The sequence below is a fragment of the Magnolia sinica genome, chromosome 13, assembly GCF_029962835.1.
Source record: "Magnolia sinica isolate HGM2019 chromosome 13, MsV1, whole genome shotgun sequence".
In the NCBI taxonomy this organism is placed as follows: Eukaryota; Viridiplantae; Streptophyta; class Magnoliopsida; order Magnoliales; family Magnoliaceae; genus Magnolia; species Magnolia sinica.
In genome coordinates, this window is record NC_080585.1 from 22,823,805 (window position 1) to 22,895,893 (window position 72,089).

At 41.1% G+C, this 72,089-nt stretch overlaps 4 protein-coding genes and 1 long non-coding RNA gene across 8 annotated transcripts; 2 read left to right on the forward strand and 3 right to left on the reverse strand.

Moving 5' to 3' along the window:
• Positions 1-555: 555 nt before the first annotated feature.
• Positions 556-2,489, reverse strand: LOC131223229 (protein kinase PINOID 2). The gene is made up of 2 exons (XM_058218558.1): positions 1,885-2,489; positions 556-1,564 (listed from the first exon to the last, which is right to left on the reverse strand). The coding sequence occupies exons 1-2, from the start codon at positions 2,445-2,447 to the stop codon at positions 676-678; spliced, it is 1,452 nt and encodes a 483-aa protein (XP_058074541.1). The 5' UTR covers positions 2,448-2,489; the 3' UTR covers positions 556-675.
• An 11,218-nt stretch (positions 2,490-13,707) lies between these two features.
• Positions 13,708-23,555, reverse strand: LOC131223230 (uncharacterized). Its single transcript, XR_009160347.1, has 3 exons — positions 21,513-23,555; positions 21,182-21,332; positions 13,708-14,378 (listed from the first exon to the last, which is right to left on the reverse strand). It is a non-coding gene; the product is annotated as an uncharacterized LOC131223230 (long non-coding RNA).
• Positions 23,556-31,128: 7,573 nt separating this feature from the next.
• On the forward strand, positions 31,129-33,144 carry LOC131224162 (late embryogenesis abundant protein Dc3-like). Its single transcript, XM_058219704.1, has 3 exons — positions 31,129-31,257; positions 32,143-32,277; positions 32,896-33,144. Exons 1-3 carry the CDS (start codon positions 31,129-31,131, stop codon positions 33,001-33,003), a joined length of 372 nt encoding a protein of 123 aa, XP_058075687.1. The 3' UTR covers positions 33,004-33,144.
• A 945-nt stretch (positions 33,145-34,089) lies between these two features.
• LOC131223231 (uncharacterized) lies at positions 34,090-40,813 on the forward strand. 4 transcript variants are annotated; one of them, XM_058218562.1, is made up of 4 exons: positions 34,090-34,749; positions 38,153-38,304; positions 38,892-39,040; positions 40,615-40,813. In XM_058218562.1, the coding sequence occupies exons 2-4, from the start codon at positions 38,170-38,172 to the stop codon at positions 40,655-40,657; spliced, it is 327 nt and encodes a 108-aa protein (XP_058074545.1). In that variant the 5' UTR covers positions 34,090-34,749; positions 38,153-38,169; the 3' UTR covers positions 40,658-40,813. The 4 variants fall into 4 exon arrangements, with proteins under 4 accessions (XP_058074545.1, XP_058074544.1, XP_058074543.1 ...); XM_058218561.1 differs by having other exon boundaries at positions 34,408-34,749; positions 38,159-38,304; XM_058218560.1 differs by having other exon boundaries at positions 34,427-34,749; positions 38,170-38,304.
• Positions 40,814-53,736: 12,923 nt separating this feature from the next.
• LOC131224163 (uncharacterized) lies at positions 53,737-54,768 on the reverse strand. Its single transcript, XM_058219705.1, has 2 exons — positions 54,566-54,768; positions 53,737-54,475 (listed from the first exon to the last, which is right to left on the reverse strand). The coding sequence occupies exons 1-2, from the start codon at positions 54,766-54,768 to the stop codon at positions 53,737-53,739; spliced, it is 942 nt and encodes a 313-aa protein (XP_058075688.1).
• Positions 54,769-72,089: the final 17,321 nt, after the last annotated feature.

The following is a 72,089-nucleotide window of genomic DNA, read 5'->3' on the forward strand; positions in this document are numbered from 1 at the left end:
ATGTGAAACGTTAGATCTGAGTTTATATATGTGTGTGTGTACGAGTCGAGTTTCGAATCAACTCGAGTCAGTACCGAGTTGTATTTCGGGTCGAGTTACTGGGTGACCCGAACTTGATTCAATTTGAGTTCAGATTGGACAGAGTCTGCACAATTCAGATCGATTCACCCACTCAATTTAGATCGAGTCAGGTATGAATGAGTCAGACAAATTGGGTTTGCCGAGTTGAGTCATCCCGTGCTCAACTCTACTCACAAATATCTTTAAACCATTAATTCTTTTTTACAACGGTGGCTCATTTACGGCTAATGGTCACATTGAGACTAGTACATTTATTATGGACCCGAGCAAAGCTAGCGCGGCCAAAGCGCTTAGATTTCAAACCCAAAACCATCCATCATGCCAATGCAGGGCCCACTCTACCCATTGGAATCATAGTATTTTAATTAAAACCATTGATGGTGGGCCATCAATTGAACAACAATGATTATCATTGAGGGATGTGACAGAAGTGCATTCCCATCTAAAATAACCAAACAAGAAAACATACAGATGTAAACATAGTAATCTCTCTTTTCAAACTTTCATTAGTGAGAAAGGGATAACAAACAAAACTCTACCTATTTAATGTCATCACATGACTTTTGCACCCATTCTATCTACAAATATCTACAGTTAGAAGTAGTCAAAATGCTGAGGAATCTGATATGTAGCACTTGTACCCCTATCTCTCTTGTTTAGCTTTGATGGAAGGTGGCCCACTCTCTTTCTCATCCTCTCCAAGTCTTTTGGGACCTCAGGAGGCCTCACAGACCTAATCAAGGCCCAGTTCACACCCTTAAAGAACTCATGCCGTTTAATCTCAGCAGACCCTTTCAAACTTCCAATCCTCTTCTTTGGATTCTTCACTAGAAGCTTGCTTATAAGATCTTGGGCCTTCACCATCTCTTCCAATTCCTTAGTACTATTGAAACTACTCACATCAATCTTGGGGAAATTCAATGGTTGTTTGATGATGTTGATAAGTGTCTTCTCATTGTTCTCACCTTTAAATGGTGTCCTCCCATACAATAGCTCAAACAAAAACACCCCAAGTGTCCACCAATCAACGGCGCTCCCATGGCCCATCCCGGAGATCACCTCGGGGGCAAGGTACTCATGTGTGCCAACGAACGACTTTGATCGAGCGTTGACGGGTTCGGCCACTAGCTCAGGATCAAGCTCCTGAAGTACCGTAGCGATTGTAGCTTTCGACTCCGATACGGGTTTTTCTTTCTTTTGCTTGCTTGGATTCTTAGACGCAGAAAAACATGATAAAACGGGTTGTATTGGCCCCACACATGAAGGAATTGAGCCCTTTTTTGGGCTCTTTGCCGCGACCGCAGGGTCAAGCCTAATTCTGAGGAGGGTTGGGACGACATCGCATTTAAGCGAGAGGTCAAAATCAGAAAGCATGATATGACCATCTTCTCTGACGAGGACATTCTCTGGCTTCAAATCTCTATAAACCACACCCATCATATGAAGATACTCCATAGCTAAAAGAGTCTCCGCGACATAGAATCTATTTTAATAAAAACAAAACAAAACAAAAGCATTAGTCATTACAATTCTTTCAATTCTTAGTAGGGTCATCATTCTAAATAAGTTATATTTTAATAAATAAATAAAAAAAACAAAAGAAAACAAAAGCATCAGTCATTTCAATTCTTTCCGGTTCTCCAGTGAAGTCGTCATAAGTCGTCATTTTGTATAAGCTATTCTCTCTCTCTCTCTCTCTCTCTCTATATATATATATATATATAGAAAAACACTAATTTTATAAAAATCAAAGTAAAAAATCAACTATTATTTAGAAATTGAAAATACTTAGATAGCACTTACTTAGCAGATGAAACACTGAAACGCTTCCCATGCTGGCGTTGCCTCACGGTAAGCAAATCCCCGCCAGGGCAGAATTCCATAACCAAACACGAGTAACGAGAAGCGTCGAACTGGGCATAAAGCGTCGGCACGAACGGATGATCGAGCATGCCTAAGATCTCCTTCTCCGTCTCAGCTCTCTGTAGTTTTTTCCTAATGGCGAGCGCTTCTCTATCTACCACCTTCATGGCGTATAGGCACTCAGGCAATCCGACGATGGGGTTCCTGAGCCGGCACAGGTAAACATTTCCGATGTCGCCGCTGCCAAGACGGCGCAAGAGCTGAAATTGGTCGAGCCCAATTCGACCGTTGGCACGACGGATGCGTGCCATGGCCTCCCAATGGGCTTGGTTGGCTTTGTGTGGTTTGTAGCTACAAGGAGAAATGCTGTCCGTATATGAACAGACAGAGAGGGAGCTGGAGCTCCCGAAACTGACATCGCTGATCCAGCCATGGCCGGAATCTCGGGTTGTGATGGACGAACAGCTGCTATCGTAGTCGGATTCTTCACTTCTTGCAGGCATGTTTGTGGTGTTGCATGTTAGAGATGTGGATGGCGTTCTTCAAGCACATATATATTTATAAAGACATGGCATGGTACTACATGAGTATGTTACATGGCATAGACTTTATATGGGAAATTACGAAAATGCCCATTACTTGAATGTTATAGGGTTCGTTGGATGCTTGCAATTAGGGATGAAAGTGGGGCGGGCCGGTGGTCAATCCCAGCCCAACCCAAGGTCACTGTATCTCAGCCCTAACTCAACCTAACCTCAAGTTGAAAATTCTTAACCCAAGCCCAACCCAAGTAGGCTAAGTTAGGTTGGTCAGGTGTATACATGGTAATATTTTTGTTATTATATTTTAATACATGTCTTATTTTTTATACCTATGATTTTAGTAATTATATGTGTAATTATTTATAATAAAAAGTTTTATTTTTTTCTAAATAAACAAGCTAAAATATAAGACAACTACTACTTTAAAATTCATGTGATAAGACACCCAATCCATTCAGGAGAGAAAACTCTAGCATATTTTGTTAGCTTGAGTCATAAAAAATGACACGGACTAATAGGATTTGATAGCACTAGAATATCTTTTACCTTCAACATGGACGATCCACACTCATATATAATTTGTATGTAACTTATATATCAATTGTGTTTAGGTTAGGTCCAGCAAACGATACCTTGACCCAATTCCACCCAAGTTTTATAGGGGTGGTGTTTGGATAGCCCAAGCTCGTGATCGAACCTGATACGTCGTGCTTGAGACCAACGTAATCTCGGGGTCGATCACAAGTTAGTTAAACCCACCTGACTTTCAACCCTGCTTGTAATTGAAATGGAATCTAATTCACATGTAAATGAAATTGACTCATATTAGAATTCTCAATTGTATTTGGACTCCTATAATTAAAATTGACAAATGTATAAATCGTCTTTGGATGCCTATAATTATAATGCATTAAGTAAATTATTTTAATACCCTAAATTACCATACCTCACATTTGATATAATAACTGTAACAAATCAATTAAAAAAATATATTTTTGCTAAAAAATAAAAGAAACTCTGAGCATTGATTGAGCCAAAAAAGTTGGCCCACTTTAAAAAAATCCAACCGTTGCATTTGATTCCCAGCCCTTTGAGAGAATTCCAATTCACATTATTTTGCTGCATTCCATTTTACATTGATTCCAAATACCACTGTTTGTTAAAATGGCTTTTCAACAGGGGTAAAAAAGAAAAGAAGAAGAAATGGTCAGATACAGCAGCTGCATTGGAAGTCAGGGTACATCCATATTTGTCCCGCATATGTGTCTGGTGTATGTAATATTTAATTCATGCAAAAGGTGGGCCACAACATGATGATCACATGGTGTAAGAATAAGGTGGATCCTCTCATTGAGTGGGACACAACAGCTCATTGAGTTGTACAATCGGCTCTCCATTGACTTTAATATTGTGTCCCAAAAGGTCAGTGGATTGGCCTGATTTTCATTTTAAGTGATTTTCATGGTGTGCTCCACCTTTTGTACGGATTGGATATTCTACATATTTGACATTTTGCCAGGAAAAATGAATTTATGGTGTGGTAACCTCTGCAGCCAGTGTATGTGATAATTTTGGCAAAATATTAATGGCCTGTTTGGATGTATCACAAAATATGAATGGGGCCAGATATCCTCATTCCTCTGTCATTTTTTTTTTTGATTGTCATTTTGAGCAGCCTTTTGAGGATGGGACTCAAGCATCTTATGAATCAGTGCACTGATGTGCTCCATCTGATGAGTGGACCACCATGATTTTCATATATCCAGGGATCATCATGTGTGGCCCACATCCTTCAAGAGTTGGATACCGTAGGCATGACACGTGTTAAGAGGAAAAAAAGAGAACTGATCACCTACAGTCGAGGGTACCACAACTTGTGGTACAGTACCATCTTTCCCCCCAATATGTCACTTATGTAAGAAATCGGTACCATGAATATGGTAGGCTCCACCATAAGGATCACCATTCTCTGAAATTAGACTGATCCGATCATTAGGTGGGCCACACCTATATGTTGACTCAGACTGTCGGTTTTCTAATGATTCCAATAGTGTGGCCAATCTAACAAGAGAAATAGCCTTGTTTTTGTATCAGGTGATCTTCATGGTGGGGCCTACCTTTTTCACGGCACTGATGTCCTTCAGAAGTGCCACGTTGGCATAAAATATGGTCCTGTGGCACAGATTGCAGTGCCTTGAGCTGTAGATGATCTGTTCTCATAAAGAACTAGCTGTACGTAAAAGTTCGCATGCAGAGGCTGTATGTATGTGATCATTTCTCTTGAAAAAAATATATATTATTTTGCCAGTTGTTAAAAGACTAAAGTTCATTTGGAAGCCTGCTGGGCCCCACACGCACTTTGCATGGACGCGGATTTCCCGCGCCAGTAAGCCACCGGGGCCACCGTGATGTTTATGAGAAATCCACCCCGTCCATCCGTTTTGCGAGCTAATTTTAGTATGGAACAAGGAAAATTAAATGGATAAAAAATTCAAGTGGACCACACAAGAGGAAACAGTGTGGATTGAACGACCACCAAAACATTCGTACGGCCAAAAAGTTTTTATATCAGGGTTTTTTTTTTTTTCATATTTTTAGTTCATCCCTGTTGGAAAGATATTTTAAACGGTTTGGATGGCATATAAACATCAGGATGTTGCCCAGGAAGGTTTCAACGGCAGGCATTTCCTTCTCGTATGGCCAACTTGAGTATTGGATCCACCTCAGCTTTCAGTGCATGTCCAAAAGCAGCTTGCAAAACGGAAGGACGGGGTGGATTTCTCACAAACATTACGGTGGGGCCCATCCATCTCACGAACTTCCTGCCAAAGTTTTAACAGAAAATCGGCGTCCCCTTTAATACAGCCACACAAGCCAACTTGGCACATGTGCAGGACATCCGACCCATGTATTACGTGGGACCCACGTCGTACATTGATATGACCAACAAATCAGGCCGATGCAGTGTTACCAAAAACACACATGCAAAGAGACAACGGACGGTGTGAAAATATTCACAGCTGATTGTTGACCGAGCAGTCTAATTTCTCCGATTGATCATCTATGACGTGGGTCCCACCTCATAGACGGTTCAGATGTCCTATATAAGGCACATGCGACTACGTGTATGGCTGTGTGTAGAACTAGTGAAACCTCAAGCTTTGTGTTGGTGCGAATACGTACCTTTATGCATGAGAAAAACTATATACTTTGGCTTATTACGATGGTTGATACGCAGGCACTGAGAAATTACAACCTTAGAATGTTAGTAACTCAATCAGACCGTCCAAATCTTGGATCATAATTTCATTCATTTATAAACCAGAGATTGCAATGATTCACCATTCTGAATGGACGATTTATAGACAATTACTGTACGGTTGTGATGAAGAATAGTCAATGGTCAGAATTCCACAAATAAATGTCTATTGCAGAGTTTAATATCCTTTCACCGATCTGAATTTTGGGTGATGATCTGTCCACGTTGGACCCAAAATTTGGCCGGTTTAATTTGAGGCACCACATGTAAATTTAAGAGTGCCTGAGTATCAATAATCACACCTGCAAGAGTATAAAAAAGCATTCCCTTTTCCTAGATCACTACTTCCATTCAAGGACAGAACTTATTATGCTAGTTGTGCACCATTAATAAAATGATGGTGACTCATTTCCTCACATGCTGCATTGATGTTCATTTATCAAGGCCATCCAAATTATAGGTCCTAGTGGTGATATATCATACCTCTAAAATCACATTCATTGGTCAATCCTAACCATCCAATTAATGGTAAAAAATAAAACCGCAATTGGTCCAAATTCAAAGTTTAAAAAAATCGGCGACTTGAACGGTCTGGATATCTTTGAAACTATGCCATGTGTATCTTTGAGAGTCACCACCATTTTTTAATTGGTGGAAAACCAACATAGAAGTCTAACCGTTCATTTAAAATGGGGGAGAATTTGGTAATTTAATGGTGCTATACAAAAGCTGAGGTGCATGTACGACCCGTGCCTCATTAATTTCCACCTCAAAATAAGTAGGTTTATGTAGTTTTAGGTATAGCATTTTCAGCATGTGACCTCATTTACATAACAAGCACTGTGTGCATGCATTTCAGCCCATGCCAGCCAAACGCTGCCAAATATTTATTAAATACACCTTATTTTCTTGTAATTCTATCTACATTTTTCACTATTGATTTTCCCTTCTTTTTTTTTTAATAACTCCAAACCAAAAGAATTTTTCTTTTTGAATTGATTTGATTACTTTGAGCTAGATCGCATGTGATCCAACGGTCACATTTCAGTTCCTTTCTTTTATCACAATAGAATTTTTTTTAGTTGATAAAAAAAATTACTTTGATCTATGGAAGCGGATTGCGTGGTGTGTCATGCGGTGGTGTGTTGAAGTCACCAAGTTATGTGGGCCCCACTATGGTGTATGTGTTATATCCACACCATCCACTCACTTTATGATATCATTTTAGAGCATAGCCCTTAAAATTAAGCCGATCCAAAGCTCAAGTGGGCCACACCACAAAAAGCATAGGGGATTGAATGGTTACCATTAAAAACTTCTTAGGCCAAGGAAGTTTTGGATCAAGCTGATGTTTGTGTTTTCCCTTCATTCAGGTTAGAAAAACCTCATGAACCAGTTAGATGGCAAATAAACATCACAGTATACCATAAGAAGTTTCAAAGGTGGGCATCAATGCCCCCTACTTTCTTTGGTGTGGTCGAATTTAGCTTTGGAACTGTCCCATTTTTTGGATGAAAAAATTAGTATAGTAGACACTTTTTATGCATCTTGCTTTTCTAAACAGCTGAAAACTCATATTATAAAAATAGATTTTTTAGGTATGGAAATAGAGTTTTAGACAAAAATATCTCTGATTTTCAAATAAAAGTAGCTGGAAAAATAAAGATATTTATGTCTTTATTGGGTTGTCCATACATATGAAAGTCTAGATTGATAAATAAGTTTTAATCAGGTAAAAAAAAGAAAGATAGATGAAAGGTCGTGTCTATAGTAAAAAGTTACCCATTTTGGAACCATATAATAAAATGATCTAAAAACTTGATGGACAGTGTGGAAATAACACATACATTATGGTGGGGCCCACAGAACTTAGTGACGTGAACACATCACCAAGGTAGTGATGTGTGGTACACCACGCAATCCATTTCCATACTTTCCTGTGATCAAACGGTCACTGCTCGGTTACCTGATTCTCTTTTTATTATGATGGCATTAAACCAGAGGCCTGGATTTTCCAAATCGCCAGGCACATGAACTCATTTATGTCATCAGTGACGTGTGATTTTGCATTTGTCTTATCCATGTACGACACACAAATATTTTTTGAAAAACTAAATTTAATTCTAACTTTCTGTAATTGTTATTTTTCATTTTCATTTTAAGAATTTTTTCAAGAAAATTCCTCCTAACATTAAAATTTACCAAAGAATCTCACATGAATCAAAATTCCTAGGTGGTGCTTTTTGAAAAAGGAAGCTACAAAAGTTATACCTGTGTATTGTTTTTCATTAAAGTGTTGAAGTAAGAAATTTTTGGGGACCACAAAATATGTATATGACATCCAACCTGTCAAACATATCCATCCAACCATGATGATTATACAACTCAAATTCTTTTTAATCAAATCAGCAAATGAGTAGCATGTGTTTTGATGTTTTTAAGTGGCCTATGTTATTTCTTCGGGTGTAGGTTACATTATATTTAAATAGACTTAATTTTTTGTTCTTTTACACATCATGGTAGATTAGGTGGATAGGTTGGATATCATAAAAATATCATATAAATTTATAATTTTCAACTTTACTAATTTTTAAAAGGAAAAAAAAAAAAACATCTTTTAAGGATTTTCAACTTTCAAATTTTTAGATATCCTCATTCCCATCTAGCATCCTGGATCATTTTTTTCCTCCGGGCAGGAATAAGAATCTTTTTCGGTGAATGCCTCTTGTTTCAGTTTAGTTTCATTTGTTTCCTATGTTATTTTCATTTCTACATCTATTTCTTTTGTTTCCAAGGCTTCTTTTAATTTTCTAATAAAATTTCTTTTAGCTATTTATTGACAATAAGTAATAGTATTTTGCTTAAATAGCAAACACAAGTGATAAATAAGAAATTTCTCAATTCTCAAATATCAGGGGCATGGACAATGGTAGATTTTGGTAATTGACTATGAGCCCTTCTATGCATAAATTAGGTTGATAAACTTGAATCAAGGATTAAACTATGTTTTAGGCTTATCCTTTTTTCGTTTGGGGTAGCTATATTTATAGGGCTTTTGAGCGGTTCTGAAACATTCATATCTTTATGAGATACACTGAAGAATCCTTATTTGAATGAAAATTTGCTCCTATAAATGTTTTCAAACCAATCTTGGTTGATGTGATTTTTGATTAAGATTATTCCAAATAGTTCATTTCTAGGCCTCTGACCGTGGTCAATTGGGTCAGCTCAAAATGTTGGGGAGCTCATGGCCCAAGCTTTTTGCCTTGAGGATCTTTTGTTTGTACCTGTAAACATACTCAGTGAGATGATTCTTCTCCTACCAAGCTACGCCTTTGAACCGCTTAGTTCGGCTTGGCTCAAGGGGCTCATTTCTTTGTCAGAAGAGTCACTTGCCATGTCTTTAAGCTTTGTGATCTATCATTTCAAGAAAAAAATTTGTACCAGTTGTTCAATCACATCAGCTTCAAGGCACTTTCCCCATAAAAGGTCGTTCTCTCCATATGATGGACTACTTCGATATTACTCACAACAAATGTTATGGCAATTTCACTGCTAAAAAAGTCACATTCGTTCAATAGAAGCATTACTGGTTTAAACCCTATTCTTAGAGGAATTTTCAATAAAAATCCCTTTATTTGGTTAAATGATTAAATCAACCATTGACCTTAATGCGGTTCGACTTATCATGAAATCATAATTTTTACTCAACTTGCCCATAATTTTGCATAGGCCCACTGTCAATGAGTGCCAACGTCCTTGGAAATCCAACCAAATTTAATCAGATTTGGATCTCGATTTTAGCCATGATTACTCATTGGGTAAGCTCCAGTCCACAAATTTGGATGCATTTAGAAATTATATCATTTCAAATTCATCCATCCGAATGTAAGAATTTAATTTTCTAGTTTTATCTTATATGTATATTTCTAATTTAAAAATTATAAGAAATGGAATAGTTTTGTATGGACCCTACTGGGTATCCAAACAGTCCAAAAGAAGACCCGAAATTGGACATGCAACTAATCGGGTTGGATCCAATACCTCACTAAAGTATCCGTATCCAAATCCAGCAAGACCCAACTCTAATTCTCTTACCAGTGTCCAAATTCGGGTCCAACAGTACCCAACCAGTGGACAAGTTCCAACCTATCATCTGTGTGTGACATCCTACCCATCCAATATAAGTTGGGCCCACCATGAACGCATAAATAAATAAAATTCCATGGAGCTTGCTCTAAGATGTGTTTGGCTGTTGGTAAATTCATTCCTTAAATTTATGTTTTGTATGGAATGGTAGAGTTAGCCTAATATCTTTTAGATAGGTATATAAAAGTCTAAAAAGTTATTTCAATGTCCTAGATTTTTTCATTCCCAAAAAAAAAAAAAAAAAACTGTGTGTGTGTGTGTGTATATATATATATAGAGAGAGAGAGAGAGACATAGAGAGAGAGAGAGTCACCTGCACACCTTACCTGAGCACTCATATGCACCTTTGCACACATGCCATGTTCACATAATCTAAACAGTCCAAGTGATGCAGCACCCCTTGAAACTGTATAAAACCCAATTTCGGCCTGATCCAAAACTCTAGTGGGCCATAACAAAGAGAAACGGAAAACAAGGGAGGAAACTATTTCCTTTGCCATGGCCCACCAGAGTTTTGGATCAGCCTGAAAGTTGGGTTTGTAAGGTTTCAAGGGGTGCCACATGATGTGGACCATTCAGATTTTGTGTGCACAACGGGTGCGCGAGATACAAAAACCAACAACTAGAAATCCCCCCGTTGTTCCAATGTGATTTTAAAATAAAATAAAATCAATCCATGCATTATTTATTTATTTTTATTTAAAAAAAAAAAAACATCTAAAACATTTATAGAAGAAAAAATAAAAAGAATGGAAAAAGAAAATAAAAAGAAAATCTTCAAAATATATCATAAAGCTTGTATGATACTAGTATGCAATAGAACATGAACATCCACCCATGTAGAGAAGAAATTGCTGGAAGTTCTTAATATATTCTACCATGATATATCATGTGCAAATTACAAGAAAATCAATTTATAAATTACCTGAAATTTTAAAATGGTAAATACCAAGTAAAATGAAATATTAAAAACTAGAAAAAGAAAAAGAAAATCCTCCAAAAAAATACTAAGGATTTGAGAAAATATCTAGTGCTATCACCTATAATTAAGTCATGGGCAAGCTCTGGATCGTTCATCAGCCATGTCCTACATGGATATGCGGCATACCCAAAAACCCACAACAAAGACTGATCCTGACCACCCATTTACATCACTTTTGATGTTACAAATAGATGGTAGAAAAAAGGGGGGAAAAAAGAAAGATCAATGGTCCACGTTTAACAGGAAAAAGTCCTCCAATCGGTATCTACGATCATCCACTTGATCTGAATTTTGGAATGTGGCCCATCGAGAATACAACCCAACATAATAACGGTAAAAATCTCATACACATATGTCACATGCACAAGGATGAGAGCAGCAGCTGATATTCAACTTAGAAATATTTAGTAGATGAAGTGGTAAATATAAAGAATGATTGAAGTAGAAAGATCATATCCGAATCTTCTCTATCCATTGAGATTTGAAAACACAGTAGAGAGGCTCTCACATTTATTTTAATGTTTTTGTATGCATTCACCTTTCTGTGTAGGATCTTATCATTCTTCCTTTTGGTTGCAATTTCAGCAGCACACCCAGCAAAAATTGCAGCACTGCAGAAAGGCAATTGTATTGGGAAGCCCAAAACTCCATCACTTGACCACAGACATTTCTTCTCATCCATTTTTTCAAACTTCCATCAACCCATCATTTCTTTTTCTTTTTCTTTTCTTTTTTTTTTTTTAAAAAAAATTCTTTCAAATCCTTGACTTGTATGAAAATTCATTTTTACCAGTTGGGTTATTATTTTCTTACTACTTTTTTTTATGGTGAAAGAGGGAAAATTTTAAATTAAAAAAAAAAAAAAAACAAAGGAGAAGCTATTTTTAAACACCCATTAACTAGTATTTAATGAGGTACAAGTGGGCCCATGGTTCAGTGATCAGAACTGTTGATATGACCAGGCTCTGACGTGGACGCTGTATTTTCCATCTCAAGTCTAATTTTAACTTCATGCTTTTATTTGCAAATAAAAAAAGGAAATTAAATAAAAAATAAAAACTACCTGATTAACATGAAATTTACGTCACCGTACCTTTTATCATTTTTGGAAAATGTTTTCAAGAAGCTACCTCACTGATGGGTGTAATTGTGGTTTGGTTTCAGTGCCCTGGTCACATTTCTTTAAAGGCCGCTCAAGGATGTGACAGCATTTGGATGGGCCTCATCATGATGTTAATGTAAAATCCACCCTGACTATCAGGTGTGTCACCTCATTTTAGGCTAAGGACCAAAAAATCACCCCTATCCGTGATTCAGGTGGACCACATAATTGGAAACAGTGTACAGGGCAACGATCAGCCCAGCTAAATCATGGATGGGCCTGAGTTCTAGGCCTCAGGCCTAAATTTTTGCGTGACATATAATGGTTGGAGTGGATTTCATATAATCATCACAGTGGGCTCTCTGAAAATCAAGAATACAGGTCTCTCTCCTAACTGTTTTCTTTGATGTGGCCCACCTGAATCACAAGTCAGCCTTATTTTTTTGATCTGGGCCTAAAGTAGGATTGGGTATCTAATGACCAAAGTGGATTTTGCATACACATCATGGTGGGCCCCATAAAACCAGACCCCTCAAGCTGTATAGAGATTATTCAGAAGAAAAAACAAAAAAAAACCAAAGACAACTCTTGATTTTGACGGGACTCACTGTAATGTTTATATAAGATCTACTCCAACCATTAGATATTTAGTAGTCCAGAGACGAATTAAAAAAATAAAATAAAATAAAATAAAATTGATTGACCTGTAATTTTGGTGGGCCGCACCAAAGGAAACAATTGGGAAAAAGACGTCCCTTTGATTTTTACACCCACCATGATAATTATATGAAATCCACTCCAACCATTATATTCTACATAAAATTTATACCCGTGGCTCAAAACTCATACTGGTTCACATGGGCCACACTAATGGAAATAGTTTACGGAGTAAGCTTTGCACAGTAAATTGTTTCCAATCATATGGTCCACTGCATCACAGACGGAACTGATATTTGGGCCCTTTGCATAACATCAGGTGACGCACTGATGGTTGAGGTGGATTTTATAGAAACATCACAATGGGACCCATCCTAGCCATGACCCATTTGCTAACAGGGTGACCGCTGCAAAAGACAGTGGAAGGGTAATTATATCAATTAATGAGGTAGCTTTTTAATGTAAATTCAATATTAATTACGTAGTTTTCTTTTTTAATTCCCCGGAAAAAAAAAATCTACCAAAACTCTCTTCTTTTTTTTTCCCCTGGAGTGTGATGGATACAAATCATGGCACATGCATGCTTCAATACTAGTAATAAAAGTATACTTATCGATGTATTATTATACGCATTGTATCCATTTAGGCATTTTTGCCCCCGGCTGTTAGTTTCTTGGGGCCAAAAAGTTTGAATATTCAAAGGACATGATAAGATATTTTAAATGAAGTCGTCGAAAAAAAAAAAAAAAGCATAATAGCCACTTTTTTCTGTATAAAAAAATTGGTGGTTACTTGTTGGATTTATTCAAAATTTTTACTATCAAGTGATTTATATGAATCATTAATATTCCTTTCATGGAGTATCTCCACTATTCATATGGTTCTTAAAATATGGAACCACAAAATTATTCAAGCACAATAATGAAATATATCAATTTACAATAATGCATATTCTATAATCCCAGTAGTTAATAATACATGTGATTACGATGTCAGTGACTTACGAAGGATATTTTGTGAACTAGAAAAAGTAATTATTGTCCGATATATAGTTCATATAGTTCATATTTAACCCGTTAAAGCCTATAATAACTTAGATTCTAGCTCATCTTTTCAATTCTTTACTGCGAGCAGCCCCCTCAAACATCTCTTTGCCAACACGAATTAGAGCCTGCGCAACAAAGGGTCCATGGTGTCCATTATGGTGACTATGTGAAAATCCATATTATACATCTGTTATGCCGGCTCACATTAGGACATCAGCCTTAAAAACCTGAGTGGACCACAACTTAGGAAACACGGAAATAGGTACCCACCATTGAAACCATGAGCATGAGCCCCCTTCTCTTTTTCTTGTTCTCTGTATGCCGGCACCTTCGCTGCGATTTCTCTCCCTTTTTTGATTTCTCCTCTCTCACATTCTCTTTACATGTGTTGCTCATGCCACATCCCCTGGTCATATATAAAAATGACTAGCACGCCTAAAGATTTCATATGCACCTTGAAAATTCCGCCTGTCCTTGTTAAAAATCATAGGGGTAAAATAGGTCATTTTCTTGAAGGTGAACTCTAACCTCTGGTAACCTCAATGGTAAAGGTTAGAAAAACAAAAACATATGATTACCTCAACGCACAATCAAACAGAAGCAGCAAAAAAGTAACAGATTCTGAAATGGAAAGCTTGGTCCCAACAATCATATCCAAACTGCAGACTCCTTCCCCACTCGATTATCTGCACAGACACTAGACAAACATGGCCAATCTGACACCCCACAACAAAATAAAACTATATTTTAAAAAAATCAAAATGGGTATTTTAATAGACCCAATATAAGAATCAAATTTTTCAGTGAGTGGGGCCCACTTGCAAGACCTTTATAGGCGTCCTACTCAAAGAAGTGTATCTGGTCATCCTGCTTCATGATATACAAGATTTGTTTTGGGATGGCAGCCATCATGGGCAGTTCCAAGCCATGGGGTCCAAGACATTTATTTTGTTTTTATTATACTTGTATTTTTTTATAGGCTAATGTATATGTTTAATCAGTCCAGCGCCTGCCGCCTCGTGTTTGTTATTGTTGTTGGGGGAGCACAGAAACATTAAGAAGAATTAGTAGACGGTTGGGATTGGATAAGTCTAGGAGGATTATATAAAAGATGGACATTGAATAATCATAAAAATTATACTAACCAGTATAAACAAAAAAGAGTATAAAGGACTGAGTCAGTTTTATAATCAGAAGATGGAGGACGAGATGAGGAGGATTTTATAAAGTCCTGATGCATCAAAAACAAGAATAGTTTCACATCATCCATTGATCCAGACCATTGATCCTATGGGACCACTTCAGATGGAGACAACCCAGAAATATTCTACATCGGAAGATCCAGAACATCAAGCAGTTGGAACTTTTTGTTCGACCGTTGCTGTATTTTTTAATTAACTAAGTGTGGGCCACTTATCAAAGGGTCAATACCTCTAATACTGGAATTTTTTTAAACATCCCAAATCCAAAGGATCATAATATTAACAGTCTCGATGACCGAACAATGGGCCCCATTTGTACATAATGGTGCATCAAGACAATTCACACTGTAATGCATCAATACTATAATTCCTTGGACCATATTATTATGAGGAAGAGAAAAGGGAAATGATAGGAACAAGTAATTTCAAGTATACAAACTGACTTTCACACAATTACCCATGATTTCTTTTTTCTTTTGCCGAAATATCCAAACTAGCCTTAAGATTTTGTGAAATTAATAAAGGATCTGGAATAATTTTTATTAAATAAATAAATAAATAAAAACCTTGTCAAATTCCTCCACAAGACCAAACACTTGTATTTCATAGGTTAATCCTACACTATGACCTCCACATTTCATGCAACGCAAAGGGTATTTTAGTCACTATTGACATAGGGAAGGTTTCAGCAGTCAAAGATGTGGGAGTTGCTAGGTAAAATGGGGTATTTTTAAAACTGGCAAAACTAGTCCTCCAATTTTTCTGAAATATAGAAGCATATTTGCATGAATAACCTAGCAATATTCAATGGTTATAGAATTGCTATTTATTTATTTATTTATTGAATAAAGTCAATGGATTATAATCAACAGTCAAATATATACGACAAATTATTAATAAATAATAAATAAATGATAATCTTCTCACGACTTGACCCTAATGACCGACGGTTATGAAGTTGGCTTATTGTTGTTAGTTGGGACTTTTGAATAAGTGAAGAAATGGGAATAAACATGTGATTTGATGAGCATTTGGGTCTAATTCAACTAACAGGTTGTCTAGTTGGTTGGGGACATGAACAAGTGAAAGAAAAAGGTTGTTCAATATAAACAAAGGAAGAAAAGGGTCAGCTCAATAAAAGATATAATATAGAAATTTAATGTTCTTGGTCTGATTCAACTTAAATAAGCTAAGCATCAGTCAATGCAATTTATTCCATCTGGTCTCATGGATTCTTACAACAATGAAAATCAAGATCTAAGGCAGGGAAAAAAATTACAGTAAAAGCAATATGTGTCTGTGTGCACTGTCAGTTTCGCTGTGAAATAGGTTTCACAAGATCAGCGAAACTGACGGAAAGTATCAAGTGCAAATGTTTTCACCACATTGTAAGTGCAAAATGAGTGATGTGGGTCCCATTGTGATGTGTTGATGACATCCACTCCAACCATCTTGGACGCATCCCTCATATAGCCATGGACCCAAAAATCAAGCTGATCCATAACTCTTGTTAGCCACTCAAGCAGGAAGCATTGAGAGGGGGTGCTGCCTCAATTTGCATAGAGGTCCCATCTTGTCATCTATATGCCATCATATCCATTCATGTCAAACATCTGCTCCAGATGATGGCACATGTAAAAATAAAAAATAAAATAGAACATTCTAAAACTTGGGTGGGGCCCAACGCAAATCAATGGTGGGCACCCTACTTCCAACTGTTCCTGCTCATGTAGCCCACCTGAGCCATGGATTGGCCTGATTTTTGGGTCCATGGCTAAACGAGGGAGGGAGTGCATGATGGTCGCAGTGGATGTCATCAACACATCATGGTGGGTCCCACAGCAACTTTTTTCCATTTGCACTAGATAATATCCCTCGAAACTGGTCATATATACATAGGTCCCAAGATCTGTTTTAACACTTGGTAAGAGCAGATCTCTGTAAATGGAGCATGATATTAAAAACCCAACTGCAATTCAGTGAAATTGCAGGCTTTTAAAGATGGAATGTTCTCGTATCTATGTTTTTCATCAACTAGTAAATCAAAAGTAGAACAAAGTGGATAAAATTTCACAGATCTGTTGAATCGGGCCTGTCAAAAACCCGCTTGTGTTCCAGTGAAATTGATTGGTTATGAAAGACCTTTTCTAAATTGAGTGCACCCTCATATCTACGTTTTCATCTGAGGTGGTCCAAGCTGATGATTGTTTGCAAGGATGGGAAATAGCAGACATGAAACTAAAAACTGGAATATGCGTAATTGTTTTTTTATGATTGCAGTGACCATGGTAGGGCCATACAGATCACAGAGAGGGCCTGATGGGAGCACTCCCATGAGCACGCAATGGTGAGTGTATGAATGCTTGATGTGTCCAACAATGCACATGAAAGAACACGTGATTGCACGTGAAAGTTTTGAGACTCTGTTTGTCATGGAAGGACTGTTTTAAGAGAATAAGGTCTTGACTCCAAGCCTCCTAAACAAGGTGTTCCAAAATGGTAACGGTGGCCGTAATAGCCACCACTGTTACCGTTATAATACGGCTGTTACCTTTTTTAGTTTTTGAATAAACTGTTACAGGACCGTTGTGGGACTGTTACTGGACCGTTACAGTCTGTTACAGGGCTGTTACAGGGCCTTGACGGCCTTTTTTTTTTTTTAAACAGCCGTTTCGACCTCGTAATACGTAACTGTTATGACCGTTATCATAACGAATTTTGAATACCTTGATCCTAAACCCAATGCATCAAAGTTTAAGCATATCCTTATCCATCAATGCCCAAATAAATGATCGATGACCATGCATGAATCATTACATGTGGATGTAGGTGTGTATTGATTTATACATACATAGATACGTGTGTGAGGAAGTCTCACATGCAACTAGTTGGCCACTAACTTACAGATCATCATCTCTCCCAATGGGTCATATGTACTCATCCAAAAGGTAGACCCATGACAAAGCTCGCCTGGTGCAAAAATTCACGATGCTCCACTCATCAGGTGGGTCACAAATGCATTGGCTTATATTGGTGGTTTTCTATTGTTTTCCACATTGTGGTCACTTGATGAATGGATTGGCCAAGTTCACATCATATATCCTTCATGGTGGGGCCTACCCTGTACGGGATGGATGTTGCAAACGCTTCACATGCTAAAACTTTCGTGCTAGCTGGATAGTAACTCATCGTCCAACTAGTTGCTCATAAGATGTCCTATGTGTATGTGTGTTAGGTAGCTGTGCATATACATGCATATTCTCTCAAGAACATGTTGAGCATGCATGTGCATGTGCATATGAATGCATATACTTACATTTATGTGTGTGAGAACAAAACCCCACCGGCAAACAAGTGTAACGGATGCAGATGAAAGCATAAATGCATACTCACACCCATACCTCACACATACGGGTACTAGAGTATGAAATATGTATATATATATTCATGTGTAAGTTTTCTTTAGGTTTGAAATTTTAACAAAATCCTATTTAAGCTTTTGGATATTAATTAATAAATATTATACCAGCAAATATATAATTTTGGGAGAGCTGGGCATTGGAGATTTTATGAAAGGAAATTGCACTGTAGAGCCATCTCCAATGACCTTCCACGCAAACTACCTTCCACCACACATGGCAGTGCAGGTGGTAAATAAGAACTGTTTATCTAGTGGCCCTAACCATGGTTGGGCTACAGTTCAAAAGCTAGACCAATCAAACAATCCTAACCATCACTTTTACACACTTTCCCAGCTGATTATAGAGCGCCTAACCGTTTTATTTTCTTTATGGCAATTTGATGCCCAGCATTCAGATGGCTGAGATCACCCAATGAGTGTGGTTTTGAACTGTATCCAGCCATGGTATCCTTCACTCACACGACAGTCAAGATTCACCATCCACACTGCTGGGTGCACAGTAGAAGGTAGGTTGCATGGAAACTCACTGGAGATGGATCCACTGAATGAGATCTACGATCGGACCCATCAGATTAATCAACGACAGCAATCAGATCACTCTTGGCCAGATCTAACACTTCAAGGTTTGTAAATTTCAAAGTTTTCTTCTCACTTGTTGTATATATACGTGGTTCCCAGAATTGGATTATATAGGCAACAATGGGTTCCTGGTAATGGTCAGGAGATTTAAATTTGAACTGTTTTAGCATTAGATCCGGCGAAGGGATCAATGCACTATCCTCTTTTAGCAATGAGATTAAATCTCAGCCCTCCATTGCTCATTATAGATTGTGAGTCTTGCAAATGGAAATCAACATTGGTGGCTTTTTAAATTGCCAAAATCCTAGCAGAGATCTTTTCTAATGCGATTGTTATCAATTAATTTAATAGTCAGTGACAGAACACCTTCCGTGTACTCCTATCTAAATTCTAGTGATCTGATGAAGTATGATTAATTGAATTGACTGACTCAAAGTCATAAAGGACCATTTATTTCAAAGACAATGCTAAGTTCCTTCTTTGATTTTAGATGTCAAACAACATCTAAACATGACATAAGTGTAATGAGAATGTAGTTAATAATTCTTCATGATATGAGCCGGTAAGCAATTCTTTGACAGTTGGGATCATAAAATACTTTATCGTCTACTTCATAGCAGCCCCTCCACTTCCTGCCGTTTCTGGTTACTAGGATAATCACGGATCTGCATAACTGTATGGTGGCACATGTGGCACAAGATATGCATTGGCACATTTAGTAGAAAATGAGGATAGTTTCTAGGATTTGAAGATTGGAAGAGGAAGAAGAGAAAGGAAGAGAAAGAAGACAGGAGGAGAATGAAAAAGAGGAGATAGGGCGTCAACCCTCTTCTCATGTTATTATAAAAGGGTTAAAAAAAATTTACATATAAGCACGTCAAATACCCTTTTATTACAAAATGGTCTTTATAAACTTATATCTTAACACTCCCCCTCATTCTAGGCATAAACGTCTATCATGCTGAGCTTGCTAAGAACATATTCTAACTTGTCTTAACAACTCCCTTAGTAAGAATGTCAGCAAGCTAATTCTCTGTCATTATGAATGGCAAGCAAAGTTCTTGAGAAATAACTTGCTCACGGATGAAGTGCCCGTCAACTTCAATGTGTTTGGTTCGGTCATGCTAAACTGGATTTGTTGAATGTTGATGGCTACCTTGTTATCACAAAACAACTTCATAGGAGTATTCGTCATGATTCCCAAATCACGTAATATAATTTTCACCCAAAAAAATTCTGCTACAGCATGAGCCATAGCCCAGTACGCTGCTTCTGCACCAGACTTAACCACTAAAATTTGTCTCTAGCTTTTCCACATAACCAAGTTTCTTGAACAAGAGCACAACATCCTGTAGTCGATTTTCGATCATTTACATCATTGGCCTGCGGCCAATCTGCATTAATATAGGTTTTTAGTAGAGATAAGCATGATTTGCAAATAAGAAACCCTTCCCAAGAGATGTCTTCAAATCCTCAAGATTCTTTCAACAGCCTCCAAGTGAGGAACTCGTGGTGCCTCCATAAACTCACCACACTTAACTGCATATGCTATATTAGGTTGAGTGAGATATAGAGTAAGGTACTAACCAATCTCTAGTACATCTCTTTATTAGGTAATAACTACCCCTCACTCCAACTTTGCTTATTTTTAAGATCAATAGGAGAGTGTAGATAGAGAACCTAGCTTGCCAGTGTCATTCAATAAGTCTAAGGTGTATTTTCTCAATGAGATATATACCCTTCTTTAATCAAGCCACCTCTATACCCAAAAAAATACTTCAAATTTCCCAAATCCTTAATCTAAAATTCTTTCGCCAGAAATTCCTTCGAGTCTTCAATCTCCATGAGAATTATTTCCTATCACCACAATATCATCCAAATAAACAATCAAAGTTGTCGTCAACTGTTCTCGTTGTTTTACAAACAGAGCATAATCAGCGTGACTCTAGGAATAACCAATCCTCTTCACTGCCTAACTAAACCTCTCGAACCAAGTCCAATGAGATTGTTTGAGTCTATAAATAGATTTCTTTAACTGGCAAACATATCCTTCACTGTTGGTGAACCTGAAATCAAGGGGAGAATATACACTTCTTCCTTCCATTCTCCATGGAGAAACACATTCTTCACATTTAGCTAATATAGCGGCCAAGAAAATTTTATCATAAGGGACGGCAGGACCCATATAGAGTTCATCTTGGCTACAGGCACAACTGATTCCTTGTAATCAATTTCATATGCCTGAGTGTAACCCTTAGCAACAAGTCTAGCTTTATAACTTTCAATGGACTAGTCTACCTTGTGTTTCACTGTGAAGACCCATTTTCAAACCATTGGCTCCTTTCCTTTAGGTACCTTTACCAGCTCTCACATGCCATTTTTCATCAATGCCCCCATCTCTTCCATCATAGCTTCGACCCACTTTGGATTGGAGACCGCCTCTTAGAATCTAAAAGGCAAAGACACAAAAACTAAAGATAAGAAAGCATAATAGGAAGGGTACAAGGCAGCATATGAGACAAACTTAAATATAGGATGTGAAGTACATTGACGCTTCTCTTTCCATAAAGCAATGGGAGGACTATCCTTTTTTAAAAAAAAAAAAGGAACAAACAAAGGAGAAACGTACCTGTTTCTAAGCAATCAGAATCAATGAGTGGATGTGTCTCAGTGGTCACCCCTTCCTAGCATCTCGAATGTACCAGCAGTTCTTTCACTATATCAGTATCAATAGTACTATTAGTAGGATGTACTAATAGTACAATTCTCCCTTACATCACAATGTGGGGATATGGAGGAAAGGAACATTAGAATCTTTGAAAATAAGCAAGCGGCATTGGAATTATTGAAGAAGATTTCTAACTTCAAGCAACAGTGGAAAATTAGAATCTTTGAGAACAAGCAAGAGACACTGGAATTGTTGAAGAAGATTGTTACCTTTATGATTATTGGATGGGCAGCTATTAGTCCGGAATTCCATGATTTTTTTCAGATGGGAAGGTGCTAACCGATTGTACGGCTGGTTTCCATAGTAGGGTAGTATCCAATTCATGATGCTGAGACGGTGCTCTCTTCACATGAGTTGGCTCTCATGGATTGTATGTGATGTTTTCACTATTTTATCGCCATTTTGGTAGCCGTAGCCTTCGGGATTTTAGAGTTTTGAGAGGGTCACTGATTCCTGGCCAATGTAGCTGTTGCATTGCTTCATTTTTATTCTAATAAAAACTTGCTCATCTTTCCAAAAAGAAGAAAGAACGAAAAACAACCCGAAGTTACAAACTTTCAACTATTTCAATTACATTTGTATGATAATTCCTTGTTACCAGCTGAGGAACAAAAACATTAGCAGTTATAAATTCAAAAGACAGAAGAGAACTCCAGAAATCTTAGATCGTGAAAGAACAAACCCCAAAATTCAATTCAACTCAAGCAGTAACATCATACCCATCGCAGAGAAAAAAAACAATGAAAACATCTATTTCTCTAATCAAAGCATAGTTAGAACTTGTCATCTCTTTCCCTGAGAATTTCTCACCCACCCAAGAAGCTGAGATCTTAGATCCCAAATGCAAAAGTCCTCAATAATATCAGAAAATCTAAATGCACAGAAGCAATAACAAACAATTCAATTCAGTACATCTCAAGCAATCCATTACCCATTAAACAAAGAGGAATAACCATTCTAGAACACCCAAGGCATTGAACCATAGCTCTTTTGATCACATTCTGAAGAGAATCTCACCCGAGTCCAAGAAATCAAACCTTTATAACCCAAACACAGAAAAACACAAAAATCTTTGAGTATCTTAATCTGCACAAGCATTAGCCCCAATAGCATACTTCCCAAATTTGTTTAACTCACTCGCATATGCTCCGAACAAAAGGAATCGAACTTATCCCAATTTATAGTTAATCAATTAGGTATTCGCAATGATATAACAGATTCGATTTTCAAATTACCAACCATTAAATTTCCAATTTATAGCAACTCAATTCGCTTCTATTTGTAAAATACCAACCATTAAATTCAACAAAAATCTCTAAGTTTTCCAACATTTGCAAATCCTTCGCCGCTTTGTCCAGATTGGTTATCACTAAAATCTGAGCCTAGAAGATTTCAACAAAAGACCAAGAGTAAGGTAGCATCTATATGTAGCATCAAATAGAGGTTGGTCTAATTTAAGAACCAACACTTTGCGATTTGCATTGGCAATAGGCATTAATGAGCTACTGTTTTCCCAATTTTTGCACCCGAAATCTGGCTACCAAGCCATTGCCACCAATCTTCGTAGAAGGAATATGATCTTGGTTAATGGATGTTGTTTGTGCCTTAGGAATGCTGAGGACTTCAACCATCTCTTCATCCACTGTTCATTTGGGACAGCAGTTTGGGGATGGTGTTTTCTGCAGTTTGAGTTGGCATGAGTGATGTCACAGACTATCCAGTAGCTTGTTGTGGACTAGAGACTGCATCCTTGTAAACGAAGACAGAAAATAGTCCGGAAGCTCTGTTTTGTGGCTGTGTTATGGGCTTTATGGAAAGAAAAGAACAATCTCACTTTTAATGGGAAAAGTGCTTCGGCCTCGGTCATCATCTCTTGAGTTAAACATCTGGTCTGCACCAAGTGGGAGGCCTCAGGTTCTTCTTTTTCCTTCCACTCCTGGGGATGTTTCTTTCCATTGATTAGAGCTTTTCTTGTAATGTCTCTGTATTGTTCTGGCCATTTGGCTGTTCCTTCTAATAAAATTTATTATTTGCTGATAATTTATTTTTTTTTTTTTTAAAAAAAAAAACATCACGGCAATGTGAGGGTTACTTTATGAGTAGTTGTAAACATCATACACTTTTGTTCTTCCTGCTAAATTAAACTCAGACTGCATTTGAATGCAGGTGTATGGAATTACGAACATTCGGTTTAATCAAAAGAGGAAATGACAAGAAATGTGTCTCCTAGCATTCAAACTAAGCAACAGCGCATAAATAGTCAAATTGCAATTACATTCCTTTCAAGTTCAACTCTTAAAATAGCTGAATTGAGATTGGGAGACCAAACCTTTCTGAATGCCAAGGAAACTACAATTTTGTCATGTCCAAATTCTACTCAATAGTGATCCAAACAATAGCTAACGCCATGTTCGGTAAGGCAGAATTCTATGTGGGAACATGAAGAAAGTAATCCAAAAGGTAAAAAAGATCTTTGAGAGTTGTTTCATGGATCCAAACGAGAGTACTTGGATTCTCCCTATAACTAAAATGTGTATCATGCCTGAATCCAACTAGGGTTCGCGGTGGTGGAGGAACTGGATTGGAAAAAAGAGGGATTCTAGTTGTAGGATATCTAATAAAACCGTAGCTAGAATTGAATCAGATTCAAAGAGCAAGACATCAAATATCGAGAGTTTTTATGTATCCTATATGGATGATCTGATCCGCAAGGACCTTGATTGGGAATTCTTCAATCGTCTTTCTCCCAGGAAGAAGCAAAACATAATCAACTTGAATTTGGGATAGCTATTCGATTTAATGATTATTTTCATCAGCACTATTGAGAAACAAAATCCATTTTCGGAGTCATATTTGTTTTGCAAGTGGAAATCCAAGTTGGAGCTTCAAAGGTCACTCATATCTTTGTCAAAAACCACAATTCTAAATAAGGACTATTTTATCAAATCAATGGTTTTCTTTACAACCCAAACAACAAAAAATGTCAAATCAAAGGAAAATGCTTTCTTTTCCCGTAGATTTTGCCTAGCCAAAAGATGGCCATTCCATTCACTGAATACATCAAAATGTGGATATTCCAAATTGATACTACAAATTGAATTGACGGTGTGTGAACAGAACTTTTCGAATCAAATTTGCAAGCAAACCCCATAGCTAAGAACTTCAGATTGAACCAGCCCAAAACCAAACTGCAAACCCGGAAACTTCAACCACTGCCCAACAGAGGAATTATATGATACCTGATCAATGGTGTTGCCAAGTACACTTGGGTTTTCAATTCCGAGGGGGCCATTGTTCTATAATAAATACCGTGCCCCCGAATCTCTGAGAACAGAAGATCCTAGCCACCAACCTTTGGATTTCTCTCAGTTGAATGTGGACCATTTGGAATGCCTCCCTTCTTAACCTTTGCAGGCGACAAATTAAAAGGCTATGATTTGTTGTTGATGTCTTAAATATGTAAAGAACAGGGTCTGTCAATGCCATCGACAGACCACTCAATGCCATTGAAGTCCCATCGAAGGTACCATTGAGTGCGCATGCAGAATTGAGTAGTTGCGGAATTTGTTTCCCATTCCGATTGTGATACCATATGATACTATATATATAGGGTATAATCGAGATTTGGGAAAGAGTAGAAGAGTTCTAGGGCTTTCTAATTCCTTCCTAAGGGTTACAAGGGCATAGCTTGGGCTTGTGAAGTGGATTTGAGGCTTGTTCGAATCAGTAACACTATCTCTTGCATTTCTGCTTTCATAATACATTAAAGTGACGTAGGTTTTTTCCCGGAAGGATTTTCTCACGTAAAATTCAGATTGTTTGTGTTTGGACTTAGGTTGTGCGATTGGCAGTACTTTGCTTGATTCATCTATGTGGGCTTCCGTGGTTCCCTAACATGATTGACCAATTTGGGGGGGGGGGGGGGGGGAATGGATGGCCCACCAATGGTGGGACACAACTGACCAGAGATCCCGATTACCATAGCACGGGCCCCAATTGTCAGAATTGAACCAACTATAATTCCACCACCCAACAGTTATCAATTCATATCAATCAATGCAAGATTCATCACCAAATGAAACAAGAATGAAAATCGAAACAAAATAAAAAGCACCCACTTAACAGAATCTCCACAAACACCTCAAACACAAAAACCTCTGAATGATCTCAACCAATAAAATACACAAAAGCGTCCATCCAAACAGTCAAAGCAACAAATACCCATGATAGCATCCGACTCGTCTATGCCAGGAACTATGACACGTAAATGGATAGAATTACAAATCTGACCTGGATGTCTACAAGGAGGGCGATGATGTCTTCTGCCTCTGGTAAAACGCAATGTTGAGGCATCCTAACAGTCCATTTCATGACATTTTCACCCTTGTTTTAGAGAGAGAGAGAGAGAGAGAGAACGGGGTGCTTTGGATGAGAAAAGGAGTAGCCTGCTCGTGATTGTGTTTATGCAATGATCCAAGCCGTTGGGACTATCAGCTGTGGGACAGGAAGGAAATGACACACCATATGGAGGGTTCGGATCAACGTTAGCATCTGCCACGTGTCCTGTATTGCGAGAGTAATGATCCTTCCACCTCCAGCGCGCCGGACGAGAGTAGAGAAATGTTAGAAAGGGATTTTTACGAAAATAACCGTGGCACCTGATTAGTCCCATTTCCCTTCCTTTTTTTTTTTTTTTTTGGGTTTTTCGGAAGAGGATGAAAACGCCCTTACCTCTTATTTAGACTTTTATTTTTATTTTTATTTTTTTTAATTAAAAAAATTCTTCATTTCAAGCTTCCTTTATGAGACTCACCACCACTCTTTTTACCTACCATATTCTTTGGCATTCCATTCTTCGGGCCGTTTTTCTTCAAAGCTTTCTCTACAAGATTGATTACCATTCTTCGCATTTTATTTTCCTATATTTCGTTATTCAGCGTTCTTTCTCTGAAAAAATAACGGTTATGATCCTCTCCATTTCACCATTCGGTATTCTTTATTCCAACTATTTTAATGAAATTAAGGGTGAAGAAGCGGGGGAAATAAAAAGAATTGGGAACTCAGTCGAATGTTATATTTATATAATCTTGTTAGATGTATATATGCGACATACTGAATTTTTGCTATTTCGGATTATCAAAAATATTTTTTTAAAAAATAATTAACCATGTTGTTGACCTTTGATGCTCGAAGTGAGCATATATGCGACCGGTACCGAAAAAGAATTGTACAAATAAAATTGATCAACCATAGAAGACCAACGAATCCGACCGATCATTTAAACATTGAGTTTAGTCCCATAATTTGTTCACATAAGGCCCAAATCTAGTCAACCTATCACTGACCAATCAAGATAACCATAACCAAATAAAGACCTACCTAAAGACGAGATAACTATGAGTCGGATCTTAATTAATAAACTAAATCAGCACAGTCACTCATTTAGCCTAAGAACCAACAATTTAGAGTGATCATGACCGAATCACTATTTTCGCTAATTTCGAATAGGTCATACTGTGAATTTAGTTAATCCAAATCCTAACAACTGGGCCCAAGAAATCTTCCTACCCAATTTATTCAAGAAATGCCCCGATCACCTGAACAAACTGTATACTACTCGTTAGTGGGCCACTAATTCTGAAATTATAGAATAATGTTCATCTCACTGGGTTTGACGTCCATTGCGGACGGTGGGCCCAAACGATACCCCGAACCGCACAACTTGGACCGTGAAGGTAGAGCTTGAAAGGCGCGACTACCCGGAACTTGAAACTTCAAACTTAAGTGAGTTGGCCCCGCCACTGAAACAATGAAGTTGAGACTTTCCAACCGTCGAATTACAATCAAACTCGGGTTATGAGTCAGGGATATTCCACAGCTCATATTCGTATAATTGTGGGCCCGATCAATCATCAGTGACCATTGATCGCAAATCGGGTCCCTGCGATAAATTGACTCATTTGTTTGCCACCAAACTTGGGACAACCCTTCATCTAACTATGAGATACCTATTCCATAGCATAGTTGGGCCAGGGGGCCACTGGGACAGCCCCAAGGGTTAAAAATACACCCACCAAGGGTATATGTATTAGGTTCAGTCTTCCCAGGGTCAAATGAGCTAATTTTCAAACTATATAAGCTCTAAAAATCCTCTCCCACCCTCTCATATGAATTTTCCAGCAAAGGAGGAAGAGAGAGAGAGAGAGAGAGAGAGAGAGAGAGAGAGAGAGATAGCTCAAAGGGTGGGAATTGAGAGGATTCCCTCTCCTACCATGACCTCACTCCGGAAACTGCATCTCCGCCGCCTCAAGAGGGGATTTGCTGCGATCCAAAAAAGTAACTACCCTATCATCTCCCTAATTCCAACAAGAAGAGCCACATGCATGTGTCTTAACCTACAAATCTATGTGACACAGGCTCCAACGTGTCAACCCACAAGTCCGACACCCCAAAAGCCACTCTGCGAGCCTTCGGCAACCCTTAAGTGCGGACAATTAGTTATAGATGGCCGTTTATCAAATCTAGACCGAAATTAGTGATTATGGGTGTAGAATTTGCTTGCATGTATGTTAATTGTGAAATTGGAGTGTTGTTTCGAATGTTTTCCGATTTAAGAGAAAATTAGGCTCTCAATCGCCCAAGATCCTTGCATTGCCTTAATTCTTAATATTCATGAGCATAAAATTAGGACACATTCCCCAAATTCTAAAACAAATAGGAAAATTTCGTTGCATGTCCCCTATGCACATAATTAATTATTGATTTTCATTCTATGCATGATTGTTTATTTGAAATTGAGCTTATTTACATATTTATTTAAATTTTCCATGTATTTAAGAAGCCTTGATGAATCATGATGTCAATGTCTACAATTTACTACTATGTATGCCTAAATCCCTTACAACTAGAAGTAGACCGACATCTACTTTAGTATCGTTCATTTATACGATGCCCCATTTTCGGATCGGCCAGCAAATTTCAAAACCCACATGGGTAGCCCCTCTGGTAGGGTCGTCTACAGGAAAATTTGACCCAATTAGTTGAATTACGGATAGTCAATTGTAATCGGACTATGCAAGACGTTGATCCCGATGCCGTACGATTCGTAGTTCGTTTGGAGGGGATAAATTGGCTCACCAGCTGGTCATCCATGTTCATTAACCATGTATGTACACGCCTTGCTGAATCTGAAACACCCCATACCTTTGAGAGACCACTATTAACCTTAATGATACGATCTTTAAGACTCATGAGCTAGGCATGGTGATATGGGACACCGTATCCGAGCTGTCGGCTACACCGGGGTAATGAGCCTCCTTGCAGTGACCAGTGAGCAACTAAGATTCGGGAGGCGGGCATGGTGGTATGGAACATTGTATCCGTGCTGTCGGCCTACGTTGGGGTGACGAGCCTCCCTGTAGTGAATAACAAGTATAGGAGGTGATAGGTCCTTGTTCGAATGGCCCCCGACAAATTACACGACCGATGGTTCCGTGTCAGATTACCGTTCGAACGTTCCGGACATGAATGAAATTGGGTGACGAGTCGTTCCTTGTGGTGATTTGGTTATGTAACAAGCTTGCATCTCGGAACTAAGTAATCATACTCGGTGTTTGGGTCACAACCCATACTGAGTTGATTCTCATACCTTTAGATATCATGCCTTACATTTGAAATTATTGATTTGTGAGACAGATGGATAATACATAAATTTCGATAATAGATCGCAGACTTAGAGTTACTACGCCCGCCTTAGGCCAAGTGATCTGGATAAAGCCATTGATTAAATGGAGGTGTTTTAGCTTCCATAATCATGCTGGATAAACGAACTTAATTAAATATTCGATTAACATCTCACCATCACATTGCATTAGTTAGGATTGACAATTCTGCAGTCGAGGTCATATTGATGGAGTGTTGGGTATTGCGATCGTTAGACGTTGTCGCTCGAGGAAGTGTTGGGAGTAATGGCATGCATCATATCATGAAACCATGCATATGCATTAATAAGAGTAGTTATGATTTTATGAATGATTGCTTTTTACTAACTTTGTCCATGTATTTGATAATATGTGTAACTTATTGATAATGGTATCTGCTGAGTTGATCACTCACTCCTATTCTAGGACGATGTTTTAAAACACCAACTAGACCCTATCTTAGATGCAGGTGTCATGGAGCTCGACGCACTGGATGGGGTGAGTATAGACGAGGAGAATGAGCTCTCCTACTTTCAGATCTGGGCGGATCACCATAGGTCGTCCTAAGACTAGTGATGGGGTTCAGGTAGGGTTTATATTTCTGGATTATGTGTATTTTTATGGGACTCTATCCCTCACGTTCACTTAATTACATTATCTTTTTGTCGGATCTGCTTACTCCATGATAGTTGCACATGTGTTTATTATTTTAGTCTTGATTTATGCTGCATGGTCCACTTAAATTTCTCCATTACTTATGAAACAAACCAATTATGCATATTTCGAAACCCAGTAGGGCATAAGTGGCACCCGGAAAATCGAGAGCCGAGTACCTACTCGGCCCCCAAAATCCGGGGCGTTACAATATAATTGTATAATTAAATATTTGATGTATGATAGAATGAATGATTATGATTTTTGGATATTTATAATATTCTTTAATTGTTGAGTCAAGTTGTATGAAAATGTTCTTCAAGTTGATGGGGTTAGTGTTTTCATGCAAGTCTTGTGTCGGTATCCGTTGTCATGTGTAAGGGGTCGTCCTTATCATATCTAAGGGGCCAAGCAATCTAGTTGAGAGAGAAATCTAGCGTATCTTGTTAGCTTGGGTCATTAGAAACGATGTGGACCAATGAAACCCGACGGCGAGCTTGGGTCATTAGAAACGATGTGGACTAATGAAACGCGACGGTAAAAAAGAAAGAGTGCATGTGCAAGAATTCCAACATCTCTGTCATTTTATTTAATCCCGGTTGAGATAAAATCTCAACATGCTATAGCACCAAGTGGGTGAGAACATCACGGGCACCTGATCCCTTAAAGGAGACAACAGATAGACGGTTCAGATCATCCGTTCCCTATATTCCAGGACCCAAGTGATGTATTCATGGAATCTAACCCATCCATAGATTTCTTCACATGAGAAAACCTCCGTGCTCAAAAATCAAGTCCGTTCAAAAATCAGACGAGCGACAGATATGAGAGGAAGCCTGCTGTAGTGTTTGTGTGTGTGTAATTAAGGCCGTTGAAGCAAGATAGGCTTTGTTGAAATTCAAGGGTGGCGTTCCCTCACAACTCGTTCCTTTTACAGTGGCCCACCACAGTTCTGGTTACAGCGCGCCGGATAGAATAATAGGCAGGAACGAGAGTCCAGACGGTTAAGTCATTAGACATTCTCAACATGTGGACCCAGCAGCGACGCATGTTACGAACCAACGTACCTAAACAAGCGATGGACAGGTGTTGGGTACGTGGCACAAAAGAGTGCAGAATGACAGGACACGTGTCAGATCCCATAAAATCTCAGAAAAAGAACCATGGATGGATGGACCATGGTCACATACGAAGAAGGGCTAAACAGCGGAAGTTGGGAGGAAAAGAGAGGAGAGAGAATGGCATCTCGTGATCAAAGCTACAAGGCTGGTGAAACCAAAAGCCAAGCTCAGGTCCGTCACATGTTATATAGAGACCATCTTCACATCTCATCTTTCTTTCCATGCATGCATCATGATGATGATGTTAATGGTGCATGACACGTGAGGTGCGGTGACACACGTCTAAGAGATCTGGTCCATTCATTAGATTGTGATCTTTCCATTGCCCAAAAATCATGGAAGCGGATTGGGTGGAGGTGTGTGGACGTCACCAAGTTCTGTGAGCCCCACCATCATTTATTTGTTATATCTACACCGTCCATCCATTTTGCGAGATCATTTTTGGGTGTTATACAAAAAATGAGGCATATCTAAAGGTCAGGTGGACAATACCACAAAAAGAAGGGGGAGAATGACATCCACCGTTGAAACCTTTCTAGGGCCCACCATAGTGTTTATTTTACATCCAACCTGTTCATTATGTCCCAAAAATCCGGATGAAGGGAAAAAACAAATCTCAGCTTGATCCAAAACTTCTATGAGCCCCAAGAAGTTTTCAATGGTTGGCATTCAATGTCCACTGCTTTCTGATGCGGGGCCCACATTCTATCGATGGTGATTGGTATTGTGATGGTGCTAATAGTTCTTGGTCTTTCAGAATGGATGGACTGTGTGGATATAATACACATATCATGGTGGACCCCACAGAACTTGGTGACGTCAACACTCAACGCAATCTGCTTCCAGTCCAGATACATGTTCAGTGTAGAGTACCTGATGAGGGACCCAGATCTCCTGCACGTGTGCCATCCGCCCCACCGGGCCCACATGGTGGTTCTGATGCGGGGCCCACATTCTATCGATGGTCATTGGTATTGTGATGGTGCTAATAGTTCTTGGTGAGCATGATGATGTATGGTGGTAATGGTGGTGACCATGCATGATGATGATGTGTAGGAGAAGAGGGATGAGATGATGGAGAAAGCGAGAGAAGCCACCCATGCAATGAAAGTGAAGGCATCAGAGTCTACCCAATCAGGCCGAGACACTGCCCAAGTGGGCCACGAGAAGACGGGCAGTTTCCTTCAACAGGTTGGCTAATGGTTGGGTTTTTATTTTGTATCTGGGTGGACCAGTGATCTGAACGGTTGATATCACTGGCCTCACTTTGGATGGCCCATGTACTAAAACATCACGTGGAGAAAATCCAAACCGTTGGCAACAAATAGATGGTTGATATACAGACGAGGCAACTGTCTGTGTTTCCAGAAATAAAAAAATGGACATGCTACGGCTTGGATCATATCAAGTCTCGGGACGGCCAACCTTTGTCGAGGCCCATCCTTCAAACTAGAACATGGGCCTGACCACAACTCAGGCACATGATGGGCAGAGCCTGATTTCGGCCACTCACTTTTGCGTGATACATGATATATCATAAAAATGCACATAAATCCAAACCTGGCCAGAGCCCACGCCCATCCATAAATGGACTTGAATTTACTTATGGGCCCAGTCCACGGGCGTAACATTCGAGTCCAAGTCCAAGCCAATGCGAAGTGGGTCAGGTCTGAAAGCTGCTACAAATGTTGGAATTATGGGCCACATGGAATAGTTCCATCTGGACCATCATCATCAGGGTAAGGTCTGAAAGCCACACATGCCAGTAGCACTAGTTAGCATGCAGCTATTCACGTGGAATTTTTGCAGGGTAAGCAGCAAATGAAGAACATGGCACAAGGAGTAACAAATGCTGTGAAGAATACTTTTGGAATGGCTGACGTTGGCGACGATAATAACACTATCAAAGAGAAATAAATGTTGTATATTTTATTTTCGTTGCTCCCTCGGGACTTTTTTCCATTAACAAGCACCACCAAAACAGGTCCTGAATTAGAATAAAATCTCTATTTTACCCTTATTTAGTGAGCTTTGTTGTGGCTGTTTTTGTCTCCTAAATTTATCTTGTGGCTTGCTGTTGGGGCTTACGGCATATTAGTTAGTTTCTTAATATTACTACGTTTGCGATATCATGTCCTTTGTTGGGTGGTACCTATAGAGCTGGTAGACCCAAGTAGCTTAGACCATTGGAAGGGGCTACTATCATTAAAGAGAGATGTAAAAGAAAAGGTTGTAATTAGGTGAGAGAGAGAGAGAGAAAGAGAGAGAGAGAGAGAGAGATTTGTTCAGGCTCGATGACTGTTCTCGGGCCTAAACTCCTAACCTTTTTCTCAATTAATCCAGATTTGACCATGTATATTGGCCCATCGGCCAGGACCATCAAAGTTTGCAAGGGCATATATGCTGCACAAGTTATATGTGTTTTGTAGCTGGTGATCCATCCAAGAAAGACTTGGGTTGAACTATTTTGGCTCTTCAAGAGCCAGGTACAAGCTCAGGCTTATGTTAAACAATGCGAATTGGGCGTGGACAGATCTTGGGCAGCACTAACCTGGCCCATTGATACCGATACTTGGCTAGGGTTGGTGGTGCTGGCCATAGTCCATAAGCCCTAATCTTCGCACAACCCAGCATGGAAACGTTTTTAATGATCAGATAATAGTTACATTTGGGTCATTAAAATATGGCCCGGATCTTATGATCGTCTTTAAACTACAAGTGTATGGTGTATGTGAATCACTCACAAATGTCTTTAAATGGTCCATTCCCTTTGCATTATGGTGGTCCACTTATGATTGGACTGGACCCAGCCGGACTGGACACCGGGTCTCAATTCATGCCAGGGCCCAGCCCTCAGGCCAAGCCAACGGTTCAAGTCCTGGCCCTAGAGTGCGGGGTCAGGCCCAGGCCATGCCGAGGCGTACGTTCCCACCCACCACTGCCTGGGTTGTGCGCACCTAATGAACGCGAGCAGAGTAGCTGTTAGTCGGTGTTACCCTTACCGTGGAGCCCACCTTGATGAATCTATTGTATATCAACGACGTCCATCAGTTTTTCCAGACAATTTTAGAACATGGTTCTAAAATTTAAGTAGATCCAAATGTCAGGTGGACCACAGCACAGGAAACAGTGGTGATTGAACACTCGCCATTAAAAAGTTCTCAGGGCCCACTGTAAAAAAATCTGTAATGTTTATTTTCCATCCAACCCATTGATAAAGTCAAACAGATCTGGATGAAGTAAAAGACAAATATCAGAGTGATCCAAAACTTCTAGGGCTTACAAAAAACTTTTAATGGTTATTCAGCACTTTTTACATAGTTTTGGTCCAGAGTAGATTTGGACATGCTTAGTTTTTGGTATAACATCATGAAATGAGCTGATAAAACGGATGGACGGTGTGGATATGAAATAAATTTATTAAGGTGGAGCCCATACGGTAAGGGTAACACCCACTAAAGTGTTACCTGGCTAACAGCCAATCTGCTCCCTGAATGAATTAGCCTTTATAACCCCACACGTATGGCCGCGAGTTCACCTGCGAAGAGAAACGCGTAGGCGGTTGTCAGCTTCCCTTCTCCTTCCACCGAAACCTCTGATAGTGGAACCCCCATACCGACTTTCTTCCCGAATCGCGTGGGACCGAGCAATCGGACGGCCGAGGTACGCCTTCAATCATACGGCTAGAGAAATTTGGAATCTCTCAATCTAAAAAAATCAACATATTTACTTTCGCGCTCTTTTGTTTCTGTCCCAAACATCCTACCAATATGTATTTTTCCGCTTTTGTCTGTTTCTTGATAAATATAAATGTGTTGAAGCTGTGCAACTTACATGTTCGATGAAATTCCTCGGTCAAATTCCACTTATTTTTTTAATTGAACTATACCTTGTTTAGGAATTCTAAGTAGAAATATGTTTTCTTTCCACCCTCCAGTGTTGTATTTAACAGGCTTATGGGGAGAATTTTAGTTGTATTGCCAAATTCGACTAGGGTATGATAGAGCGCCGGGCATTAGGTCAAGTATGTTTGAACTGGCCATATAGTGTGACCCATTGTGGATACATTATAACCTGAAATTACACTGAGGAATATGAAGGCTTATAGCTTACCAAGGGTAGGGTCTGAGATAGGAGCGATCAGGGAAACAGAATACATAGCCATTTTTTTCCTGGTGCCATTTCTAACACTTGTTTGGGGTTGATTGGGTTACTTATGGTTCTCTTTGTAAGATGGAGAGTGCGCCTTCTAAGCAGAGAAGGCACCTTCTACAGTGGATGCTTCCTTACAGTCTACTGTGGGGGTGTGGTGGGAGAGAAATAGCCAAATATTTGAAGGCAAATCAACATCGATCGATGCAGTTAAGTGCAACATTGCCTCAATGATTTTGGAGATGGGTGCTTGCTAAGCTGGAATATAGGGGCTGCATTTTGAGGATTTTATGAATACTCGGAAGGGGACGATCCTCTTAAGGCTATCTTGTGGGTCCTCATGATCTTTTTGATGTCTTGCGTGGGGCTGTTTTAGCTGGTTTGTGGATGCATATTTAGGGGTCTGATTCAGCTCGAGTAAGTGACAAGAGGATCACTTGCTTAGGTTGGTTACTGTATTTTTCACTCTTTTTGATATTTTAAGGAATAAAAAATAAAAAATTCATTGCTGTCCACCACAAAAAAAAAAAAGAAAAAAAAAAAAGAAAAGAAGAGAGAGCTACACAAGGCTCTAGTGATTATAATGATGGTGATGACATAGAGAGTGGTATTCATGTACAACAACCCAGCCATAGTGATTAAATGTCTCCTATGTTGAAATCTGAGCTGTGCACATGTTGGGTCATATCACGAAGATGAGTTGATGCAAAATCAGGCTGGCATCCTCTCATGTGGGCCACTCGTGTATGTTGAATTAGACAGTTGAGAAGTTTTTAAAAACATCCACTGTTTTGTCAACCATGGCTACCCCATGAGTGACCATCCTATTTTTGTGTCAGGTCATCTTCATCATGGAGCCAATCTTAATCTTATGCATGGCTTAGATGTCCTACATGCATGACACATTGGCATGTGAGTGTGGTTGCTTGGGAAACTCCGGTGCAACTGGTTGCTGCTGAGCATTCCTCATGCACACATATTTGTTGGATGGGAAACTCTGATGCAACTGGTTGCTGCTGAGCATTCCTCATGCACACATATTTATTTTATTTTTAAGTATATTATGCACGCTGAGCAATAAGATCAGGTCTATTGGATGTAGGCCATTGACCTTAAGCAGGCCATTCTGCTCATCAAGAAGGCCACACTTGGACATTGAATGTCGGCCTCTGGCCAAACACTTCTAACCACTTTTTCCCACATGTATGTGGCCAGCATAATAGTAAACTTGCCTAAGACATTGTTGACTGCCTGATGAATGACCTGGAGTTCACACAGGTTTAACACATTGCCACATGTCACTTGCATGGATTGTTAGAAGTACAATGAAAAGGGAACTGATGAAGTACAACCCATCATATACTACAACCTATTTTTCTATGCCTCTTAAATTTTTGTTTCCACTTTTGCCATTGAATGTATCGGATAATTTCAAGGACACAATGCTTGTAAAAAATGGGTTGTAGGTTAAGTTACACTACAACTGGTTGCAACTTTAGGATTGGTTGTAGTTGATGAGCTCTCTAATGAAAATAGTACCCTCTTCCCTGTTCAGGGGTCTGACATCAGCATTCATGAGAGCATGTCCCAATGTTGCATGCTCATGTGAGATCAAGGTGTCCATCAGGTAGGCCCCAGCATATGCATACCCTGGCCCGAAGTTCAGGTGAGTTCACTCATGAAGTCAGCCACCCGTGTACAAAACAATTGACATCTGAAAGGAAATGTCCAACAGTCCACATTCAATGTACACATGAAACTCACCTATGAGTGAACCAGCTTAATTTTGGGCCAGGGCATCCATACATGGGAGAGGGGTTGTTGCCGCATGATGAACAAAGTGGACGTCAGACATGTGTCCGTATTTGCAAGTCCAAATATGCGAGTCCTGTTCATACTTCTCATTAGTATGAAGTAGAACTTGGACGAATTTCATGTACTTACCATCTTGAAAATTATTTTATATTTCACCAATTTTAATTTATTTCTACTTGTCATTATATGAGTAACACTTGGTATCCCATTTGTTGGGACTCTCTCTCTCTCTCTCTCTCTCTCTCTCTCTCTCTCTCTCTCTCTTCCCTTCATCTTCTTCTTTGATGATGTATTCAGAACACTCAATTAGTGGATGGTACAGCCCAAAAAATAATCATAATCAGAAGTTCACAACTATCCTATCCACCGCTGATTTTCAGTTAAGAAAGGTTAGAGTAATCAGCCTAGAGAACATCCATAGACCAATGGTCAGGAACCACTACCACCATCATCATCTAAGCCTTATCCCAACTAATTGGGTCAGCTACATGGATCCTTTTCTGCCATTCCACTTTATCAAGGGCCATAATTTTAGTTAGATGATAAGCCATCAAGTCTTTTCTTACTATCTCCACCTACGTCCTTTTGGGCCTTCCCCTTCCCCTTTTAGAGCCTTCAACTTGTACCAACTCACTTCTTCTAACCGGCACAGTTCTTGGTCTCTATTGCACTTGACCAAACCATTTAAGTGTACTTTCCCTTATCTTGTTATCTATTGGTGGTGCTACTAAATTTCCTAGAATATATTCATTTCTAATTCTAGACTTGTCTTGCCACTTATCCATCTCAACATCCACGTTTCAGCTAGACTCATCCTATGGACATGTTTTTCCTTAACTGCCCAACATTCTGTCCATCATATAGCCATCCTATACAATTTCCCTTTCGGTAATTGGTTGAATTATTTACCAATGGCTGTCCATGATTTGGCCCATCGGTCTGATCCGTATTGATCAATGCATCCACTTATCTTCGGAGCTGTAGAGTCAATTCACCGCTTTCTAAATTGTATTCCACATGCACTTGTTCTGGCCTTAGAAATCTAACATAATGCATTTCTACATGCTTCTGATTCATTCTCTTGTGATTTCCATTGCACGTCGAGAACTAAAGAAGATGTTGGGAGGCATCCCTCAGCCATTGCGTACACTTGGTGCTGCTGCTGCTGTTGTGTTTGGAGGAATGTTTTCTTTGTCACTTGCTTCCTCCGTGACAATCCGAATGCTACAAGCAGCTACTGAAGCCAAACGGGTAACATCCTCGTGGTTACTTTCACTCAATGCTCAAAAACTCTCTTTTGACTTGGATATTGGTATTTCAGTTTTTAACTTGAACTTCCCCAAGTTATTGAAAAAACTAGCCTAAATTATGAAAATCAGTCGAAGCCAGTACAGACAAGTCGATCAGCAATGTTTCAAACATTGGATTTAAAGACTCTTAGGTAGGGAGGGATGTGAACATACTCACTGTACAATGCACATGTAAGAAAGATCTGAACTTCTCATGACTCATGAGGGTGGCTCTGCCATGAGGATGACAATATCCAAACTTCTGGCCAGTCAGATTGAGGGAACAAGATGGATGATTAACCGAAAAGGTGAAAGAAGAAAACAGAAACTTCATAACAATTTTAAACATTCCATCTATTTCTTCAATCGAGTTGTCAGGATTATCCTACCAGTCTTATTTTGTTTATGGCCATCTCTATGGCGCATCCTTGACGAGTGGTCCAGATCTTGCACTTGTTTACCTGTTTACACAGGCTGCCAGGTGAAGGTTACCAAATCTGGTTTTCTGCTACATCTTCTAAGTCTACATTTTCTTTTATGTTGGTGTAGAAAAAGGTTGCATTGCCTTGCACAGTTTGTAAAAGGAAGGGATTTTACACTTGCAAATTATGTAAAGGGAATTCCACCATAGAATGGTCGCCTTTATATGATCCCATCGTAATAAATCCATGTCTCTGTCCCACGTGTGAAGGAAACAGGTGAGTGCACTCTCTTATTATTTCCCATAATTTTTTGTTAGAATAACTTTCAAAGGTACTTAGAAACTCAGTTTAGAGGCAGCTTGGACACACTCCTGCAAAAGGGATTTTTGGCAAAATGGGTTTCATGCATGCCTTTTTCAGCTGACCCACCCAATCGCACCAAAAACCAATCTGACTGGTTTTGGTTGAGTAGACTTTTTACTGCCTATTTCGACACGTGGGGAATCAGACAAGGGTTTGCAGAAGTGCATCCTAACACTCAACAGAAACTGCAGTTCGGCTTGAAATGGTGTTTAGACCTCAAAAGCCCCTTTTAAGGGAAGGGGGCATCCAAACGGGCCCTTAAGTACTGATGGAGGAGTTATTAGAGTTCTGATGGGTTTCGTATCATTGGATTGCGATACCGATAAAATCGGCCTGATAGTATCGATATTGCAAACATTGATTAGAGGCTCCTGATGCATCAGGATATGAATACTCTTGGTGTGGATGCCTGCATAAGTGAGGCCCATAGTTCTATTATCCTGACCATTTTAATCAGACAGGCTTTGCTGTGGGTGGGGAATCACCTAGAAATTGCCTGGGTTAGAAGCTCCTAACTTTTAATTGGTGGATTATGCGAGAATGGTTAAGAAGAAAGTAGAGCATTGCTAGAAGATCCTAACCTGGAAATCCATAACCCAGGAAAAAATGAAGCAACGATCTGGGAAAAGAATAACCAAGGATTGGATGGCTTGAATTTCTAGACTGGAAGAGTTTTGGGGCATCCACCATCCACGTAGGCCCCTTTTATAAGGAATGGGTGGAATGGGTGGATGAGGATGTTATTCACATATTGATGCATCAGGACATTATAATTCCTCAAAAATAAATGAGTCTGTTACTAAAGTAGAAAATCACTGAGTTGACTTAACCTGGTCTTGACTATAGTGAACAATTAATGAAAAGGAAAATGCGAGCATACCTTGCATAGGTAACTAAGGGGTGTACCTACTGCTAACATAGGGAGAACTACTTTTTAGTAAATGAGATCTATCCTGTCCATGAATCTCGCAACTCGGTCTTTGGATTTAATCCCAAAAATTTGGAAGATCCAAACCCAAGCAGGCCACAATTCATGGAATAATGTAAAATCATGCCTTAAAACTATAAATTCATGTGTTATGGCGTACCTGAGTTTTTAAATGGCGAATTTTGTTTCGTTCTTTCATCTATAGGAGGTGCATCAGATGATTGCTTGGATGGCATATAAACACCAGGGTGAGCTCCACATATAGCTCATGGTGCATGTCCCCATCTGGTGTGCCCCACCTGAGTTCTGGATCAGCCTGATTTTTTAGATGCATGGTCAATATGAGGCGGTGGACCTGATGGATGGAGTGGATCTTAGATTGTTTGTTCCCCCCACATAGTAGTCAGTTAGCAGTAGGTATGCCCACCATGTGCCTATGCAAGTGTAGCTAGCATGGTTCTTATGAAAAGGGGTCTTACATGTACATTGGAATACTCAAGAAATTCAATCTAAGCACCTGAACTACAGTTTTCTTTTGATGGTGTTGTTATGGTTACAGAGTCCAACGTTGTCTGAATTGTCTTGGCAAGGGCTATGTTTGATTTGTAGGTGGTGGAAGTTCAATTTCAGTAAGATGCCTCCTTCATCTCTTACTGTAAACAAATTTCTTAGGATGAGAAGTTGTATCTTTCCTTGTATTCATTACAGAAATCAAATTCACACAACTTTCAGAAATGTAACTGAGCTAGATAAATGGTGACTAGAGGTATATCGTTTGGGTAAAATTCTTGCTGCATGCATGCAGCCTATCTGTGGTTGAGAATTCCAACGCATTTGAGAATCCTACCCACTTTGGAATGTGTTTTGGATTCCTTGCTACAATTTTTTGGCCAGGGCGGATGGATGTGGAGTGGTTCTCCTGACACCGGACTCAGGCCTAGGGGTGCAACTCGGGTGGGTCGGGTCAGGTCAGGTTGAGGGTCAACCCGAGCCTTACCCAACCTTAAATTTACCAAAACCCGTAACCCAACCTGACCTGCATTCCAACCCTGAACCCCAACCTGAACGCAGGTCAAATTCAACTACGCTCAACCCTAAACTGACCTGACCCAAATACATGTGATTATTCCCAACTCGACCTGACATTTGCTCAACCAAAAGCCATTCTGATTTCAATCATGTTGGAGTTATCCAACCCTAACCTAACATGAGGACCTTGACAACCTCACCCATCCCAACCCAAATTCAAGTTGGGTCATTCAAGTTTGGGTAGACCCGAACTAATGCATGGGCATTTTCACACTGTGCTCGAGTGGGGGGCCTGTGGGATGTGGGGGCACACTCGGGGTGAGTGGTTTGTGGGATGCGGGAGCACACTCGGGGTGGGTGGCCTGCAAAACCCATGTGATTTGGGCCCCGTGTAAGGCAGGTGGCCCGTGTTACGCAGAAACCATGGATTTGGAGCCCACAAGGAGAGTTTGGCTGATGACCTAACTCATGGATGTTGGGCTTGGGTTATGCAATAAATGAATTAATTCACTATGCTTTATCAGTTCGAGCTTCTAGAGCAAGTGGTTAATTCTTTTGCATCACAAACCCAAGTTGCAGAAGCATATTTTGTAATATCAGAAGTTTCGGTAAACCCTAGGGAAAAGGGGTCAGGCTTTTTTACGCAAGTCAGGCATCAGTACATTTCCATGGGAATATGATTTGATAACTGAGTGGAGTGCAGTCTCTGAAATCATTCGATAGCAGATTTGGGAAAAAAAGGCAGGAAACCTAATCCCCCTAATATGGATCTGATTTTCTGCACCAACCAAACAGTGGGAAAAGCAGCCTGTCAATTGCAATTATAAAGCCCTTGTTTATATTTCATTATAGCTTTAGAGACTGTAAGAGAGATTCTAACCATCATCATTTCATTTGGAGGAAGAAGAATAAAAAAGTACCATTTGGAGGTGAAAACTAAAACAGTACCATTAGGAGGTGAAAATTTAAAAAGTACCAGTATGTGGTGGAGATATTTCAATCTTTTTTGAAAAAGAAATAGATGTACCACAAACCGAAAATTTGGTTCTCTTGATGACGACCAACCTTCCGCTCGTAGGTAATGGTGGGCATTCAATCACCACTAAAAACTTAATAAGGGCCCAAGCAGTTTTTAACGGTGGGAATTCAATCACCACTGTTTACCGTGGTGTTGTTCACCTGAGATTTGGATGAGCCTCATTTTTTTGGCTTATGCCCTAAAATGAGCTGGGAAAATAGATGCACAGAGTGGATAAAATACATACATCATGGCGGGCCCACACAGCACCGACGTAGTACTGTAGGCGTCGGAGTCCGAGTCCGTGTCGTGCTGGAGTAGGACTCCCAAGTATGTAGGACACACCATGTTATACGTGTGAAATCCACTCCGTCTATCAGGTTCTATCGTTGATGTTAGGCCTTACGACCAAAAATTAGCTAGGTTCACAACTCAGGTGGACCACACCACATGATACAATGGGGATGAGATGTCGACCATAGTTTTGTGTGTAGGGACAACATGGTGTGTATCTTTCAACAAACCCGTTAATCATACCTGTCTTACGAGGATGAAGAGAGGATACAGAAATCAGCGTGATACAAAACTCAAGCGGGTGTGGAGTTAGCGGTTTTGGTAGCAATTTTACATTGTTTTCGTTGATGTGGACCATATGATTTTTTTAATAGAGCTTACGCTTTCTACGGTTCAAGTAATGGCTCTCACCTGATGGACGGGGTGGATTTTGCATTCCCAACATGGTGGACCCCGCAAACCTCGAGTTGTTTTGCGCGATTCCGGTCCCGACGGGCGCGGATTAGCTACGGACAGGTTGAGTAGCGATACTCGCTAACTGAAGTGACGTCACCGAGTTATGTGAGCCCCACCATGATGTATGTTTTGTATCCATACCGTCCATCCATTTGGAGGGATCATTTTAGGGCATCAGACAAAGAATAAGTCAGATCCAAAGCTGGAGTAGACCCCGCCGTAGAAAACAGTGGGGAGAGTGACGCCCACCGTTAAAAACTTCTAAGGGCCACGAAAGTTTCGGATCAAGCTGATATTTGTGTTTTCCCTTCTTTCATGCGTGTGTTAACTTATAAACAGGTTGTATCTCAAATAAACATCATGGTGGACCTTAGGAAGGTTTCAACGGTGGGCGTCACTCTCCCCACTCTTTTCTGTGGTGGGGTCTTCTCCAGCTTTGTATCTGCCTCATTCTTTGTCTCCTCCCTTAAAATGATCTCTCCAAACGGATGGACGGTGTGGATACAACACATACATCATAGTGGGGCCCACATAACTTGGTGACGTCACTTCAGTAGCCAGTCTCGCTACTCAACCTGTCACTATCTAATCCGCGTCCGCGTTTGACAGCCATATGCATGCACTTGGCGAAGGCACACGTGGGACTCGTTAACTCAAACATAAGCCGTCCATGCCGTGGATCCCACTTTTGATGGATGAAACATACTAGAATCAGTTTGTCTAGATGTTCCTATCCTCTGATTGATGGAGAGTTATTAGTTAAATACGGCTTCACCTAAAACGGTGCAGCCCTTATCGTGGGGCCCATCTCGATCTAAAAGTAGTATATCCATGCCGTTTTTCCAGCTCATCTTAGGGCATGACCCCAAAAATGAAGCAGATACAAATCTCAGATGGACCAGACTACAGAAAGAGTGGTGATTGAATGCCCACCATTAAAAACTTCATAGGGCTCACCGTAATGCTTATTTGCCATCTAACATGTTGATAAAGTTACAAAGAAGTGGATGAATGGGAAAAAAAACAAATATCAGCTTCATCCAAAACTTTTGTGGCCCACAAGATCTTTTTAATGGTCAATCACCACTGTTTTCTTTAGTATTGTCCACGTGAGATTTGGATCTGCTTCATTTTTGGTATCATTGCATAAAATGCTTCATTTGGATTTTTTTTTTTAGGGCCATTTATAGGATTTTACATTCCCAAACATAATTTTGGGTGTCACCCATCAGCAATGAAGCATCACTTAAGCGGTTTGGATCACTGGATCATGGCCCCGGATCTAATGGGTACAGTACCGTAGGTCAGATTGCACGGCAGCAAAACCACTCTAAACAAAACAAGGGGTATGTAGGAGTATGATATTCTTTGGATTTCATGTACTGACGCTAGTTTCTCTCAATCACTGTTATATGGAGCTCCTATAACCCAAAGTTTTGTGGGCCCACCATGGTGTCCGAGTGACATCCACCTCGTCCATCTGTTTCAAAAGCTCATGTTAGGATGTGAACCAAAAAATGAGGTAGATCAGATAAATATCCCTCGAACCATTTCAACTTTTGAAATAGGGCTCCATCCAAGAGGTGGTCCACTGACTAGACAATCCAGATAAATCACCAAAGTGAATCAGGGGTTTGTTGGGTTGGTACCAGTAGATGAGTTTCATGACTACTACCATGCAAAAAATTCACTGATCAAGTGATATATCCATCGTTGATTTGACCCTATCTTCCATAGCCATCCTTTTTCCAAGCTATGGATGTAATGACTATGATTACCTAACAAAAGTAATTCTTCATGATCATAAGCAATCCTTGATGGGCCCTAAAAAATAAATGGACCAGATTGTTGGACCTACCTTTTTGTAAACAACCTTAACCATACCTATTAAACGCCATTGATCAATGGTTAATATTTGTTGAATTGGTGCAATGTTTGCATGGCAGCCCATGAAACATTGGTTCGACCTAATGAAAAAAATGGATGAGGAATTAGATTGAATTAGACTGTCCAAGTGGACCAATGCAACTAGGAGCATTAGAAGTTACAGTGCTATGAGAGCACCCGAGCATGTCTATTAATTATGTAATAGAGATGATAGTTTCTAAGAATTAGGGGTGCACACGGTTCGGTTCGATCTGGTTCTGGGTTGAAATCGGAACCGAACTGTTCCCAATGGTTTGAGGAAAACTAGAGACAGAACTGAACCGTTTCCAACGGTTTTAGGAAAACTAGAACTAGAACCAGACCATTTGCACCTTAGAACCGAATTAGAACCAGATCATAAAAACCCGGTTCAGTTATACGATTCTAGTGAACCGGTTCAGCTTTTTATAACCCAACTCAATTGCATGGTTTTTTTTTTTTTTTTTTCAATCTAGCCTAAGCTCCTCTAGTAAAAATTTTCATAGAGAGTAATCTTGTCATGGTTTGTTTTTATGACCTTTTCATGTTCCCAAAATGATTTTGCTGCCAATGTCTATTTGTGTTGTGGTCCATTTGATGAATGGTTTTGCTTTTTATGCTTTTTTTAAAACTAAATATTTATTGACCAAGGGGTTCGGTTCTAGGGTTCAGTTTTATAGTCTGGTTCAATTCTATAGAATCCCAAACTATGATGAGGACATCACGTGCACATGCACGCCCCCTACGCACGTACGCAAGGAGGAGGACGGCCCCACCATCGATCTGGATCGATGACGACATCCAGGGAGGGTCTCCTAGTTAAAGGACTGCGTTTTGATTCCTTGGAGTGGATCCGATCATCATGTGAATCCCATCATGGGTTCTCATGATCGTGGCCCACTATTCCAAATGATCTAGTACTTTGAGTTTTGCTTATTATTGTTATTAGGAACATCATGGATGGTCTAGATTACTTTGATTAGTTGTTGTTTGTGGTTACTTCGTCTCTAAGTAATAGGTTGCGCACACAGCGCGAGTTTTGGGTATAAGATTTTATTATAAATAGGCATCCCTTGTAGTGTTTTTTCTCATTGTAGATTGAATAAAATTTTTGCATTTTCCTGCTCCTATCTGAGTTGTGAAAACCTAATTGGGTGCAAAACACTCCCTTCTACGAAGGGCTATTATCGTGGTGCGAAGTCACACCCATCCTGATTCGCCCCCATCACCTACCGTCCATATTCACCTTTTCCTACAGTCATTTAACCTTTAAATTTATCATTATTTTGCAGCCAATCCTTCTCTGCAACAGATTTTCGGAATTCGGCTCTGCAAGAGGGTTGAAACTTCAGCGGAGCACCACGCGCAGACCAGACCTTAAATCGGGTTGAAACTTAGTGGTTGTTTAGTATAACGCCCCAGTTTTTGAGACCCGAGTATACCACTCATTTCTTTAAAACCCGGGTGTTAACTAATAAACAAAAGGATAATCAAACCCAATCAAAGTGCGATTAACAGAACCAAGTGTAGTATAAATAAAACTCAAGTAGTAACAATATCCTTAGCCACTCAGCTGGGGCCACATACAAAACCTCAAATTCTTAAATGAACTGAAACAATAATAACCAAATAATCTACTGATTTAATCCAAAATAAGTCGCCACCTCCTGATACGACTTCTCATTGTAAGCCTCCTCCTCGATTTCAGCTATCTCCGGGTCTACCGCAAGTCCATCTGTACCTATATCCTCTGTACGGTTGAACATTAATGAATGAATGGCCAGCTAAGTGTGATCTCCCCTCAAGATTACACACCGCTACCCTAAATAAGGAATAGCATAAAAACATACAGACATTTAAAAACAAAGTAAATGCAGTCTTATTATATGCATGGATGCGTGAATGCAATCGTTGTCCTGGGTAAAACATTCAAATGGACATAGGGTCGTCACCCATGCAATCATCAACCCAGGTAAAACATCCAGACAGACAAATATGTACGATAATAACAGATGATGGTTGGTGCCTCGGGTAAAATATCCAGACAGGCGAATATGTACGTTACGTATGACAACAATAGATGTTGGTCTGTGCTGATGCATGCATGATTATTCAATCCGTTATTAGTCCAATTGCAACCAGCCAATTTAAATAAGCTAATGGTCACTATGGGGAGCACATAGCCCAGCGTAGGCCGACGGCTCGGGCATAGTATCCCATGACTACCATCCTCTGCCCATGAGACTACCGTCTTAGTGTGTGAGTAGGACCCACCAACAGGTGGTCAATCAACAAACCTCCATGTCAAGGGCTTACTTATATCACAACTAGGCTAGTTACACCCCAAACACGGACTCTCCTTCTACCGGACTTCCTATAGAGAGGTTTTAACAATATGTGTATCATACTATCATATTAGTAACATAGATCTTATCATAAATGGAGAAATGAAGAACAATGCATATATTTTCATCAGTACATATTAACTGCATTTACATGAGTTAAATAATAGCAAGCATCAGAATCATTTTATTTAAATAGATATGTCAAGTAAAAGCAGTTCATTCCTACACACAATTTATCCTTAATTTAACTATTTGTTAAACTTCACAAAATTACTATTTCTGGTCTAGTTAGGGATGGAAAGCTCAAGGAAAAGAAATCATCACCAGACAAGGCGTAGAGTGCTCCTAGTGGCAAGTTTTCTTGAGAAGATGTGAATTTACGCCGCTCGCGTAACTCCCTGAACAAATTTATTTATAACAGACAATGAGTCATAAGGTTTAATATGTGAGGGTAAGTGAAGAGTTGGAAGGCATTAAACCAAGGTTACTTGGGCTGTAATCAAGGGTGATCAAGCTCACCAAACATGAGCCTTTATTTTAATCAAACTGGGTCCAGTCAGGGCCCACTTGATCACTAAATCTGCCTCATTTTCTTCCCAAACCCTTCGGACGAGTTCACCCACTAGATGGATGTTGTGGATAAATTTCACGCATCAAGGTGGGCTCCACAGGGTTGCTGAAGTTATCCCGTAGAATTTGATGGGATGAGCGCAGCGGCTAGAGTTGCTGGTTGCAATGAGCCCATTCCCAATGATGGGACGGTGTGTATAGGACACATACCACGCAGAATGTATGTATGTACCATATACATGCACTGGAGGTTTTTTCCAACCAAACTGCCTCCTACCGTCCAATCCCTATACGGTGGGCGCATAATACATTCACCATGGTAGGCCATACACTCCACACGGGTGCAACGTGCAGGGTGGGTCCCACCCAGTTGGCAACACAGGTGAACGGCGTGGATACGCATCAAGGTGGACCACGTCCCAACTTTGGACGGTTCATGTTCAACACTCGCACATGGCAGGTTCCACCGGTACGTGGGTCTCCCACGTTGGATCATTACTCTTTTATATGGTATATATGTATATATATGTACATATATATGTGTAGATATGGACGTGGGTCCCACGTGTGGCCCCCCTTCCACGTACGTATAATGCAGACCAGTAATATACATGGAGCCCAAGGATTCTGCTGACCGTTTGGCATAGCCCAAAACATGCAACCCACTTGATGTTTGGCTGAGGCCCACCTGCAAATTTTCAGGGCCCATGTTGGTAGGGTGTGGCCCACCGCGTTTTACATGGGGTGGCCTGGCGTTAGTGCAGCCCACCCTCATTTGGTGGGGCCCATGGTCGATGCAGGGCTCACAGTCAAGGTCAGCCCACTGACGTTGGGTGAGGCCCACCTGCATTCGTGCAAGGCCCAAGGCTGGTGCAGTCCACCAGCGTTCCACGTGAAACGGTTCTTCTCCTGCATGTCGCGGAGGCTGTTTTCAGAACAGTGCATGGCAGTTGGGGCCCACTGATGTATGTGATGTAGTCAACTGAGATTTGAATCCCAGGTGGGACCCGCAACTTGGTGAGGCCCATCTGCTGCATGCAGTTCACGGAAAAGAGGCCTACGTCGACTCCATGCACCGTCTTCAGCAAGGCCGACTGAGGCATGTTTCCAGCCGCATGAAGGTCTGTTTGTGGCCTGGTTAGGGGCCATCTTCCCATCCATGGATTGGCGTGGTGTCGACCCACATTCCTGCCATTGTTCCTGAGTCAGGTAGCCTTCATGCAGGGCCGTGTTTGGCCATCGTCTTAGCTCATAACAGAGCCTGACGAAGGCCTGATTCTCGGTTCTATTTACAGCTTTAAAAGGAACGGGTGCAGGTGTTCTTAGGCCCGGTTTTAGCTCAGAATAATGGCCACTGTTTGGCCCATATTCAGCTTTAAAACAGAGCTCCAGTTGGGTCGGTTTTCAACCCGGAACAGGGCCATGGGTTGGCTCAGTTCCAGTCCGAAAACAGGGATCCAGTTTACCTCTTTCTTGGTTCGCCTAACAGTCATTTATTGGCTTGTTTTTGTGAGTTGATCTCAAAGCTCTACAGAGAGCTCAACCAACATCAAATGGGGCCCGAAACGGTACTCTGATTCGACTGTTTGCAGTCCGAAGTGAGGCCATCACTTGGCTTGACTTCAGCCCTCCAAACGTTGCTACGGTTGGACCGATTCTCAGCCATTACTTGGCATGGCTTCGGTCCAGACGGTGCTTTCCCAACCTAGCTAGAACTTAAGGGAGATGGAAGGAGAAATGGTCACCTGTGGAGGGTGGGTGTCGTCCCCTGCTTTCGAGCTACATCAACAGGAGAATGCTTCCTGTTCTTCCTTACTCTAAGTGCTCACCGATTTTTCTCTTGATGAGAAATTCCTAGGGCTACAGTGCCCCTTTTATAGTCAGCGAGGGAGAGGGATCGACGGTTGTGATCGTCCTTACCGTGGACGGCTGAGATCTCATCCGTCACTGCCCTTCCCAAAGAGGAAAGTCGGTCTTCTCTCTCATTCCTCCCACAGTCCCTGGTCGGGCTGTTTTTGGCAAGGATGGATAGTTGCAATCCATCTCCCCGGTCCGCTTACAAGGGGTCAAACGGCTATACGGTTTTGTTAAGCCGGGCCCCAAAGCTGAACGGATCAGATGGTCCGGAAAATGACCATGGTGGCCACTTAGAGGCTCGAGCATAGTCGGTTTAAATCTCTGTTTTTGACGGGAGATATTTGTTTCCTGATTTTTGTAAAAAGCTCGGTCAAAGGTGGTTTCACCGAGCCTATCACCCCAGTGAACACCGTGTGCACCGGCATGGGTGCATATGCACTTTGTGAGGGGTCCATCGTGGTGGCTGTGATCAATCCGATCTGCTCATACTTCTTGGGACCCAAGAATAGGGGTCTCGGCTCATTTTAGTGCGGGGCCGAGGCCTATGCGGGGTGTAACACGCCTTATTGGGACATCATTGGCCCATATGATGTGATTTGTTGGTCAGGTGGGCCTAATACTAATTTTCAACGGTTAGTATATGGTACTGGTTACGATGAAAGTTTGATTGGCCAGACACTAACTCTCAAGCGTTGGTGACAAGTCTATTGTATTGGCATTAATTAACATAGTGGTTTTAATTTAGGGTGCTCGAGTAGTCTCACCTTCCCGACTATCGTAGGGCGTATTCTGGCCCTTGGAGACCCTGTTGGATGGCTTCAACGTCGACCAGAATCCCCATCCTATGTATGTCGGGTTCAAGTTTTGGTTATCCCATTCTGTTTTAGGTTAGTGTGGGTTTAAAAAGTAACACCCGTGTACTAAAGGTATAGGGTGTTACAGTCTACCCACCTAAAAAAAATTTCGCTCGCGAAATTACCTGCGGTGCTTCGCCGAACAGTGAGGGTACTTTTCCCGGACCTCTGCTTCTTGCTCCCACATTGCTTCTTCTTCCCCATGGTGGGATCAAAGAACCTTGACTAGAGGTATAGTCTTTGTCCGTAGGACCTACTCCTTATGATCCAAGATACGGATAGGTTCCTCGGTGTAGGAGGCATTATCTGTTAGCTCGATCTGCTCCTAGCTAACAATGTGCGATTCGTTTAGTGTATACTTCTTCAACATAGATATGTGAAAGACGTTGTGAATACCGACTAGTGCAGTAGGTAGTGCAAGGCGGTATGCCACGGCTCCCACACGATCCAAGATTTCGAAAGGTCCGATGAAATGTGGTGCTAGCTTCCCTTTCTGACCAAACCTCATCAGACCCTTCATAAGGGACACCTTCAGGAATACATGGTTGCTAGCTGCAAACTCAAGGTCGCAACGTCGGTTTTCCGCATAGCTCTTCTATCTACTCTGGACGGTACGCAGACATTTTCTGACTATGTCAATGACCTGAGTAGTAGCCTGAACCAGCTCTGGACCCAATAAACTTCTCTCTCCGATTTCTACCAAACATTGAGGGGCTCGGCAATGGCGACCATAAAGAACCTCATACGGTGCCATGCCTATGCTGGACTAGAAATTGTTATTGTATGCGAATTTTGCCAGTGCCAGGTGATCGTCCCAGTTGCTCTGAAAGTCTAGGACGCATGCTCTCAGCATATCTTCTAAGATCTGGCTCACCCTCTCAGTCTACCCGTCTGTCTGCGGGTGAAATGTCGTACTGAACTTGAGTTCCGTGCCCAATTCTTCCTGCAATCTCTTCCAGAAGGCAGAAGTAAATCTGAAGTCTTGATCTGATATAATTTCTCGCGGAACTCCGTAGGATCGCACGACTTCCCGGATATATAGCTTTGCGAAACTATTAGTGGAATCTGTCGTGCGGATCGGGAGGAATTTGGCATACTTTGTCAACCTATCGACAATAACCCAGATCGAATCGTGTTTCCTTTACGTCTTAGGAAGACCAGATATAAAGTCCATAGAAATGTTGTCCCATTTCCATTTGGCTAAGGGTAGTGGCTGAAGGAGGCAAGCAGGCTTGCGATGCTCGATCTTGATCTTCTGGCACACCATACATTTTGCCACAAAGTCGACGATGTCCCTCTTCATATTGCTCCACCAGCACTGTCTTTTAACATCGTTGTACATCTTGGTACTCCCTGGGTGGATAACTAACTTGGAATAGTGGGCTTCTACCATTACTTCCTTCCTCAATTCAGCGTTCTTTGGGACACATACTCGTCCCTGATACCGAAGGCCACCATCGTTACCAACCCTCCAGTCAGGCATTTCTTCATTCTTGCATCTTTCTTTCATCTTAACGAGCCATTCATCCCGGTCCTGTGTGAAGATCATGTGTCGGACCAGGGTTGGCTCTACAGTTAACAGAGCCACGTATGCATCCGGTTCATTGAGGGTGAGCTGGATATCGAAGTTCTGTAAAAATTCCATCATTCCCCATTCCTTGATCATCAGGGTGGCTACCAGCTCGTGTTTCCTTTTCCGACTCAGAGCGTCGGCCATGGAGTTTGCCTTGCCAGGGTGGTATGAGATTTCGAAGTGGAAATCTTTAAGAGTTTACATCCACCGACGCTAGCGCATGTTCAGGTCCTTCTGTGTGACTATGTATTTCAGGCTCTTGTGATCGCAAAATAAATGAAAATCCTCTCCATACAAGTAATACCTCCATATCTTCAAGGCAAATACCACAGCTACTAATTCCAAGTCGTGAGTCGGGTAGTTCTCCTTATGCTTCTTCGATTGGCGAGAGGCGTAGGCGATCACCTTGTTGTTTTGCATCAGAACACAACCGAGGCCCAACTTCGAGGTATCACTATATACCACGAACTTCTCCCCCTTCTTGCGGGAGAGTGAGCACCGGTGCAGAGGTTGGTCTCATTTTCAACTCCTGGAATGCTGCTTCTGTGTTTTCATCCCATGTGAATCGGGCGTTCTTCTTTGTCAGTTGAGTGAGCAGTCACGTGATTCTGGAGAATTCCTTGATGAAGCGTCTGTACTACCCGGCCATGTTTAGGAAACTCCAAACCTCGGTCACTGTAGCGGGCTGCTCCCACTTAGATGCTGCTTCCACCTTAGCTAGATTGACCGCTATTCCTTTTGTCTGTACTATGTGCCCCAAGAATTTCACTTCTTGCTCCCAAAACTGGCATTTGGACAACTTAGCGTACAACTGGTTATCCTTCAGCGTACTTAAGACAGTACGCAAGTACTATTCATGCTCCTCTCGGCTTTTGGAGTAGACCAGGATGTCGTCGATGAATACGATTACGAACCGGTCTAGATAAGGCATGAAAACTCGGTTCATAAGGTCCATAAAAACCGCCGGAGCATTTGTGAGACCGAAAGACATTACCAGGAACTCGTAGTGCCCATAATGAGTCCTGAAGGCTGTCTTCGGAATGTCCTCATCTCTAATCCTCAACTGGTGATATCCTGAATGCAAATCTATTTTATAGAAGTACTTTGCGTCTTTCAACTGATCAAATAGATCGTCGATACACGGTAGGAGATATCTGTTATTGATCGTCACATTGTTCAGTCTCCTTTAGTGTATACAGAGATGCATCGTCCCGTCCTTCTTTTTGACAAAGAGGACCGGTGCTCCCCAAGGAGAAACGTTGGGACGGATAAAGCGCTAAGCTAACAGCTCATCAATCTGACTCCTTAACTCCTCCATCTCGCAAGGAGGCATGCGAAACGAAGGGAGTAATATAAGAGCAGTCCCTGGCTTAAGGTCAATGCAGAAATCTACCGCCCTCCTCGGGGGTAGCCCTGGTATTTCTTGAAATACTTCAGGAAAATCTCGAACTACCGGTATCCGCTTGATGGTGTCTTCCACAGACTCATCTTCCTCTAGAGCCTGCAAGCTCATGAATTCTTGGTGCCTGCCCCTCCCTTTCAAAGTGAAAGAGGCCTGTCCTAGAATGGATATAGTCACTGTTTTGTCGTGACAATCCATGAAAGCACGTACCAACGTGAGCCAGTCCATCCCAAGGATGACTTCAAACTGCCTGACAGGCATGACAATTAGGTCCACAGCAACCTCGCGATTTGCGAGCGTGATGGGACATGCTCTACATATCTTGTCTATTTCTACAAATTTACCCATATGGGATGTTACAACTAAGGGGGCCTGCATCTAAGTTGTGTTCAGTTCTAATCTAGACGCAATAGCAGAATCAATGAAAGATAGAGTTGTACCAGAATCAAATAAAGTGAGTACAGGGGTGCCGTTAATGTGGGCGGTGCCATGAATGGTCTGAAGGGGGTCCTGTTTGGCCTCTATGGTAGCTACCACATATACTCGTGCTGGGGGAGCCTGTCTGGGCTGTTGAGGCCTGGGCGCTACCCTCGTTGCCGTCTGGTTCTGCAAGGGTCGATTTACCCGAGGCGGAAGGCCCTGATCTCGCAGCCTCTTGAAGCAGTTTCGAGAATTGTGGTTCTCCTTCCTGCAGTAACCGCAGCCACCGCCTGGAGGTAAAGGTGGTGCTCGTGCAAACAGTGGTCCAGACCTCCCTGCTGAAACAGGCGAGGCAAGAGGAGGCTGCCTTGGTCGAAACAGGGCGTCTCGAGCCGGTTGGCGGGAGCAGATGGTGCTCTCAAAATCTTTTTCTACGCGTATTGCCTTGTCTACCAATTTCGGGAAGTCCCCGAAATCCCAAGTGCATAGCCGAGATTGTATCCCGGGCTTCAGTCCCTCCTTAAACTTCTCTAATTTATACTCCTTGTCCTCGAGGGCTTCGGGTACATATTGGGATAGCTCGTCAAACCTCGCCTTATACTGGGCGACCGTCAGGCTTCCTTGTTTAAATTTCAAGAATTGTGCGATCTTCTCGCTTCGACATGACCGTGGAAAATACTTCTCTAGGAACTTTGTTCTGAAGCCAGCCCAGGTCCAGGCGTACCCAGCTGGCACGTTTCTTTGTGCGCTTTTCCACTAGTTTTTAACCTCTCCCTCAAGCAAGTACGTGGCCCAGCTAACCGTTTGAGCATCAGAGCATTCCAGCGGCCCCATCATCTTGGCAATCCTTGCCAACCAATGTTTAGCCTGAACCGGGTCAGGTACTCCTCTGAAAATCGGTGGGTGGAGCCTTAAGAAGCGGTCGAATATGTCAGCGCCTCGCGCCTCCGTATCACGTGACGCCCCCCCACGACTTCGCAGGGTTTCCATCATTAGAGTGTGCGAGTCCTGTTGTTGTTGCATGAAGGCAGCCTGCTACTGCTGCACAGTTGTTGCCATCTATGCGAAGGCTTTGAAGGGGGCAGCCCCCGTAGGCATATTTTCATATACGTTGCCTAAAGGCTCAGCCGACGGCGTTTGTCACCCGAAATGCGATGAGGGTAGCCCTGATGCAAAGATCTGACGAGAGGAAGAGGCTCCTAAAGCTTCCGACCCTGCGTCCCCGTTCGCCTTTCTAGGCAGAAGGCCTGGTGTGTAGACAGGGCTGCGCTCCCTCTGGCGCTCGGTCGACAGAATGGGATGAATATTGACCGTGTTAGTTCATTGGGATCACAATACGGGTGGCATGGTTTCCTGTGAGGCCAAAAATTTCACGTTTCAGGTATCAAGGAATGATTTCAGTTATTTGTGAAATAATACAAGGCTAGAGGCCTTGTTACTTACCCGTTGTATGACATATAAGTTAAGCTCTTAAGCTTAACTAATACTCCTTACTGAAATTTTCAAGTGGGCTAAGGTTTCCGTTTCTAGGTTCAGATGACTAATTTGTCATTTCTCAAGGAATTCTAAGTTTATTCATTCAGTTAACAAGGGGCCTAAGTGTTCTGTTTATATGTTCATTCATCCTACATATTCTTCTAAGGGAGAATTTCTAAGTTTTGCCTGAGTTATCCTCTTAAGGTTCATTTGTTGGTCCCACAGCCAAGCTGTCTCATACTCCCAGCTTTGATACCAACTTGTAATGCCCCGGTTTTAGAGACCTAGGTATAACACTCGTTTCTTGAAAACCCGGGTGTTAACTGATAAACAAAAGGATAATCAAACCCAATCAAAGTGCGATTAACGAAACCAAGTGTAGTATAAATAAAACTCAAGCAGTAACAATATCCTAGGCCACTCAGCTGGTGCCCACATACAAAACCTCAAATTCCTAAATGAACTGAAACGATAATAAGCAAATAATCTACTAATTTAATCCAAAATAAGTAGCCGCCTTCTGGTACGGCTCCTCATTGTAAGACTCCTCGATTTCAGCCATCTTCGGGTCCACCACAAGTCCATCTGTACCTATATCCTCTGTACGGTTGAACATTGATGAATGAGTGGCCAGCTCAGTGTGATCTCTCCTCAAGATTACACACTGCCGCCTTAAACAAGGAATAACATAAAAACATACAGATATTTCAAAATAGAGTAAATGCAGTCTTATTATATGCATGGATGCGTGAATGCGATCGTTGTCTTGGTTAAAACATCCAGACGGACATAGGGGTCGTCACCGATGCAATCATCGACCCGGATAAAACATCCAGACGGTTTGTGCCTCGGGTAAAACATCCAGACATGCAAATATGTACAATAACAACAGATGATGGTTGGTGCCTCAGGTAAAACATCCAGGCTGGTGAATATGTACGTTATGTATGACAGCAATAGATGCTGGTCTGTGCTTATGCATGCATGATTATCCAACCCGTCATTAGTCCAATTGCAACCAACCAATTTAAATAAGCTCACGGTCACTACGGGGAGCACATGGCCCAGCATAGGCCGACGACTCGGGCATAGTATCCCATGACTACCATCCCCGGCCCATGAGACTACCGTCTTGGGGTGTGAGTAGGACCCACCAATAGGTGGTCAATCAACAAACCTCCATGTCAAGGGCCTACTTATGTCACAACTAGACTAGTTACACCCCAAACACGAACTCTCCTTCTACCAAACTTCCTGTAGAGAGGTTTTAACAATATGTGTGTCATACTATCATATTAGTAACATAGATCTTATCACAAATGGGGAAATGAAGAACAATGCATATATTTTCATCAGTACATATTAACTGCATTTACATGAGTTAAATAATAGCAAGCATGAGAATCATTTTATTTAGATAGATATGTCAAGTGCAAGCCGTTCATTCCTACACACAATTTATCCTTAATTCAACTATCCGTTAAACTTCAAAAAATTACATTTCTGGTCTAGTTAGGGATGGAAAACTCAAGGGAAAGAAATCATTACCAGACAAGGCGTAGAGTGCTCCTAGTGGCAAGTTTCCTTGAGAAGATGGTGAATTTACGCCGCTCGCGTAACTCCCTGAACAAATTTATTTATAAAAGACAATGAGTCATAAGGTTAATATGTGAGGGTAAGTGAAGAGTTGGAAGGCCTTAAACCAAGGTTACTTGGGCTGTAATCAAGGGTGATTAAGCTCACCAAGCATGAGCCTTTATTTTAAACAAACTGGGTCCAGTCAGGGCCCACTTGATCACTAAATCTGCCTCATTTTCTTCCTAAACCCATCGGACGAGTTCGCCCACTAGATGGATGGTGTGGATAAATTTCACGCATCAAGGTGGGGTCCACAGGGTTGCTGAAGTTATCACAGCAGCAACATGCTGCTGTGGCCCATAGAATTTGATGGGATGAGTGCAGCTGCTAGAGTTGCTGGTTGCAATGAGCCCATTCCCAATGATGGGACGGTGTGTACAGGACACATACCATGCAGAATGTATGTATGTACCATATACATGCACTGAAGGTTTTTTCCAACCAAACTGCCTCCTACCGTCCAATCCCTAGACGGTGGGCGCATAATACATTCACCATGGTAAGCCATACACTCCACACGGGTGCAACGTGCAGGGTGGGTCCCACCCAGTTGGCAACACAGGTGAACGGCGTGGATACGCATCAAGGTGGACCACGTCCCGACTTTGGACGGTCCGTTTTCAACACTCGCACATGGCAGGTTCCACCGGTACGTGGGTCCCCCACGTAGGATCATTACTCTTTTATATGGTATATATGTATATATCTGTACATATATTATATATGTGTAGATATGGACGTGGGTCCCACGTGTGGCCCCCCTTCCACATACGTATAATGCATACCAGCAATATACATGGAGCCCAAGGATTCTGCTGACCGTTTGGGATGGCCCAAAACAGGCAACCCACTTGATGTTTGGCTGAGGCCCACCTGCAAATTTTCAGGGCCCATGTTGGTAGGGTGTGGCCCACCGCGTTTTACATGGGGTGGCCTGGCGTTAGTGCAGCCCACCCTCATTTGGTGGGGCCCACAGTCGATGCAGGGCTCACAGTCAGGGTCAGCCCACTGACGTTGGGTGAGGCCCACCTGCATTCGTGAAGGGCCCAAGGCTGGTGCAGTCCACCAGCGTTCCACGTGAAACATTTCTTCTCCTGCATGCCGTGGAGGCTGTTTTCAGAACAGTGCATGGCAATTGGGGCCCACTGATGGATGTGATGTAGCCAACCGAGATTTGAATCCTAGGTGGGACCCGCAGCTTGGTGAGGCCCATCTGCTGCATGCAGTTCATGGAAAAGAGGCCTACGTCGACTCCATGCACCGTCTTCAGCAAGGCCGATTGAGGCATGTTTCCAGCCGCATGAAGATCTATTTACGGCCTGGTTAGGGGCCATCTTCCCGTCCATGGATTGGTGTTGTGTCGACCCACATTCCTGCCATTGTTCCTGAGTCAGGTAGCCTTCATGCAGGGCTATGTTTGGCCATTGTCTTAGCTCAGAACAGAGCCTGACAAAGGCCTGATTCTCGGTTCTATTTACAGCTTTAAAAGGAATGGGTGCAGGTGTTCTTGCGCCCGATTTTAGCTCAGAACAATGGCCACTGTTTGGCCATATTCAGCTTTAAAACAGAGCTCCAGTTGGGTCGATTTTCAGCCCGGAACAGGGCCATGGGTTGGCTCAGTTCCAGTCCGAAAACAGGGACCCAGTTTACCTCTTTCTTGGTTCGCCTAACCCGACAGTTTGAGTCTTTGGGTAAGCGCTTGAAATAATGTATTGACCATCGCCTTAAACAAATTAATGTGTGCATTACCCAATTAGAGACCTTTGCCCGGGCAAACCCCACCATCGGGGAAGATGCCCAATCTTAGGCAGGTGGTCAGGAGGATAGACCAAGGAATGGAGGGGGTGAAGGAATTGGTTATGGGCGCACCCGTGCACCCACCCCCTAAAGGAAATCAAGGCCACTATGACCCCGATGCGCAACTCCTCAAATGAGTAAAAGTAGATGCCCCACTTTTGATGGCCACTTGGACCCTAAAGCGTTTCTAAATTGGTTGGCGGATATGGACCACTATTTTGAGAGATATGATATGTCGGATGCTCGTCTAGTCTTATTCGCTGTTGAGGGTCAAATATTGCATATTAGACCCCAGTTGTTACCTGAATTACGAACATGATAATGTTTTAACGGGCTATTTTAACCGTGTTTGTGATGCAAGGAGAATTGACGAGCATGGATTGAAAAGGAGGCTAAAGGCATGGATTTAACGCTCAAGCATCACCAGGGCATTGGATGGGACCCCATGGGACCAAGATAGAGGATTTACACGCCGGAGATCAGAGAAATTTCAGCCACTCACTTTAAACAGGCCTGAAAGACATTCATAATGCAAGATCACAAGGTTCCCACGATCCGATCGGCTCTAAACTTTATACATGGCCTGAAGACCATAAATTAACCGTACACGTTGAATATCAGCTCCCGGATCCCTATGGAAGTAGCCCAATGGACAGATCAGCCCCTTTAAATCCTTATTTAGGGCCCACCTGGCATCCGAATATGCTTCAATTATGATCTCAATAGGTTAAATAAGCTAAAAATTCAGATGAGCGGAGCAGATTTATCATGAACATCACGAGTGGATCCCACTAGCAATGCCAGTGCACAGTGCGTAAGTGCACGCAACGTACACCGCATCCTATGAAGTCGGTCAGCGTGTGCTGACCAACTCAAAATCATCTTCCACGCCAGCGGTCGGACGCATGTCCACCGGTATATCACTGTGGGGCTCATCCATCATCCATTATGATGATCAGAGTCGTCCATTGTGTCTCTGGGGTAGGGAATACCCTCACCTAGGTGGACTTTTGGACCCATACACGTGTATGCACGTGGATCGTCAAAAGACGTAAGATGAACGGCGAATTGAGTTAGTATAGTGGGCCACACAAGAACCTACCAAAACTACTCTTTCCTAACTGGATTTTCGCCAGGATTTCAATGGACGGTGTGGATTTCCCAACTAAATTTAATCATGGGCCCTACCAGCAGCACAGTGGAAGAAATTCATTTTTTCTCTGTTTACGCAAAAACAGAGCCTGCAGAGGAATCTTGTGGGCCACCACCGTGCTTCATCGGTCGGATCTGGACCGTCCATAAGAAGCCCACGCTCCCCATCATCCTAACCTATGTGACGCAATTCCAGAGAACGACAAAGATCGGTTTTTAACCGTTAAAACGCAGGATGAACGATGGAAGCAAAGATTCAATGGGCCGCATCAAAAGACGTACATAAATACCCCTTTCCAACCGATTTTTCGAGAGGAACGCAATGGACGGCTTGGATTCTCCTGTTAAAATCAATAATGGGCTCCACCATCAACACAGCGTAAGCCTTTGCGCAGGCCGTGCGTCCGAACAGCGCCTGGACTCTGTGGGCCAATAACGTGATCAAGATCACGTTTGAATGCGTGATCCAGACCGTTCATAAGCCAAATAAGGGGGTTTTTACCTTGCCCAAGAAGTCGAATTGCTTGAGTGGAGCAATCTTGCTTTCAAAAATTGATTCAAACGCAGGTTGTCTCTTTTGCGAAAAACAGAGTGCGGTTCGTCTGCGAAAGGGTGTGCGTAAGAAGGTCGGTTCTTCTAGCCGACTTGTTGCTGTTATAAAAGGAAAAGAGAGAGAGAAGAGAAGGGATTCAATTTCTATTCGATCTACGGTGGAGGCATTCAGTTGGCTGGGACGTCAGGGAGAGAGGAAGAGAAATAGAGAAGTATTTGTTTAGAAATTTCTTTTATTATGTTTTTATTTTCTATTTTTGAGAGATCTAGCTCCATCATGTTGAGCTAAACCTCTTAGCTAGGGCTAAGAGGTGAAGCTTGTAGCGTGATGGGGAGACTTTTTTGTTTATGCCTTTTATTTAGATTGAATTGAACTTGATACTAGTTTAATTAAGGAAATGTTTTCAGTTTTTAATGGTCTGTTGTGACTAAAATTATAATGGGTCTGCGATAGCTTTGAGCATGTTCCTTTCCTTCTTTTGATTATGATGTCAAGAAGCCCTGTTGTTCACCATCATCTCCTGGGCATGGTTGGATGATGAAACCCTTCCTAACCCTCATATCATGTTGATTGGTTTTTAATTAGTTAAATTCTGTTGTTTACTTTGTCTCCTGGGCATGATTTGGTGATGGAATCCATTCTAATTCATATACCTTTCATCTCTTGAAAACTATATCAAAGGAAGTTCAGTTGATTTTCATGGTTACACCCTTTAACTGGATGAAGATGAGACTCTAAGTCCAGTTGAGTTCTTGAAACAGGCATAAGATCTCCCTGATCTCTACAAGTGGATCCTCTGAATCCCTAGTTTCCTACCTCTAAATTTCTTAAGTTTTACATTAATATTTCACCATTACTCCTCAAATTATAATCAATTTAGATTTCATCGTAGTCTAGTTCTAATTCTACCTAGTTTCAGATAATGTACAGGCTTCAGTCCCTTGGGATTCGACCTCGGTCTTACCGAGTTTATTACTACATCACAACCCTATACTTGGGGAGTGACCAAGTTTTTGGCGCCGTTGCCGGGAACTGACGATTTCGTTTTCTAAAATTAACTAGTTTTAGGAATAGTTTAAGGTTAGAATTTTTCTAACTTTAGGTTTAGGTTTTTCTGATTTCTAGAAACTAACCTGTTTTCTTGTTTTGTAGGATCCTAACATAAACTTCTAAATTGGTAATCCCTTTCTAATTCCTCTACTTTCTCTATTTTTAGAATTAGGGTTTGAATTTTAAAAATTTTCTAATTCTAGTATTTTCCTAATTTAGGAAATAGTTTATTTTTAGAAACTTTCCTCTTTTGTTTTTAGAAACTAAGTTAGTTATTTCCCTTTTTAGAAATTCTTACTAATTTTAGAAACTAACTCATATTTTCTTTATTTTATTTTTAGAAACTTTCTAATTTTAGGTTTAGATTTTCTATTTTAGAAACTTTCTAATTCTGAAACTTTCCTTTTTAGAAACTAACTTTCTATTTTTATTTTTAGTAACTTTCTAATTCTAACTCTTTTAGAATCTAACTTTGTTTTCTAATTTATTTTTAGAAAATTTCTACTTGTAGACTTTTTGTTTAGAAACTAACTTTCCTATTTTGTAGGCTTTTAAGATAGAAATTTCTAATTCGGTGAGCTTTTTCTTTACTTTCTATTTTTCAGATCTCTTTTAATAACTTACTTTCTAGTTTAGGACTTTCCTAATTTATTTTAGAAATTTCCACTTTCCTCTAGGAATTTTTTTTTTTTTTTTTTTAGAATCTAGTTTACTTCTATCCTTCTTTTTAAGGATTTTCTAATTCTAGACCTTCTCTTTAGAAACTGACTTATTTTGTTTTCTTTTCCAGGTTTTTAACTTAGGGACTCCAATTTGGTAACTTCTTTCCAACCCTTTTTTTCTTTCTAGATTTTCTTTTCCTTTCTTAGGATTAGGTTTTGATTGAGGGCTGCGAGTGTTTCATGCCCAAGTGGGCCTGTGATAACACTCGACGTCTTTTGACTGAAGGAGGATTGGTTGAGGGGTTGACTATCCATCGCAGGACTAGACACCACTCGAAACCCCCTGAGTTAATTGAAGTGATGGCTGAAAACCAACCTCTTCTACCCCAACCTAAGGTGGAGGACATTCAGGATGAGAATGAGGTGTACCAAGCACCCTCGCCTAGTACTTTACGGGATTATTTACAACCAGCGGGGCTAAGTACGCCCTCATGCATGATTTTTCCTAAAAATACAGGACATATGGACATCAAGCCAGGGGTTATCCAACTCCTTCCTAAGTTCCATGGGCTTGAATCTGAAGAACCATATCTACATTTGAAAGAGTTTGATGAGATCATAGCTACTTTATATTTTCAAAATATGTCTGAGGACACAGTCAGGCTGAAACTCTTTCCTTTTTCCTTGAAGGAGAAGGCTAAGACGTGGTTACATTCACTGCGTCCTAGATCCATTCGCACATGGAATGATATGCAAAGGGAATTGCCAATGTTGGAAAAGGTTCAAGGATTTGGTCAATTCATGCCCACAACACGACTTTGAAACGTGGCGCATTACAAATTTTTTCTATGATGGACTGACATCTTCCATGCGCCAAATGGTCGAGACAATGTGTAATGGAGAATTCATTAATAAAAATGTTAACGAGGTATGGGATTACCTCGATAGTCTTGCTGAAAAAACACAATCATGAGACTATTACCCAAAATCGAACACCACGTCTAGGCCGACTCAATCTAAGGAGAAATGTGGATTGTATCTCTTGAAAGAAGAGGACGATCTCAAGTATAAAGTGACTACGCTCATAAGAAAAGTTGAGGCCATGGAAGGAAAGAAGGATAAGGTTAATGAAAGTGTTTGCGGCATTTGTGATTGCAACATTCATACAATTGAAAATTGTCTTACGATACCCGTCTTTTGAGAAGTGTTGAATGAACAATCCAATGCCGTAAATACTTATCAAAGACCTTTCAATGGACTGACCTCTAATACGTACAATCCTGGTTGGAAAAATCATCCAAACTTTAGTTGGAGAAATGGACAAACTGCTACCCCTCAAAATTTCTTCAATCAAAATCCAATTCAGAGAAAACCTCAAGAAGAACCGGTTCAAAATTCCATGCAAGAGTTGACCCAGGCAATGCGAGATTTTATGCAAAAGATGGATTCACATATGATGGTTATAGAAAAGGGGATGCTTCCTGCACAACCGCTCCCCAATCCTAAACCGCAATACGAGATATGTAATCCCAGCTCTTCAAATCAAATGGAGCACGCTAAATCCATCACCACTCTTAGGAGTGGGTAGATCATTGATAAAACCCTTCCGGTTAGGCCCGAAAAGCCTCAAGAACCAGAAGAGGAAAACAATGATGGATCTAGTGAGGTTCCACAAAAATTAGAACCGAAACTTTTAGAAAAGCTAGTTGCTCCATTTCCCCAATGGTTGGTCTCACCAAAACCTCTCTCTAACTCTTAGGATATCCTAGAGGTGTTGAAACAAGTAAAAGTCAACATTCCTCTACTTGATGTCGTAAAACAGATACCTTTATATGCCAAATTCCTGAAAGACTTATGCATGACCAAACGACGACAGAGTATTCAAAAGAAGATCTTCTTGACCGAGAAAGTGAGTGTCATCCTAAAGCAAGACATGCCACAGAAATTCAAAGATCCCGGTAGCCCAACCATATCATGTGTAATCGGGGACCACCGAATTGATCATGCACTTCTTGACTTATGAGCGAGCGTCAATCTGATTCCCTACTCGGTATACAAACAGTTAGGTTTGGGTGAATTAAAATCCACCCTAATCACACTACAACGTGCTGATCACTCTGTTCGTGTACCAAGAGGGATAATTGAGGATGTGTTGGTCCAAGTTGATAGATTTTACTACCCTGTAGATTTAATCATCCTGGACACCGAACCCATCAACAACATGAACACTCAGATTCCTGTCATTCTTGGTCGCCCATTCCTTGCCACTTCAAACGCAATTATCAATTACAGGAATGGTATCATGACTATGTCCTTTGGGAATATGACATTGGAGTCAAACATCTTTTTCCATAACGGCAGAAACTTAGAGGATGATGACGATTTCCACAACATTAACATGATTGAATCTTTAGTGGAAGATACGACACCTTTGACCTTATCCTCTGACCCTCTAGAGACATGCCTGGCTCACTCCCATGATTTTAATGATGACATGATTAGGGAGACGTGTGCCTTACTTGATACTACACCGGTACTTGAAGTTAACCGGTGGAGGCCACAATTTGAAGAGTTGCCCCAAACTGATGTAGTGCCTCTGTCGTCTAACCTCAAGCCACCGAAGCTTGACCTAAAACATTTGCCCTCTAATTTGAAATATGTCTATTTTGGTCAAGATGAGACATACCCGGTGGTGATCTGTGCCCACCTGGAGAAAGAACAGGAGAGTATGCTCATATCTACTCTCATTGAGCATAAGGGAGCCTTTGGATGGACGATAGCGGACCTCAAGGGAATCGACCCCTCGATTTGTACTCACTGCATATATCTTAAGGATAATGCGAAGACCGCTCGGCAATCACAACGTAGACTAAATCCAAACATGAGAGAAGTGGTTAAGGCTGAGGTTCTTAAACTATTAGATGTGGGTATCATATACCCCATATCCGATAGTCAATGGGTGAGTCCAACTCAGGTGGTTCCTAAGAAGTCCGGGATCACCATCATAGCCAATGCCAATAATGAACTCGTGTCAACTAGAGTTACTACTGGTTGGAGAATGTGCATTGACTACAGAAAGTTGAATACCGTCACGAGGAAGGACCACTTTCCTTTGCCCTTTATTGATCAAATCTTGGAAAGGCTATCTGGTCATTCCTATTACTGTTTCCTTGACGGGTATTCGGGCTACAATCAGATTGAAATCGCCCCTGAGGACCAGGAAAAGACCACATTTACGTGTCTCTACGGCACCTTTGCCTACAGAAGGATGTCATTCGGATTATGTAATGCCCCTGCCACCTTTTAGCGATGTATGATGAGTATCTTTTCTGACATGGTGGGGAAATATCTAGAGGTCTTCATGGACGATTTCTCTGTTTTCAGTTCATATTTCAGCGAGTGCTTACAGAGTCTTAAATGTGTGCTGAGAAGATGTGAAGAAAAGAACTTGGTACTTAATTAGGAGAAGTGTCATTTCATGGTTCATAAGGGAATTGTCCTTGGACATATTATCTCGTCCAAAGGAATCGAGGTGGATAAGGCAAAAATCAATCTTATCTCTAACCTACCTCCACCCAAGAACATTAGAGGCGTGCGATCCTTCTTAAGACACGCAGGATTTTACAGGCGATTCATAAAAGACTTTAGTCTCCTCTCTCGTCCTTTGTGTAATCTACTTCAAAAGGATACACTATACGAGTGGACTGAGACATGTCAGGAAGCTTTCACTAAGCTTAAGGGCATGTTGACTAGTGCACCCATCATACAACCACCCGACTAGGGCATTCCTTTTGAACTTATGTGCGACGCGTCTGATTATGCTCTTTGGGCGGTTCTAGGCCAGCGAAAAGATAAGAAACCCTACGTTATTCATTATGCGAGTAAGACTCTAAATCCTGCCCAAGTGAACTACTCAACTACAGAAAAGGAACTCTTGGCCGTAGTGTTCGCTTTGGACAAATTTCGGTCCTACTTGATTGGATCTAAGATCATTATTTACACTGATCACGCGGCACTCAAGTATCTTCTGTCTAAGAATGATGCTAAGCCCCGCCTGATACGATGGATCCTCTTACTTCAGGAATTTGACCTAGAAATAAAAGATAAAAAGGGAGTAGAGAACGTAGTGGCCGATCACCTTTCTCGCCTTAATACCTCTGATTCCCTTGAGGCGACCCATATCAATGATATGGTCCCTGATGAACAACTGTTCAGAGTCTCCCATTCACCTTGGTTTGCTGATATCGCTAATTATCTTGCCACAGGTTCCATACCGACACATTGGACTGCACAAGATAAGAAGAAATTCTTTACTAAGGTACGTAACTTTTTCTAGGACGATCCATATTTGTTTAAATATTGCCCAGACCAAATCCTGAAGAGATGTGTGCCAGGCGATGAGCATCAGAGTGTCATCTCCTTTTGTCACACACAGGCCTGTGGTGGTCACTTTTCTACTAAAAAGACCATGACCAAGATTCTGCAGTGTGGCTTCTACTGGCCCACTATGTTCAGGGACACTCATGAGTTTTGCAAAGCTTGTGAGCGTTGTCAGAAATTGGGAGCGTTGTCCCGTCGAAATATGATGCCCTTGAATCCCATTCTTATCATCGAGGCATTTGATTACTGGGGCATTGATTTCATGGGACCATTCCCCCAATCTTTTGAAAATCTATATATTTTGCTCGCTGTAGACTATGTCACTAAATGGGTTGAAGCAATTCCGTGTCGGAATAATGACCATCGCACGGTCATTAAATTCCTAAAAGAGAACATCCTTTCCCGATTCGGAACGCCTCGAGCTATCATTAGTGATGGGGGCTCACACTTTTGTAAAGGTCATTCGAGAGTTTAATGAAGAAATACGATATCTCTCAAAAGGTGAGCACCCCCATATCACCCACAGACAAGTGGGCAAGTTGAGATTTCTAATAGGGAGATCAAACACATTTTGGAGAAAACGGTTAACCCTGACCGTAAGGATTGGTCAATCTGATTGACTGATGCCTTATGGGCTTACCGTACTGTGTTTAAAACTCCTGTTGGAATGTCTCTCTTTAGACTTGTCTATGGGAAGGCTTGCCACTTGCCTGTGGAGTTGGAACATAGAGCCTACTGGGCAATTAAAAAATTGAATTTCAATCTGGACAACGCTGGCTCGCTACGCAAACTTCAGTTGAATGAACTCGAAGAAATCCAGAACGATGCATACGAGAACTCGAGAATTTATAAGGACAGAATGAAGGCATTTCATGACCAACGTATTATACGAAAATCATTCACACCTGGTCAGAAAGTCCTTTTGTATAACTCTCGATTACATCTCTTTCCAGGTAAGCTTCGATCTTGTTGGATTGGCCCTTACATTGTGGTCACTGCGTATCCTCATGGGGCCGTTGAGATAAGAGATCCTGACAATGGCAAGGAGTTTAAAGTAAATGGACATCGCTTAAAGCCATTTGTCGAGAAATTTCATTCAGAGGACATGTCCATACCTCTGACTGATCCTGTTTACCGGAATTGATCTCATAGTCTGATGGAGGTATAGGTAGGTTTCTTGTTTTCATAGGCCTAGGGTAGTTTCCTTTATGTTGTTTTAGGATAGACGGTAAACTTAGCACTCGTGGGAGCCAACCCAGCTTTTCATTCCGTTTCATTTTCCTAGTTAGTTAGTTCAATGTTTGTGGGTAACATTGCTGCAAACCCTCACGAGACCACAACTCGTCCACTAGGGGCAACCTAGGGGTTTAAAGGCTTGTTGCATACGCTAAATGCAATCGAGAGCACCTGCGAAAGTGGTGTAGGTAGGATTTTATTTTTGTTATTTTTATTTTACTTCTATTGGTTTCTCTCTTGTGCTGACCCGTTCTTACGTAGATATCTTTGGAAAGCCTCTTAATTCTTTCGTCCAGGTACTATCTTTCCATCACTCTTCTATTTTCGTTGTCCCATGTGCATTGCATGCTTATTTCTTTTACATTGAGGACAATATAGATTTTAGGTTGGGGGTGGGAGATTAGGTTTCCTAATAAGTGTTTTCTGGGTCTTGAGCAAAAATTGTGAAAATTTTTAATTTTTTTTGAAATTTCTTGTGAATTCGAAGTGATTTTGACAGCCATCTAGGGCACTTAAAATTTCAAGATACGTAATGTTGGTAATTTATGACTCTTGGATTCAGTATCTTTTAGATTTTACAATTAAGTTTGAATTGTTAATCCAGAATTAAAAGTTGTAAACATTGATTGAGTCATGTTTTCACATGTCACATCTCACTTTCACATTAAGGTTTCAGTTTGATATTGAAGGGTTAACTTAGTAATCATTAAGCATGTAAGGAACCAGCTTGGAAAATTTGCCCATCATGATCAATAGAAAAAGAAAAAGAAGAATTGAAGAAAAAGAAAATATTCAGGGTTGGGCGAATGGTCTTCACCATAGGTTTGCTCCTTATAGGTGAAGGTTCGATTCCCCACAATTGACATTCGGAAACGGATTGGGTGAACGGTCTTCACCATGGGTTTACTCCTTATAGGTGCGGATTCGATTCCCCTGCTCATCAATGGAAAAATCACAAGTTGGTAGGTTGATCTATGGGGCAGGTTTTGGGTTTAGGTTTTGGTTGACATGAATTCTCTTATTAATTACCAATGATATCACGAAATAGAGAAGTGAACCTTAATGATAAAGCGGAGATTACATTATACACTCATGGATCTTAATGTTTAAAATTTTTGCTAATTGCTGGATTGATACTTTGATCATGATTATGAAGTCTACTGTGCGCTTGAGTATCGATGAATGTAATACCCAACATTCATGAATCTTAGACTTTTGGTATCTGGATTGTTTTCGAAAATCACTCGAGTTCTTAGAAATCGTCCTAGAAATCTCAATTTATTTTTCGCATACTTTGCTTGGGACTAGCAAAATGCTAGTTGGGGGTTGTGTTGAGGGTCAAATATTGCATATTAGACCCTAGTTGTTACCTGAATTACGAACATGATAATGTTTTAACGGGCTATTTTAACCGTGTTTGTGATGCAAGGAGAATTGACGAGCATGGATTGAAAAGGAGGCTAAAGGCATGGATTTAATGCTCAAGCATCACCAAGGCATTGGACGGGACCCCATGAGACCAAGATAGAGGATTTACACGCCGGAGATTAGAGAAATTCCAGCCACTCACTTTAAACAGGCCTGAAAGACGTCCATAATGCAAGATCACAGGGTTCCCACCATCCGATCGGCTCTAAACTTCATACATAGCCTGAAGACCATAAATTAACCGTACACGTTGAATATCAGCTCCCGGATCCCTATGCAAGTAGCCCAACAGACAGATCAGCCCCTTTAAATCCTAATTTAGGGCCCACCTGGCATCCGAATATGCTTCAATTATGATCTCAACAGGTTAAATAAACTGAAAATTCAGATGAGCGGAGCGGATTTATCATGAACATCACGAGTGGATCCCACTAGCAATGCCAGTGCACAGTGCGTAGGTGCACTCAACGTGCGCCGCATCCTATGAAGTCGGTCAGCGTGTGTTGACCGACTCAAAATCATCTTCCACGCCAACAGTCGGACGCACGTCCACCAGTTGATCGTTGTGGGGCCCATCCATCATCCATTATGATGATCAGAGCCATCCATTATGTCTCTGGGGTAGGGAATACCCTCACCTAGGTGGACTTTTGGACCCATACATGTGTATGCACGTGGATCGTCAAAAGATGTAAGATGAATGGTGAATTGAGTTAGTACAGTGGGCCACACAAGAACCTACCAAAACTACTCTTTCCTAACTGGATTTTTGCCAGGATTTCAATGGACGGTGTGGATTTCCCAACTGAATTTAATCATGGGCCCCACCAGCAGCACAGCGGAAGAAATCCGTTTTTTCTCTATTTACGCAAGAACAGAGCCTGCAGAGGAATCTTGTGGGCCACCATCGTGCTTCATCGGTCGGATCTGTACCGTCCATAAGAAGCCCACGCTCCCCATCATCCTAACCTAGGTGACGTAATTCCAGAGAACAACAAAGATCGGTTTTTAACCGTTAAAACGAAGGATGAATGATGGAAGCAAAGATTCAATGGGCCGCATCAAAAGACGTACATAAATACCCCTTTCCAACCTGTTTTTCGAGAGGAACGCAATGGACGGCTTGGATTCTCCTGTTAAAATCAATAATGGGCTCCACCATCAACACAGCGTAAGCCTTTACGCAGGCCGTGCGTCCGAACAGCGCCTGGACTTTGTGGGCCAATAACGTGATCAAGATCACGTTTGAATGCGTGATCCGGACCGTTCATAAGCCAGATAAGGGGGTTTTTACCCTGCCCAAGAAGTCGGATTGCTTGAGTGGAGCAATCTTGCTTTCAAAAATTGATTCAAACGCAGGTTGTGTCTCTTTTGCGAAAAACAGAGTACGGTTCGTCTGCGAAAGGGTGTGCGTAAGAAGGTCGGTTCTTCTAGCCGACTTGCTGCTGTTATAAAAGGAAAAGAGAGAGAGAGAGAAGAGAAGGGATTCAATTTCTATCCGATCTGCGGTGGAGGCATTCAGTTGGCTGGGACGTCAGGGAGAGAGGAAGAGAAATAGAGAAGTATTTGTTTAGAAATTTCTTTTATTATGTTTTTATTTTCTATTTTTGAGAGATCTAGCTCCATCATGTTGAGCTAAACCTCTTAGCTAGGGCTAAGAGGTGAAGCTTGTAGCGTGATGGGGAGACTTTTTTGTTTATGCCTTTTATTTAGATTGAATTGAACTTGATACTAGTTTAATTAAGGAAATGTTTTCAGTTTTTAATGGTCTGTTGTGACTAAAATTACAATGGGTCTGCGATAGTTTTGAGCATGTTCCTTTCCTTCTTTTGATTATGATGTCAGGAAGCCTTGTTGTTCACCATCGTCTCTTGGGCATGGTTGGATGACGAAACTCTTCCTAACCCTCATAACATGTTGATTGGTTTTTAATTAGTTTAATTCTGTTGTTTACTTTGTCTCCTGGGCATGGTTTGGTGATGGAATCCATTCTAATTCATATACCTTTCATTTCTTGAAAACTATATCAAAGGAAGTTCAGTTGATTTTCATGGTTACACCCTTCAACTGGATGAAGATGAGACTCTAAGTCCAGTTGAGTTCTTGAAACAGGCATAAGATCTCTCTGATCTCTACAAGTGGATCCTTTGAATCCCTAGTTTCCTACCTCTAAATTTCTTAAGTTTTACATTAATATTTCATTATTACTCCTCAAATTATAATCAATTTAGATTTCATCGTAGTCTAGTTCTAATTCTACCTAGTTTCAGATAACGTACAGGTTTCAGTCCCTTGGGATTCGACCTCGGTCTTACTGAGTTTATTACTACATCACAACCCTATACTTGGGGAGTGACCATTCGCCAAGATGAAGCTTGTGGGCCAAGCAAAGAGGTTTTGGGATACTGTAGAGCGAAAGAAAGAAAGGGCGAGGGAACTCCCAATAGTCCATTAGGAAGAAATGAAAGAAACTCTTAAGGAAAAATACCACTCTTTTTCTTACCACTTGAGGTCGGTTGATGAATGGCAGTCTCTTCGACAGCGTTCCATGAGTGTTGCTGAATACATTGAGAATTTTAAAGAGTACTTGATCCATTGTGAAGTTGATGAAGACCTCGTACTCACCCTTGCTCGATTTAAGACGGGCCTCCATTCTGACATTAGGAGAGAGTTGCTTGCTAATGATATAGACACTCTTGAACAAATGTATCAAGTAGTATTGGAGGTCGAGTAATACCTTAAAGCATCTGTGGGAAGACAGTTTGAGTTTCGCGATTCTGGCGCTAAGGCCAACCCTTCTGGGGCCAAGTCTAGTACTTGATACCAAAAAAAACCTTCCAGTAGTTCTCAGTCCAGGCCCAAGGATGATAAGGGTAAAGAGTTTATCGGGTTTAGCTGGCGTACAAGTGGAGCAACTACGTGTTTTGGGTGTCAAGAGT

Excerpts from the sequence above, each read along its gene's own strand:
- LOC131223229 (XM_058218558.1), bottom strand. The coding sequence starts at position 2,447 with ATGCCTGCAAGAAGTGAAGAATCCGACTACGATAGCAGCTGTTCGTCC. Across the intron at positions 1,565-1,884 it reads TTCAGTGTTTCATCTGCTAA|ATTCTATGTCGCGGAGACTC; the intron begins GTAAGTGCTATC and ends TTATTAAAATAG.
- LOC131224162 (XM_058219704.1), top strand. The coding sequence starts at position 31,129 with ATGGATGGATGGACCATGGTCACATACGAAGAAGGGCTAAACAGCGGA. Across the intron at positions 31,258-32,142 it reads AAACCAAAAGCCAAGCTCAG|GAGAAGAGGGATGAGATGAT; the intron begins GTCCGTCACATG and ends GATGATGTGTAG. Across the intron at positions 32,278-32,895 it reads CGGGCAGTTTCCTTCAACAG|GGTAAGCAGCAAATGAAGAA; the intron begins GTTGGCTAATGG and ends GAATTTTTGCAG.
- LOC131223231 (XM_058218562.1), top strand. The coding sequence starts at position 38,170 with ATGTTGGGAGGCATCCCTCAGCCATTGCGTACACTTGGTGCTGCTGCT. Across the intron at positions 38,305-38,891 it reads CAGCTACTGAAGCCAAACGG|AAAAAGGTTGCATTGCCTTG; the intron begins GTAACATCCTCG and ends ATGTTGGTGTAG. Across the intron at positions 39,041-40,614 it reads CCCACGTGTGAAGGAAACAG|AGTCCAACGTTGTCTGAATT; the intron begins GTGAGTGCACTC and ends TTATGGTTACAG.
- LOC131224163 (XM_058219705.1), bottom strand. The coding sequence starts at position 54,768 with ATGGAAACCCTGCGAAGTCGTGGGGGGGCGTCACGTGATACGGAGGCG. Across the intron at positions 54,476-54,565 it reads CAAACGGTTAGCTGGGCCAC|AACAAAGTTCCTAGAGAAGT; the intron begins GTACTTGCTTGA and ends GGCTGGCTTCAG.